This window comes from Pieris napi, chromosome 7 (genome assembly GCF_905475465.1).
Source record: "Pieris napi chromosome 7, ilPieNapi1.2, whole genome shotgun sequence".
In the NCBI taxonomy this organism is placed as follows: domain Eukaryota; kingdom Metazoa; phylum Arthropoda; class Insecta; order Lepidoptera; family Pieridae; genus Pieris; species Pieris napi.
The window spans coordinates 11,429,406-11,501,494 of NC_062240.1; the positions used below are offsets into that span (position 1 = coordinate 11,429,406).

The following is a 72,089-nucleotide window of genomic DNA, read 5'->3' on the forward strand; positions in this document are numbered from 1 at the left end:
GGCCCCCGTTCAGCGGCCGTTTGAGCTTTAAAGTGTATTCACGCAAACTGTCACAAGTCAGCATCCATTTCCCAAATGGCGTCATAGTGACCCATTTTAAGATAAATTAAACTCAAATGCACTTTTATCACCTTAAACAAATTCAACGCTGAATAACAAAATGCTTACAAAGCGTGTCAAACGACAGCTTACGCCTTGCAAAAGCTTTGTGAACAAAAAATGTTTTATCAAACCGCAACTCTGTTCGGAGAACATATTGTTGAAAGTTTTTTACTTCCAAATATATCGCTAATTTTTGTTTAATCAGCGCAAGAGTGCTTTAAAAGAAAACATGCTTGAATGAAATTGCTAATATAAAACGACTTAATTATTATGTATTAAAATTGATAAATATTCTAAAGCGAATAACCGACATTACAATGGCTGAATTTGACTAATTTCATGCGTACATAATTAAATCTTACCATACAAACGACGTTCAATCTCCCGCCAATTACACAGCGCACAAAGCTACGCTGTCCGATCGATATACTTGTTCACAACACAGCCGAGCGGACGCCGCAAACCTCGCTCTGCACTACCACACATATTACTCCCAAGTTATTAATTTACGTTCACTCATGAGAAAAGCAACTTGAGACGACCGCAACGAAACCTTATTTCCCTTCAAATATAAGGTGACAAATGTTGGACCCGTTCGCGCAATAATTTCGCAGTCGACGTGCACTTGAAAACTTTATCTTTGAGTAGAGATTTACGAAACGCGTCAACCTAGTGCCTATATAAAAATAATATGAACAATGTGGGGACAGGAGCAGGAGTAATAATAAGACCTCGCGTGGGGATATCACGGAGGGTGCATTGTGCAGCGGCAAAATTTGGTAGGGCTTTTTCGAGCCCTCGTTAAGTCCCCTACAATTGCGCAAGGTCCCAACCAGTTTTGATTTTCGTGAATAACCGTTCACAAAGCCCCTTTCATCCGAACCGTTATGAAATAATGGATTTTTGACAGATTATACTAACAGATACCAAGTTTAAATTTATAGTTCCCACAGTCGTTTACACATACATATTAAAAAGCCTAGATATTAGAACTGAAAAGCATTAACCTCATTCGCTAGTCGGATAAATATTTAACCCCAAATCATAAATAAATTCAACTTTATGTGAATTTTATGTTTATAGGAACGAAATACGAGTCAAGATGTCGCCTTCCATTTGTATATTCCTTTCATAGTATTTATAGTCCAGTTTATTGGCAAACTGGTTATTGCCCGTCCGGTAAATATTCTATAGATTGTTACGCATCATCTAGTCAGCGTAAGTAACATAAACATAATATATATTTATTTAATTTTCTCACTATTGTGTCTGCATTCAACTTATAGAGAGATATAACAACATATTATATTTTGTATAATACATATCATGATAGCAGTGTTGGCTTCAGCGTGCATCTTTCATTCCTGACGTACGATCCCCGGCTGTGCCATGTCCATTGGGACTTTCTTTCTATTCATTTAACGTTCGCTCGAACGGTGAAGGAAAACATCGTGAGGAAGCCGACTTGCCTTACACCCAAGTCGACGGCGCGTGTCAGGCACTGGAGGCTGATCACCTACTTGCCTATTAGATTATATGATCATGAAACACATACAGAAATCTAAGGCCCAGACTTAAAAAGGTTGTAACGCCACAGATTTTTTTACATACCACAATAAAAAATACCTATATTTAGTTACAAAACTTATGAAATATGTCTGTACGTATTAAGTTAAAGCATAAAGTAAACCATAAGTAAGTTAACGTAAAATTGTAAACACCGTTAGATTGTAATCTATCTCGCGAGATTATAAACTGTCGAAAGATTGTGAACCTCAGCGTACTGCTTACAATTTAACTTATTATTATTCGGTAGATTGCACTACACTAACTTAGTTATCTTTCAAACTTCTTTGGTCAATTACAGATTAATTTTACTTCCCAACAATTTCATATAACTACCGAATAATAATACCTTAAATTGTAAGCAGTTCGTTGAGGTTCACAATCTTTCGACAGTTTACAATCTCGCGAGATATATTACAATCTAACGGTGTTTACAATTTTACGGTGACATAAACACCGCTTAACATTATCTGCGTAGCGTTAAACTGCGATTAGGATTACCCTATAATAATAATTTTTTTTTTCGCATATTCACCACACATACTGGCGTGCAATTGTGTCTTAAAAGGAATTTGATATAGAAGTTATATACAGTATGAGTCATATCAATTAGGTAGACAATTCTTATATTATTTTTAGTGATAAAATATCACATTATCAAATTAATATTAATGTTTCACACAAATAATCATTTGTAGTTTTCCAAAATTCGATTTTTAAAAACTAGTAGGAAGAACTTTTAATGTTTTTGGTAAATTATTATGGCTATCAGGTCAAACATGGGTCAAGCCAAAGTCCACACACCGTTCTTTTTAAAAGAATAGGGAAAAACCGGAGTGACAACATGGAATATCTTGGAATATGATGGGAAAGATTAAAAGCTACGCAAGCTCCCAGTTACCAAATGGTGAGCAGCAGCTTAAGATCTGCAAAGGCTGCTTTTTGTTTCGGATCGATTATCAATTTTGGATCACTATACTACATACAGAGCAGTGTTGGCTTAGTGGCTTCAGCATGCGACTCTTATCCCTGAGTTCGTAGGTTCGATACCGGCTGTGCACCAATGGACGTTCTTTCTATGTGCGCATTTAACATTCGCTCGAACGGTGAAGGAAAACATCGTGAGGAAACCGACATGTCTTAGACCCAAAATAGTCGACGGCGTTTCTCAGGCACTGGAGGCTGATCACCTAATTGCCTATTAGATTTTAAAATGATCATGAAACAGATTCAGAAATCTGAGACCTAGAGGTTGTAGCGCCACTGATTTATTTATTTATACTACATACAACAGTTACATAACTAAAAATGTTGCTTCAATCATAAAGTATTTAGTAAAAACTGAAATGGATTTACTGCGAAGAGATACCAATTATATCCCCGACCAGACGTTTGATTGGAACCCGCAAGTAAAGCGGAAGCGTGGCCGTCCCAGGCAAACCGTACAGTTGATGATGGGGCAAATAAAGAATTGTGAGGCTTAAGAACGAACGCAATTGAGACTCACTGTAAACTTTGCTCTAGAGGTTATAGAACATTAAGTCATTTAGTATCCATCCATAGCACACGGCATTTATTATAAAATAAAGTAGAATTATATGAAGTTGAATTCCAAAAAAAATCGATGCACTGTCAAATCGTACTTATAAAAAAATAGAAAAAATTCTAGATTCCTTCATAATTTAGATGCGATATCGTGTTACTATATTTCAAATTTTAAAGATTAAAGGACCGTACTACATTGGTAACGGCGGGATATAGTCAACCCCGAGGTTGGTGTAAAAGGGAAGTACACATTATTCTATTTGGACAATCCACACTTGAGCATGGTGAAATAACGTGAGCAAATCGGTATTAGAAGGTTGATCACCTATTGATCTACAGAGAAAAATAAAACAAAATATGTTGGCATTTAATTGTATTACATAATTCATTTTTAAATTGTCTATGTATATTGTATAGATTAGATTAGGGATTGAAAAATTCGCCGAATATTTCGCCGTAAGTCTTGCTAGCATCCCGCAGTATCTGAAACGTGCGTATGAAAGAACATGTATGCAAAGCAAAACCCTTCGTTGTTTTTCAAAGTTCAAAATAAAAATAATTATTGGTAGGTATGAATTCTCAATTGTTTATACCTAGGTACTTATAATCTATATGGAACTATTATATAACATAATTTATATTTAATTAATACTTTCAATTCCACTCGGGTAGTTCGGTTAAAATCATAATATGACTTGAGGTTGTTATGTAGGTTAATTAATTTTGCCTTGATTTGGAATAATTATTTAAATAAATGAAATAAGACTATCAAAATTAAAGTAGCTTAAAAACCGAGTTATTTATTACCATTTGATTCGTTGAAAAACCATAAAATGATACTTATATATCACGCCATGAATACATTAAACAAACAACATTACTAGCAGTGTAAAATAATAATAAAAACGTCGCATGCTTAATTTACGCACACTAATAATAATACAACAGCAATAGAATAGTACGAAAAGACGTCACAAGATGGCGTTCGTGTCGTGGCCGTATTCTCTTTGGTTCACAGCGCTGCGCTAGTATATCGATTTTACGTGTGGCTCAGTGTGAACATGCATAAAAATGTTTGAAACAAAATAACAAAATACGTCTTTTCAACGCCAAAATTCATTTGAAAACGATTCAGGAAACGTTACGTTTAACATATTATAGGTTGTAATTTTTTTCTGAACTCGGAATCGCTTGTTTTAGCATTTCTAAGAAAAGCGGGTCGAAGGACTATTGCGCTGGCAACCTCGAATCTCTATGAGTTTGACCCCGTAGCTCGTGTCCGAAGCAGGAGAGTGTGGCGGAGGGCTAGGCCCTTAGTTTTTCGATCTTCACTTCGTTAATATTGTGTAAAATGTGCACATAATAGGTAAATAACATTGTAAAAAACCCAATTGCGTTATTTAATAAATCCCACATACACATTGTAAGATTTGTTCCAATTATTAAAAATACATCGAGAGCTCGTATTGCTAAGAATATCGTCAAAAGTTGCGCACCGAATACCTTATAATACATATTTTTTATTTGTATTCGCTTTTTAATCCAGTTTATTAATTATAACTTGGGATTTGTTACATGACGTGAATAAAATTTTCTAATTCAATATTCAGTTTCGGTAGAAAATGTCTTCGGAATTTCGGTGAATGTGTTGAGACAATGGTGTATCGATTATTTTGCGCTAACGAAATGTCATCCCAGTGCCGTAGTGTTAATATTAGAAGTCTATGTTTGTGATCTTGATAACTAGGCATCATTGCGTTTTATATTCGGATGATACAGTTGTTGACTTGAGTGACCAAATTAGTGAGTGCTTGTTACAAAGATAACTATATTTTCTTCTATTAAGGCTGCGGGAATGAAAATCTAATGTGAACATGTTTATCCAATTCCTTTTATTACTTAGAATTATCCATAATTCAATAGGTACCTATATCATGGTCAATTAATGTGAAGATTTCCTTATTTCATACAATTATTTTTAGATAATTCTGATGAATTTTTTGTGCAGGAAAATTTGTTCCTATCTATGTTTAATATATTTATGTTCTTACCTATTTTAAATATAATAATCACCTTTGTCGTATAAATGTATTTTGATATATATATTCTATTTTTCTATAAAATCGCCAAGTGTGTGTTAAATATTAGAACTTTCATAGATTTATTTTATTAATTATATTTGAAAATTAAGACACGGACAACAGCTTTTATTTATGTTATATATACGCACTTATTGGAATAATTATAGATATAAATTCTACTTTCTATTGTTACAGTTATCTGAGCAGTTATTAAGTGAAGACTGTGCTCAAGATTACCATTCACGAACATCAAAAGCATCCTTAAAAATGGCAAATCCTAATCGCGAAAATGTCAGCACCCGTTTTTCCGATAATTATGAACTCAAAGAAGAACTAGGAAAAGGTGCTTTTTCAATTGTGCGCCGGGCTGTACAAAAGTCAACAGGATACGAATTTGCTGCCAAAATTATCAACACTAAAAAGTTATCAGCCAGAGACTTTCAGAAGTTAGAAAGAGAGGCTAGAATTTGCCGAAAACTACAACATCCTAATATTGTAAGACTTCATGATTCAATTCAAGAGGAACACTTTCATTACTTGGTGTTTGACTTAGTGACTGGCGGCGAGCTGTTCGAAGATATTGTAGCCCGGGAATTCTATTCAGAAGCCGACGCATCGCATTGCATCCAACAAATTTTAGAATCAGTTCATCATTGTCACCACAACGGCGTAGTCCATAGAGACTTAAAACCTGAAAATCTCTTACTGGCCAGTAAGGCAAAGGGAGCCGCTGTAAAACTCGCTGATTTTGGATTAGCCATTGAAGTACAAGGTGACCAACAAGCATGGTTCGGGTTTGCGGGTACACCGGGATATTTGTCTCCCGAAGTTTTGAAAAAAGAACCGTATGGAAAGCCCGTAGATATTTGGGCGTGTGGCGTAATATTATATATACTGCTTGTTGGATACCCACCATTTTGGGATGAAGATCAACACCGACTATATGGTCAAATTAAAGCTGGTGCTTATGATTACCCCTCTCCGGAATGGGACACGGTCACACCAGAGGCAAAAAGCCTCATAAACCAAATGTTAACTGTTAACCCTAGTAAGAGAATAACTGCTTCAGAGGCACTGAAACACCCATGGATCTGCCACCGTGAACGTGTGGCTTCTGTTATGCATAGGCAAGAAACTGTTGATTGCTTGAAGAAGTTTAATGCGCGACGTAAATTAAAAGGTGCAATTTTAACAACAATGCTTGCTACACGTAACTTCTCAGGAAAATCCATGGTGAACAAAAAAGGAGATGGATCTCAAGTCAAGGAATCTACGGATAGTAGTACTACTTTAGAAGATGAAGACTTAGACAAAGACAAAAAAGGTGTTGACAGGGCGTGCACGGTGATATCAAAAGATGGCCATGATGAAGATAGCCTTTCCAAGGCAGATTCATTCGGGAAGGCTCGTGGTGACAGTAATGCTTCAATGCGTCGTGCAGAAGTCATCAAAGCAACTGAAATACTTTTAGATGCAATCAATAATGGTGATTACGAGACATATTCAAAACTGTGTGACCCACACGTGACTTCGTTTGACCCAGATTCACTTGGAAACTTAATAGAGGGTGTTGAATATTATAAATTCTTTATTGATAACACTCCTAACAATATAAAAACTAACACCACTATTCTCAATCCAAGAGTTCAACTTCTAGGAGAAGATGTGGCTATTATCGCATATGTCTGTATAACACAAAGTGTAGATTCGGAAGGTAGACGTGCAACCCATCAACATCAAGAAACTCGAATTTGGCATAAACGCTACAACAAATGGACTGCAGTTCATTTCCATCGCACCTAACTACGCCCTACTGAGAGTCGCTCCATGCAATCAAAGGATAGTGTTCCGATAAAGGTACCACTTTGCAATGGCGACGTTATCACTACCATTGTAACATTTCATAAATAAAAATTATCTTTCCAGTAAATACTATCCGATGGGGGAGTGATATATATAGCTCGATTTAAAGTAATTTGTAATTCTGCTATAACATCACGAATTTTATTAGAATTCTTTATAAATCTCAAGGAATTATCTATTAAGTTCATAATGTATTACTATAGGCAATTAACATTAAAAGCAGTTCAATGCTATTTCCTACTCTATAATAGTCCAATCCAAATGTTATAATATTGTGGCTATATTGTGACACTGATCAAATTTCCAATGCTTATTGCTAGGTTGTAGCGAGTGTAAAGAAGTTGTGATCTCAGCCACAATCGAAGATGTCAACGAATAAACAAATATTAGTAAGAATCTGTATAAAATCTCAACAGAAACATAAGATCTGATACATGTAAACAATATATAAGTACCTACCTATATCTATACAAATGCTGATATTTTGAAAATTTAGAATTATTAGCACATTTCTCTAAAATAAGTCTCTCTACAATTTTAACTATGAATGTTTCGTCGTGCTTAAAAGTGGTGTTCTATTTGTTATTGAATACCTAGTTAGTAATATATAAGTATTCATAAATGCAGTTATTGGCACTACCCATCCAGCACTGATGTACTGCGGTAGATATTAAACTTAAAAAAATTAATTCAATTCCTTTAAAACCTAGTTTACCTAGAGTTCATTGGTTATTGTCTTTTTAAGTGATTATATCAATTTGTCAATTTTAGATTTAAATATGTACCTGCTTTGCTTATGAATAGATAATCTGTTTACTTAGACACTTTCTATTAAATTTTCATTGTACTTATATGATTTACAATTTCGTTATGATGTAATTAATAGTCAGCCTAGCTTATAGGTGTTATAAATGTTCTAAGGTAAAAACTGTGCATGGTACTGAACTGTTTAGAAGACTAACAGTTAGTGAATTGGAGCTTCGAACGTGATATTAATGTAATTTTGTGATTGAAATATTGCACAGTTTTACCTATGGAATGTGCTTTAAACTATAAGTCAAAAACACTTATTCCTAGAAAACTAAATTAGGTATAATTATATTTAAACACATTTTTACCGTTTTGTATAATAATTTAGTATAGTTAGTATACCTTCTTTAATCAATGACTTTGACAAAAATTGGAATTGTAACTATAGTGGTACTTGCAACCTAGATAAATGTATGGTGATAATTGTATTCTTTATAGTTGTGCCATTAACATTCAATTTAGTGCCAATAACTGTAAGTATTAAAATATATTCTAGTCTTTACTATTATAACACATATTTAGTATTTAATCAATGTTTTGAATTAATTTTAAAATTAATATAAATATAGAAGACTTAATATACCTACAGACTGTATATTAAGGGGAAGGTGGTATGTACTTTAGAGGCAGTTGCTACTTGCTCATAAGATATCCCCATCCCAAAATTGTCATGTTGTAGGTATAATAAACTTGATTTGCACATTGCCGACTTGGAAATGTTGATATTTTCTCTTTACATGTTATTTTATAAAATCAAAGTATTTTTATGAGTTGTTACCATAGATTTAGTAATATATTTTTTGTTATATTTGTGCTCTCCTAGATGCTATTTTATTAACAAGTACATACTAATTTTTGCCTACCAAAACAGTAAAAATTGCTTTGAATTCTCATTAAGTTGGATCAAAGCTATTTTTTATTTATCATCACAATTATGTAGTAGTTTTAGTAAACCTTAGGTACTATAAGAATTGAAATACCTATTTCAAAAAAAAAAACTATATTATTACTTGTTACTTAAACCTACATATTTAATTCTGTTTAATCTAAAAATGTTGATTGCTTTCAAAATAAACTAATCATTACAAATACAATTTATTTCAAATCGGTTTAATATTGTTAAAGAGTGTTTTATGATACTATATTCTTAGATGTAAAATTATATATCAAAAAGAAATTTCATGTGCAATAAATTAGTTAATAATAATAAAAAATATTGTTACATAATGAGAGGAACATTGAGACATTTTAAACCATCATAAACTGGTCATATATTTTTATTGATTAAAATAGTAATTGCACAAAGAAGTCATGTTACTTACACAATTCTTTTCAGTAGTCTTACCGTAAGAAGAATATAATAGATACATAAAACCTCTCAGTTATCCTCTACAATAAAAGTAATATTCTATTCTTCATGTATCTATTTATAGACTGCAGTTTTCCTCAAATGCGAAATCATGTTTTTCATTGATATTACCTATTTTTACTGTTGTTGGTTATGCATAATCACTATTAATGATAAACACATTGCTTTTCACTTGTTAAAAACTGTGTTCCGTGTTAGACATCACACTTTTAGTAATGGTACAGATAATTTATTTGTATCAAATACTATCAAATTGTATTAATAACATCTGAACTAAGAATAATTTAAACTTTTTTTGAGTATAATATGATTTGTACTTAATTGAAACTAAGAGTAAGTGCATATTTTGATTAAGCTAAACTGCTTAATGCCTAGGTATGTTCAAATTATTTACTATTTAATATCTAGGATATAACCAAAGTGTTTCATTCTTAAATGCACGTCAAAATGATTTAAGATTTCACTAATCATAATCAAGGTGGCTAAGTTGTTGTAGCATAATTTAAAATGTGAAAGTGTAGGTGTATTGAATATTTGTATTTCTATTCAAAATAATTTCTTAAACCTCTGCATTGCCGATTATAATGTAACATTCTCTAAATAAAGTTCTTTTGATCTACTACATCTATAGTTTTTCTTCTTTGCTAAGTTATAACTAAAATGAAGATTAATGCAGAGCTACAAGGTTAAATATAATTGTAGTGTGTTGATTGATAAATTAATTATCCTGTTATTTAAACAAGGACAATCGTAATGATTATTGTATGTACTACCACTACAAGTAAAACTACATTCTACTGATTAATTACTTTAATTTTTAAACATTCATACCTTTTCAAATTATACTCAAATATTTTATCTTTTGATGTACACCTTTACAACCATCTCGAACCACATCAAAGTTTCTCAATATATGCGTCATCTGCTCTTCCGTAACTTTTTTGTTGCCCATCTCATGTTCAACGCATTTTCTCAAAACATTGTTGTCTAATTGGTTAAACTCTATAAAACTTTTTTCTATATAAATATCGCTAAAATTATTTTTCAACTCACTTGCAAAGTTAGTATTACATTTAGATGAAAAATGTGAGTCCATTATATCACAATTATAATTTAAAATAACAGTCAGATTTCTGCTAAGCTTTTCACTCTTTGTAATTAAAGTTTTAATAAAGTCTTTTATCGAAAATAAATCATTATGTCTCAGGTCATCAACAATAACAATGGATGACTGACACCAAGTAAATCCAAATAGAAGATCAGATGCATTTAAGTCAATTAAATTTAGCATTGTGTAGTGATATACATTTGCATATTTTAATATATCTTCTAAAATTAGTGAAACTGCTAATATCTTGCCAACACCAGTTCCTCCATACATTATTAATATTTTATTTTTCATATCACTTTCTAATGTTTTCATAATTTGTGTTGCTGCAGTAGTCTGTCCATACATTCTATTTAATAGATTATGTCTTATTTTTTCAGTGTTGATTCTTTCATAGCATTGGTAATTAATATTTAGATGATAACAAGTTAACGATAATAATAGAAAGAATATTCCAAGAGCATAAAGAACATTATGTTTGTTTTTCCTTTTAGCATGTTTAACATCTAAATTGACTACTAACTTTTTGAAGTTAGTCTCAGGGCGCTGGATATTAGGGCTAAGTGTCATGTTAGTATTATCACATGTATCTTCAGTCTTGATTATAATATTTTCATTATATGAAATCTCCATAGCACTGACTGAGTTAGAACTTATATCTATGTCCATTGGTTCACAACTAGTATTATTAAATTCCATACTTTTAAAATTAAATAAATGTTTTTTTATTTCAATGTATCAATTCAATAAATCATACGATTATTATTATCTCTTGACTCTTGCCCAATCACGCCAAATAATTAAACACTGCTTAGTTATAAAAACATAATAAACATGATGTCCTTATTTATTTGATGTCTTTTATTTGATTTATTGATTTATTATAGATAAATTATAGTTTCAAGATATCATAAGTTTAAAAGGTTACTTATTTTATATTTTAACAATCAATTTAAAATGCAATAACAAATTTCTAATGAGAAAAATTTGCTTTTAAGTTTTAACGTATAGAAATGTCACTTCACAATTAAAAATGTCAAACTTCATCTTATTTAGTTTGGTCAAAGGATAGAAACCGTATAAACTTATAAAGCTAGAATTTTGCTCGTATAGTTATACGAATAATTTTTATGGATATAACAAGACATTCAATACTTCAATAGTCTTTTCAAGTCGTCATTTTTTTGCTTGTTGATAAATTTATTTATCACATTCGTTTTTTTTTTCTATAAACCGTTTTAAATACCATGAAATTATCAAATTAGGTGTGTCGTTCGTATACATGTATTAGAGTGATTCATCTGTATTTTATTACATTGTATATAATATCCTAAAACACTATGAAACGACTCAATTGCAAAAATTTAGGGGTTTTTGACTTAGCTTGGTCATGTTGGTCGTTGTTGTTTATACTAATAATTATTATTGGTAACATTAAAATTCTCACGGGTTACTGCTGCTAGAGAATCTGTGGCTAAGTGCGTTATTGTCATTGGCTAATTTTGTTTGGCTATTTGCAAACTTCACACTTTTGAGTTATTAGTACATACAGAAAATTTAAATAATACTGAGAAACAATATACATTTTTACATACTTCGACGCCTATCCGTAGAGTGATCGATTTGAAATGAGTGAAAATAAAAATGAGGAGTCAAATACCCTTAGTAATAAATTAACACCCCAGAAACAGAACAAAATTCGAAATCCCTTCGACAAAGTGCTTGTGGAAAGGCTACATCAACCGTTAAGCAGGTAAGTTATAGAGATTGATGTTTTAAAAGACTCAAAAAGTAAAAAACTAATTTACAAGCGTTTGTATATGTATTCACAGCCCCGGTATGTGCAAAATATATAAAAGTAAATCGAAAGGTACGTTTAGATGGGATATAGAAGAAGCTTGTACTCTAAGACCGGCGGAAATAATAGTGTGCAATAGTCAATATGAGGCATCACCAGATCCAGCTCTGGAGAAGCTTGCTGAAGAAGCTACAGAGAAGTATGGGCTTGACTATCTTATCACCAATTGATTTGTTCAAACTTTTATTTACAATTATGTTTTACTATTAAAAAGGTACTTGTGAATTCCCAACCAAATCAACTTTGCAAAATATTCGATTACATGAAATCTGTGTTCTTTCTATTTTGTAATGAATTATAACCTAATCTATAATATTATATTTTACAAATATAGTGTAAACTCCATGTAACTCTCCTCGATTTAACGATGAACTCCCTAAATCGTCGAATTCATTAGGGCATTGGTTGGTTTTGCTTGTCTTCCATACTATACACTCTACATAGCATTACGCCCACCCTCAACATAGACAACAATTGAGTAATAAAGTACTTTTTAAGTTGCTAAAACTAGTAAAAACGCAGCTGTGTACGTGTGTTCTTTCGTCGTTTTATTATCTTAGTCCACAATAAACTCGACTGTCGGCATCATGCATACAAATTTTCTAAGAAATTAGTTATGTCTACAAATTGGGATTGCTTGCACATGTAGACTGTTGTTGATCATGACTAATATGTAGGAGTCATGGATGTGTCATATTCTTAGTTATTCACCAACTTTCAAACTGTAAACATGGCTAGTAAAAGAAAATCACTGTGTATTAATGAAAAAGTTTTACTGATACGCGTAATAGAAACGGGGAGAGAAAGGGAAAATAAAAGTGATATCGGCAAACACTTTGGATTTAGTCACTCGTGTCCACAATATGGAAAAACAAAGAAGCATCAGAAGGATGGCTCGGAAAATTTAAGCAACAACATCATATCAACTATGGTAAAATAATTGGGGAAGCACAAAGTGTTAATACAAATGTGATTCATGATTGGATTAATAGAGTGTGTTCAAAATTCACAGAACTAGTCTGAAATAAACTTCTCTATCTAATTCAGATTTTTCTTCTCTCCATTTAACAACAACTCTATAAGGCCATAAAATGCACAGTCCCTTCAGTGTCGTTATATAGAGTTTACACTGTATAAATTTACAGAACTTATATGCCACCAATAGTGTTTGGAAATTATAAACCACAATATATTATACTAACAACAACTTTCACAAGAAATTGAGTTTAATTTATTAACTCCAGTAAATAGTCTTGTATTTAATAATCAAAAATAAAGTTATAATAAATATTTTCTAAATCATTTTAGATTTTTTTCCCAAGAACTAATTGTGCCAAGTCCAATGGAGCCAGCTAAAAAACTGCAATCACTTATTTCCAAAACTTCATCAAGTTCACGTGAATGTAGCCCTAACAAGCCACATAGTGAAACTCGTAAGTTACTGTTTATTTCATATGTTGTCATATTTATATTTGTGAAGCGATTGTTATGATTTAGTAGTAAAAGACTTTTATAAATTTGTTTATCTGTTTACAAATTTATAGTAAAGTAAGAGTGCAAGATGTGCATATACAAAGTATATTGGTGAAAAATTTGGGATCGAACCTACAACCTCAGTGATGAGAGTCACACTCCGAAGCGTTTAGGCTAACACTGCTGCCACAAAAATTATTTTTCAATTAGATCCAGGCGACTCTGAGATTAACCTGTTCAAACAAACATAAGCCTAGCAATATTAGTATATAGGCTCAGTTCATGGTAAATGTTTTATTGTCATTTCAGGTTCAACACAAACCATGTTAACTTTGCCGCCAATATTACCCCCGGAAATTGAAAAGATCTTGCAATCTTTCTGCACATTTTCGCAGGTAATTAAAAAGCTTTTTATTTTACATATATAAAAACAGAATTATTTTATTTTAAAGTAGACAATTGTGTTAAAGGCTAATTGAAAATATTATTAGAATGTATAATTTGAAAAAATCCTTATAAAACTAATTATAAACTTATAAAAGTCATTTCATCACAGTGCAAAGACAACTTAACAGAAAGAAACAAAAAAAGTTTAGATACAAGGGTGTTCGAATAATTTAGTTTTTAGGGTTGTTAGTTTATCTATCTGCTTTTTCTAATTTAACTAGCAAATTTTTCTATGAATATACTTGAATGAGATAGTGGTGGACCAACCTAGCTTAATTTAAGGCTAAGAAGTAATTCACTTCTAGACTAATTTACTAAGAAGATTGTTTAGTAGAAGAAAGTGACACTACTTTTTTATTAAAGGTAAGATTTGAGGCACTGTTGTTGTGTTGTATTTGTTACATATATAACTATACACTTGATATTATATTCACATTTGAAATGTTTTTTCCTTATACAACCAATACTAGGCCCTTAGTGTCTTTAGAGAATTACTAGCTGACCCGGCAAACATTGTTTTGCCATGTATATTATTTCTAGGAAACATTTTTTTAGTTCAAAAAAAAATAACTATCTACTGTAATAAAAAAAGGGGTTGATCATAGAGAGATAGAGAGGTGAAAAGTAGGCGCTGTATGCTGTATCATAAAAAAATAACGGCAAATTTTTTTTCTAAAAAATATTTTTTTTTTTTTGTGGTGGACATCCCTTATCACTTAGGAGTTTTGAAAGATAGTAGCCGATTGTCAGATTTACTGAATATCCATAAAATTTCATAAGAATCGGTCGAGTCGTTTCGGAGGAGTATGGGAACGAACATGACACGAGAATTTTGTATATTGAAGTTTTTTGTTTTAATTTTCAGGAGGAAGCATTGCTCGACGAATGTGAGAGGACTGCAAATGGATCGATTCGCGTACATACTGAGTTTACACAGTTTGATTATAGTGATCATCACTATGACTCGGAACAGACTGATGATGAGAGCCAAGATGATAAGAGACCACTGTCAAGTTTTGAAGAACATGCTCCTGTGGAGGTCAGCCCTGATTTGGTGAGTTCCCACTTATTTCAAGTGTTTTTGAAGTAGGTTCAATATTTTGAACCTTCGTTTCACATAAGCTACAATTTAATGGCATAACCACCAATAATGCATGGTGGTACCAATGACTGGTGTTCTCCTACCGTTTCCCTTGAATAGATTACCACTATGTGATATAACAAAAACCTTAGCCACAGCAACTCTTGGCCGGTCTGCTAGTCTCATATAAAAACATTTTCAGAGCAATAACCTCGTGTCAAAGGGAATGCAGCGAACATTCGGAACGCCATTGCAGAAATCCCAGAAGCCGTTCAAGAATAAGATATTGAACATTGGTGATTTTGAACTTTGTGTTAGTCCGATACAATTTGCCACCCCCAAACGAAATGAGAATTCCTCATCGCTATCTATATCACCGGTTGAGGCTGGTCATGAAGAGGTAATTTTTTAATCCTTATGTATTAAATTATTTTTAAGAAAAAATTATAAAATGATAAATGATTTATTTCTGTAAGTAGGTTTTTACAAACACTTTTACACGTCAAACATTTTTTTCTTTAAACTAGATGAGTTCGACGTTTCCTATCTGACTACTCTGAGAAGAAACGCCGAAACAAACTCAGAGGTCACAGTCTCTTTTAAAGTCCAGATAGTCCATTGAAAAGTTACATTTGGGGTTGCGTTTTTTAGAGGACGCAATTTTATTTATGGAACATGTAGGGGGGGTCAATACAAGCTTAACTCCAAGTTGATAAGTGGACAAGTGGATAAAGGGGTCCAAAAACCATGTTTTTGGCTATATCTCCTGAACTATCCATCGTACATAAAACTTGCAAAGACACATTTTGTAGCAAATCGCTGTGTCTACGATTATGTCCATGTAACTTTTTATCATAAATCCAAAATTCAAAAAGTTATAAATAAAAAAGTGATAGCTAGCTACCATTCTAATAACTGATTGATAATATAATTATGTCGAAGATTACCATATCAGCAAGTTGTCTGTGGAATAGGCCTACTAGGAATACCAATAAGTAAAATTGTAGGAATAAAAAAAAAATAAAAAAAAATATATTTGGAAAATTTGTTTAAAATAAACGAGAGATCTTAAAAGTAAGGTAAAACTGCTGTTTTGATCGGCTTGTCATGAGCATTGACGCACCTAGTCAACTTTAGAAATAGAAAATATTTTCACTTTTTTTACTTATAACTTTTTAAATTTTGGATTTATGATAAAAAGTTACATAAACATAATTGTAGGCACAGCGATTTGCTACAAAATGTGTCTTTACAAGTTAAATGTAGGATGGATAGTTTAGGAGATATAGCCAAAAACGTGGTTTTTGGACCCCTTTTTCCAAGATGGCGGCCGTGGGACAAGGGTGGCGACCCCACAAACTTGGTTTTAGCTTTACACTGACCCCCCCTACACATAAAAAAAATAAAATTGCGTCCTCTAAAAAACGCAAGGTTAGGCCTAAAAAATGTAACATTTCAATGGACTAAGACATAACTAACAATACTTCTTATATTCTTCTTATATTCAATAGATCTTATATAGTGTCTTAGGGAGCGTTCAAGTATTACGTCACGCAATTTTTGACCCCCCCTCACCTAGTGACTCTTTATACCTAAAAGATACCATTATGTGGTGTAAAGTACTGAAAAGCCGAAAATAATATTAACAATAACGCGTAAATTAATCCCCACCCCGCATGGTAACGTTTTACAAAAGGACCCCCCCCCCAAATTCGTTACGTAATACTTGAACGCTCCCTCAATATTGAGTGTCCATGGGCGGCGTTATCACTTAACATTAGATGAGCCTCCTGCCCGTTTGTCCCATCTTCTATATAAAATAAAATACTCTGACATCGATCGTCAAGGCAGAATACGAAATTCGGTTTTTAAGCGGGTCCTAATAGGCTGGCGACACACTTGCGAGCCTTCTGGCAGAGTGAGTGTCCATGGGCGACGTTATCACTTAACATTAGATGAGCCTCCTGCCCGTTTGTCCCATTGTCTATATAAAAAAAAATACTCTGACATCGGTCGTCAAGGCAGAATACGAAATTCGGTTTTTAAGCGGGTCCTAATAGGCCGGCGACACACTTGCGAGCCTTCTGGCAAGGTGAGTGTCCATGGGCGGCGATATCACTTAACATCAGGCGAGCTTCCAAGAAATGAAAAAGAAATTGATTTAAATTGTTATTTTTACCTCAAATTAATACAGTACAAAGACCAAACTTTTTAAATTTATTTTAGTGTGTTTTTAATTTAGCTTTAGATATTTTTTTTTTTTTTTTTTTCAGAAGAAACTAGTATCACCCGAAGCCATGGCAACTTGTCTCGACTGTGTCCATTCAAAGTTTGAGAGTAAAGGAAGATGTTTTTGTACCCCGAATAATGGGAGGAGTGCCTCTCTCAAGGAATCCCCGAAATATATGCCAAAGCGAAGTTCTAGTATGACGAATCTCAATAGAAGTCGGTCGGTACAAAAACTTGACTTCAGTATGGACATGAGCGTTGACGGATCTCATAATATGACACAAGGTAAAATGGCGTTATTAAAAATTTTATTCTCTTTCTGTTTATTGGTGCTCTCTTATATACTATTTTTTATATTTAAACTAAGCAGACTTGGCCAAGCGTTGCTGTGGCTAAGGTTTTTGTTATATTACATAGTAGCAAACTATTCAAGGGAAACGGTAGGAGAACACCAGTCATGGGGACCACCATGCTTTTTTTGGTGGTTATGCCATTAAATTGTAGCTTATGTGAAACGTTGGTACTTTCAACACAGCGCCATCTGTTAGAATTGTGACTATCAAATAATAAACAAATATTTTGCAATAAAATTATATTGCGCGTATAAATTAAGATGTAAGCTATCCTATCTTTTAAGTTGGATCAAACTACACACGGTGTGCAAATTTGATTGATATCGGTTCGGTAGTTAAGGAGTCCATAGCGGACAAACAACGTGACACGTAATTTATATATATTAAGATTAATGGAATTGTGTATTGCAATTGGTCAGGCACAGAAGGCACTTACAAAAAATGTTATAACTACTACATAAGTAATTTAAAACTGATTCACTAAAAAAGTTTTTAACATATGAAAGTGTTCAAGACTTTCAGTCTCTATTATGGGGAAGACATTATGTTCCTAATTTTTTTTTTCACTCACCACTGTAGTGAATATATTAATATATACGGTATGTCTGCACCAAGCGACCTAAGGTAACAGACGGAGCCCTACTAGTAGGATCAGAGGGTCCAGGTGGAGGGATTTTCTCATAACTACATCGGAATCAACAATAATTAAAGACTTGGACATTAATAAAAGGAGTCTTAGCCAGTTTGAGAGATAACCAGAAATCTTTAGCCTATATTGTCTAGAGACAACTCGGTGAAGAGATAATTTATTTAAAAAAAATTGTGCCCCAGCAGCCTCATCGCTACTAAACAATCTCTTTTTAGCAACAAAAAAAATAATATTTTGTTTTTTTATTCGGTTGGAAAACCTTATAAATAAAAATTAACCTCGCCTGTTTGACACAAAAGTAAAAACGTGTGGCACGGGGAAGCCACGACAATTAAAATTATGTATTTATTTATGTAGTATTTTTTTTTCTTTGATATTAATTTAATCTACCACTCTACCAGACTCAGACTAACACGCCTATATAGTCTGTCTCACTCTAACGCGTACCGGCTGCACCGGTCGCGCTTAAACTACATCAGAGACATGTGAATACGCAGTATGCGTTTTGTCCCACTCTAACGCGTATTGGCCGTCTGTATTACGTCATCGTGTGTTAGGTATATTTTCGTTACGGAACTTCTTGATTCGGTCGCCGCGTTCAAAGTCCTCGATAAAATCTATGCAGTAGCTTTAATATCTGTAAAACTTACTTCCTATACTTTTTGTTAACAGGATCGGAAACCAGTACACCAGATGTTAAACAAATGTGGTCTATAGAAGATACGAGACAGTTCCAAGACACCCGCGAAATTCAGTCTTCCACTAAACTAAACAATTTCGACGAAACACCGATAAAGGGGAAACGTCGCACGAATGTCGCGCACGAGATTAGCAAAATTCGCGATTCCACATTAAGCCCGCTAAATATGTCCTTCGAGAACTTTGACATCCCGCTCAGTATGGAGAAAAAGATTGATTTTGCATCTGTGGATCTTAAATTCTTGAATGAAAATCAGACTGTGGTCGGCGAGTCGAGTTTTAAAAGAATTGACAGCGGCTTCAATGAGAACACGTTTTACGCGTCAAGTTACTACGAGAGCGCGATAAAGCCTTCGGAATTGACGATTTCCAAGAAGGCTTTGAAGGAGATATCGAATGTTAACTGGGCTCGGGTGGACAGTGGGTTCAAAGAAGAGGAGTTTTATGAACAGAAGAAGTGTGCTTCGGCGGATAAAGAGAATCAGATGGATCCGATGTCGATTTCTGATTATTTTAACGAGGATTTAACTTTCAGTTGTAACTTTTCGTCTACGCCGTCGAGTAGTAAGCGGAAATTTAATTTTTAATGAATATTTTGGTATGACGTGATAGATTAATATACGTGGTTTTTTAAGATTGACGTGCGTATACGCACTTTTGCGTACATAACTACGTCTGTTTCGCACGGATTGTTTTAATAGTTTGAAAATAAATATAGACAAATACAAAATACTTTTTAATATTATTTTAAATTAAGGTTTTCTTAATAGGACTTTGCACCTCAGAACTGTAGTTTAAAAAAAAAATTTAATCTCAATTTAAATTATTAGTGACTGCATTGAGATGCGTATACGCACAACGTAGAACATTTTATAGTTATTAATTTTCTTTTCTTCCGTTTTTCGTAATAAATAATATTATAATTACAAAAAATGACTTCCATACCTCACAGTATTCCACAGCACAAATGTTAGCATTTTAGATTCTGAAATATCGCTTAGTAAGGTTTCAAATACTTGTCTAGTTAAATTAAAGAAAATTTATGAATGCGAAATAAACTTAGAGCAATTAGGATAAATTAAATATTAATTATTATTAGTGGTCACGTCACATCCTTGATTTTTTTTTTAATTCTCTTCATACTAGCGAAGGTAAATCGATATATCAACGAAAATTACCAATATTTTTAAATTTAAGGGAAAACTAGAAGAGTTTCGCGAAATTTCGTCTAAAACTAAAATATTAATTATTATTATTAGTGGTTACGTTTTTTAATTTTTTGCAAAATTCTCTACTAGCCAAGGTAAATCGATATATCAACGAAAACTACCAATATTTTAAATTTAAGGAAAACATTCCGCGAACTGACCGTACCAATGAATTTCTCCATATTAAATAATTATATATAAATTAGTGAATTTTTGACGTCGTTGCATATCCTTAGTTGGGTTGTTAATGAATTGTTGAATTTAGTTTAAGATTACTTTTATATTGACGATTCTGATGGTAATTAACAAAAATTTTATCGCGTTTTATTCAATTCCCAATGGGACGTAATTGTTTGTTTTATTTTAGACACTTTAATATCAGAAAATGAGCTTTAACACTCGGCCTTAAATCAGTTAAAAAATATTCAATTGGTATAAATATACGAAAAACAATATAACGCCAGATTAATTGTTTTAAGAATATACAGTAATCCCCTATAACGCGTTAGACTCGGCCGCAATATAAGAAATCGCGTTGTAGGAGTAATCTCGTAATATTTTTTGAACAATTTAATAATAGTTTAGTTTAATTAAAAAAAAACAGGTGAAAAGGTGCGCAAAGCTAATTATGGACTTGACAAATTATTATAAATTTCTCACTACAAATACGTATATATATATCACTTGAGAAATCTCCGCGTTATACGAAAACGCGTTATAAGTAGGATTACTGTATAGGACAGTAGTCAGTAACTGTTTTTAGCCGTTTATCGGATGTAAAAATCCATAAATTTTAGTTTTTAATATTTTTAAACCAGAAAAAATATAAAGTCTTCGTAAATAACTTTTATAAGAGAATTGTAAAATGGATCAGAGTCGTCATTGTGTTTTTTTGTGTGTTTAATTTTTATATTTATAATTTGAGACTGAATTTGAGGCCACGATTTTTATAATACGTATGTATTTCGAAATAAAATGAATGTTTTTGGTAATAAATTTAGTAAAGATTTGACTTTTGTGTTAAAAATTATTTTCTGCTACAATTTTGGTACACAGAAACATTTATATATCATTTGGTTTAAGAATAACTTTATTTCTCATAAGAATTGCATACATAATTCACTTACTGAGAAACATATATGTATTTAAAACTAAGATTAAAAATTAGAGATTAGAGCGCACAGATGTAAGTACATATATAAAATAACAAAACAAAACAGCACCAAAAATGTGGGTAGACATAATAAACTTGATCAGTCAACCAAGCAAAACACAGATGTTCGAATTTCATTTTTTACTAGATGTGGCATTGATGGCATAGTCTGATATAGAAAGTTTATATTGATTATTTTAGTATTTTTCATAACACTATTTTATTTTTAGTTTAGCCTTATATTTATATATTTAGGGTATGTACATGGTTTACTTAAGATGCAAAAAAAATACAAAGAAACATTAAACAGTAAATTATAAATCGAAGTAATTTAACAAATAACAAACAAATCTATAATTCAAATATAAAATATAAAATACTAATATTTCATAAATTCTCTTTACGAAATTTTAATTTTGAAAATAGAATTTCTATAAGGTAATTCGCCCTTCTCACTCTCTCTCAATCGCTCTCTCCCTTTTCTTCGAAAAAACGCTGCACATCTTCGTGACGCTGATATATTTATTATTGCGTTTCATCCGTAAAAACTTTACCTTCATGCGCCTAAAGAAGTTTCACTTCAAAAATTAAAATATTCTGCAGTATTTGTTGTGATTGATATGGAAACGCATTTACGCCTGCCCCCAAAAGTTGCAAGGGTATGTGGGACTCGACCTACATCAGAATATTTTGAGATAAAAACCTCCCTCGAGTAGTCCCTGGAAAGCCGCGTTTCGGAGGTTCTGGGGTCGCTCTCGCATTCTACCGGGACCTCAACGGCATGTTACACTTAAAAACCTCCGGTGCTGTACACACTACATAGGAGGTAGGAGATGGGCATATCTTCTCCTATTTACTCCGCGTCTTCTAACCCTAGGACTCGTCCTAAAGCGGTCTTGCTGTCTGCTGTCTCCTGTAGCATTAGTTGCTCACAGAAGGATATCACTGCATTCCATACCTCGTCACTGCTGATAATTTTGGACAGCACAAGGCAAAGCAAGGTTAACAACCCACCACAGAACAGATTATGACGTAGCTGAGACCACTGCTGACAATCATCCAACTGTATACTGTGCTGTTTCATCATTTGCGATCACTCCAAGCAGCTCGGTGTTGGTTTCCGCCGTACGATGTTTATGTATCATCCATGTCCGGACAATACTTGCAAGACGAAAGGTAAGGGTACCGCTTTTTCTATTTGCCCAAGGGATACGAGGTGGTAGCAAATGAGTATACTTCAAAGTCTTCACAAACCGTTTGATAATTTATTTTAACTTATTCAAATGCCATTGGAATCGAGCATACATGCAGTCCCTTGATATACAAGGAATCGTACAGATACCGGCAAACACTTTGAACAAATGCCCTTGCGCAGAAGCGATTTTTAGGTATCACTGGGAGGGGGGCGGGGGGCGGTGGTGCGCGGCGGCGGGTTAGTGACGTGTCGATCGCGTGATTGGTGAATCAGTTGATATTAGTGTCCCACGCTGCGCAAACTTTCTTCCACTCCCTTGTTTAATGTTCAAGATGTTTGTCGGTATCTGTAAAGATAGTTTAGTTTATTGCTTAGTTAATACAATGACAAATAGTAAGGAGAGGGTCCCTCCCTTCGTATTGGTGAAAAAAATGTTACGGTATAGTTGTGACCAACTAAATATACTACGATATATTTAATTCAATCGTTAAATCTTAAGACTTGTTTACTATAATTTCTCGCTGAACTATTGACACAAAGTTGCAAATAGTTATCACATTTATCGGGTACAAAGTCCAAATAAATCTTTGAGTTTCAGTTCAGAGTGAGGTATGGTTATTAATTATATAGGTAGACATATAAATTTATTTTAAGTAAGTTTTTCCAAGATTCTATTAATATTTTTTTTATTGTAGAGACAAAATTGTCTAGACTCTAGATGACCATATATGAATCGCGCGCATAAATCAATGTTAATTAATTACAGTAAACAGACTGCGTGCGTCAATCGGTAAATAGCGTTCATTGATAGTGTAACCTCTCTTATCGGCATATCCCGGAACGTCTGCGAACCAATGCGGATCTATTAGGTAACGGCAGAACTTTGGACAGTACATATAATAATTCAGTGGCGTTTCCAACCTTTATCTGTGTTGGTCTAGGTTAGCTTGAAACTAAAGGTAAGATTTGTATTACAAACTCTGAGTGTGAGAAAATTCTTAAAAAGGCGGCAACGCACTCGCGAGCCCTCTGTTGCGAGTGTCCATGGACGGCGGTACATAACATCAGGCCTCCTGCCCGTTTGCCCCCTGTTCTATAAAAAAAATCTGAGCTCGAACTATGTGGGACCAGCTGAATTATTCCCGAACCAATTCGACTCGATTCTTTAAGATAAGAACGTACCATTTCCTATAACTCTTTGTGAGTGTCCATGTGCGGCTACTTAAGAGCAGGAGAGTTAAGTGATACCGTCGTCTTCTGCCCGCCTATTATATAAAACAAATAAAACTTTGCTAATAGCTAATCATTTCAAGATCCCGCCAAAACGCTTGTCTAGGCAAGATGACGTCACGCCATGTCATGGTACGTCACAGAGTGGCGTTTATGGTAGGTAAACACAAACTATAGTCCAGAAGTATTTACGTGTCAGTCTTAAAGTACGGATTTGGATAAACTGTCTCCGACGAAATTAAACTACAAGGAATAACTAGACACGCGAATAAAAAATATTTTCTGCCATGCTACGGCATCGACGACTTGACTAGTCTGTGACCGTTTTGCGTCACGTGACCGACTTGATTTTCAAAAATTGTTTTACTACCATTTTTTATTATTATTTGCAAGTTATTTTACTTTTTTAAATCATCTTAATATAGATCATTTATATGGTCAAATAGCCTATTAAATACCATATTCCTAGATTGGTTTTTAATCCCAGATATATAATAATCCAATGGGATATCTCACGCCAACGAAGATAACAGTATCAATATGATATCCTGCCGACAATAGAATAAATATATATATGATAGCGTTCACAATGTTTTATCAACCGAATATCCAATTTAACAGAATTATTCGTCATTAAGTAGTAAAATTTGTGGGTGATCAGAAAATATATTGCATTAAACGTACCGTCTCACATGAGTTTATTACAAATCATCCATAAAAATCTTGTCAAGCATATTTAAGTTTTGTTTCTCTTATTTTAATCGATGAACTTAGATGAATTTTTTAAACATCGTAGCGCCATAAACATTTCTATAAGATATATAAATAAATGGAATTCTGTACCACACGTTTATCTAAAAATATATGAATTAAATAGTATGGAATAAGGGCGACTCAGGTAAATATTTCCATATATAAACAACAATCCTTTGAAACATCTCATTACACTGACAATCGCTCATAACATATCAAACACTGAACACGTGCGCGTGACTACGATTAAAAATGAATAGAACCAGTGCGACTTTAATGCTCCAAACTATTATGGTGCTGATGGAAAAGCAGAACTCGTCTGGAGTTACACATTTCCCGACTGGTTTTTATGGTGAGTTTCTTTTCTTGTGGTGAAATTATTTAGAGAATAATTGGAATTCAAATAGTGTAGGGAGTTTATGATTGTAAATGGTTAAGTGTTTAAGTGGGCAAATAAATAGTTCATAATGTTTTTGATTGAGGATTTGCCTTAAGAAAATTAAGACAGGAAATACATTTATGTTACCTTTAAGTTAAATGTAAGTAAGAGAAAAAATGCGAATGTTTTTTTGCCTGCGTAATTATATTAAACTTTGTGTCATTATAATTATGAATTCTTAGGATAACGACGAATATTCTTAATTATTTCTAATGAAGATGTCACCGTAAAATTGTAAAAACCGTTAGATTGTAATCTATCTCGCGAGATTGTAAACTGTCGAAAGATTGTGAACCTCAACGAACGACTGCTTACAAATTAACGTATTATTATTCGGTAGTTATATGAAATTGTTGGGAAGTAAAATTAATCTGTAATTGACCAAAGAAGTTTGAATGATAACTAAGTTAGTGTAGTACAATCTACCGAATAATAATACGTTAAATTGTAAGCAGTACGCTGAGGTTCACAATCTTTCGACAGTTTATAATCTCGCGAGATATATTACAATCTAACGGTGTTTACAATTTTACGTTAACAAAGATATTATTGAGAATTTTTTTTAGTCATATGTTGACATAAAACTCTAAAGACACATTTTTATCTATTTTTTGTGTAAAAATGTTCATTTTTAACGAAGGTATTTGTCTTAAAAATAAATAAATAAAGATAAAGAGCCTTTATTCGAGTACTACACACTAAAGTCCATGTCCTTATATTTTTCACTAGTACTCGACCTCCGACGGAGTGTAGGCCTCTTCCAAATTCTTCAACTTGTCTCAACAATTTTCCAATTCTGCCTCGGTATCCCTTTTATTCCATCTTCCCAAGTTTCTGAAGAAGGCGTGCTCTTCTTCCCACTGGGCCATTCCATGTAAGGGCCTTCTTGACCCATCTGCCATCACAAATACGGGCAATATGACCGGCCCGTTCCCACTAATTCAACTGGATTATCTTTGGACCCTAAAGAGTGTCTAAAAATTGTCTATTATTAAAATCATTATATCTTCTAGAGGATGCGGAAATTGAGCGGTGCTATCAGCCATATGGGTGCTTTTCAAAAGCCTACCCCTGGACAGAACATCGGCCTGACAACTACTTTCCGGTGTCCCCAGAAACTCTTGGCGTAAGGTACGTTTAGAAGGCTCCCAGTAAAATGGTGTGCCGGTGAAGGAACTTTTAATAATTTCAGCTTAAGGCAAATATATATAAGACACAGTTTAACACTATTTATTACACAAAATAAGTGAACTTGTTTACGTATAGGGTTCACATTCGATATAGCAGTGAGTAATAACAAGTCGTTGTTGACAAATGGCACTTGCCCCTGAGTCTTCGAGGCTTTAATTGAATATTTAATAACATCTATAACAATTATTATTGCAAGATAATTTTGTATTTGTTAAATGTAAAAATTTTAAAAGCTGTCAATGGATTATGAAAGTACTGGCGTTTATTTGAAACCAACTTTTATTTATTAGTAATCTTACAGCTAACACATATTCATATTATAAAAGAAAACACGAAGACACAAAGCCAAAACAGATTACATTGATTGATTGTACAGACATAAGTACATTAATAGACAAAAATTAAATTAATAGAAATTAAACCTTAGACTAAGGACTACTTAATTTTTTAAAGAAAAAACTAAATTATTTTTGCTAAACAAAGTCAAGTTCTTCAAATATTTCTTTACGTCTTATTGAATACTTAACTTCACGAGCTGTCTTAATTAAAGTAAAGATTAAATTACAATATAAAAATATCGAATAATGTTTTATAGTTTATATACGCCCATTGTACGTACTTAATGAACTTTTAATAGTGAAATTGATATTTGGATTGTGATAACGCGATATTTTAACCATATTTGGCAATGTCACTAATTGACACGTGCCCTGTATAGTTCTTGAATTCTGTAGAGTAGCAAAAAAACTAAAAGATGGCGAAGTGATAGGTTAGAAAACAAATTCCATCCTTTAGTTATCTATAAATAATATATAAAATATTAAGAATAAATTTTGATAGACAAAGACATAGAGTAATAGATACAGAAACAACACGGTTTATACCATAGGAGTCGCTTGATTATGTCCCACTAATGTAGAAATGTTTCTGTCTTCTCTGAAGCTCCTAAGTATGTGTCACTTGCAACATTTCCTTTCATCAATATCGTTGATAGCACGGCAGTCTCCGAGATAATAAAGCCAATCGGCATGGCTAAAGATACCACGTTTAAGCAACATGTGGAAGAAAGTGCCATTGGTATCAAAACCAAAATCATATTTATATGATAGTATTACTATCTTCCTGTATGGAGTAGAAACGTGGACTATCCTGGCTCAAGAAAGGCAAAGGATGCCGTGGTCTGCAAAGCGCACCAATACATAGATCTTGACCCAACTCCGCATACGGACTCGCCTACCATATGCCGAAAACGTATCATCTCATATTTCGGCAATACAATGCGCAGAGGTGATAAGAATTTGGGGAAAATGATCGTGATAACACAAGGCAAAAGACCAGATGTACCGATCAAGTTAAAGACTCATCGTCCTCAAACTGTAATGAGAGAGACGCTGTACAGAAACTGGTTCACTCCAGATATTACGTTGCTGACCACGACGCTCAGCTACCCACCGAATATAGAGATATAGTTTTGTAACGTCTCCGGTTATTAATCTTGGTATTATGAAACCGTTTTCCATAGTTCTACGGTTACACATAACTACGTATGGCAAGTTAGTGTCAACAATTCTTCAATCACCATTCCATCCGTGATCCGTGTCATACTCGAACTTTAGCAGACAGTAGATTATGAGCTAGGAATGAAAATAGTCAGCTTACATTATGTAAATTTTGTAGGCGAATTTTTTTTATAGTTGAAAGATTTATTGATGTCCGGAAAGTGTTTCCCGACGCAACAAATCGTTATTTTAATTGGTGGGTGTGTCTGCGCATTTGTGATAAAGTTGTTTTCGATCAAGCCACGGACTTTGTATCTTACTAAGTACACAAGTACTTATGCTGTATACATTTGTTAAAGGAATTATAAAAAATAGTACACTTTACAGGGCAACCATTTCAAAATCACAATATAATCATGTTAGTTTTTTTGTCATAACTTTTTTAATTCATATTCTGTTATTATGAAAATTGGTATACAAGCAAACAAAGGCGTTTGTTTTGAAACAAAATAAAAATAACAACATTTAATTACACAGTTTTCTAGAAAAATCACATTCTATATGGTAAAAAGTGGATTTTGGATTTTTTTCAAATCCGACATTATTCTACGATCATGACGATACGTCCTATAGAAACAATAATTATTGTTTCACTGGAATCCGAATGTTAATGCAGTATGCTATATCATACGATAACCAACGCTCTATAAACAATATCAAAACTCTAATATGACCTAGAAATTATCGACTATTTTTCTATATACCCCATATTAGTGATAAGTCCGGGGGCTCGTCCGTGACACCCGTCAATCATAAAGACAAAACAAATATTTACATACCGTAATTGCATTGTGACGTATTGATAATTTAAATGTACTTTGCCCAATGCTTATCAACCTTTGAACTAAACGAGTATGATAACGTGTCGAGAATCTTCAGAGCGTTTGATAAGTCAGTGACTTATTAATTTTTCCCGCTCAGAAAGTTGTCAACTGTCATCTAATAATAGACAACCTTCAAATTGGACAATGGACAAAATTTGGTAAAACGATCACTGGCGACTATTATTCAGAGCCTTTAGACAGGTCCAATTTTTATTGCATATAGAGGCTTCAGAGGCTTTGGTAATAAACAGGTGCTTTTCCATCAAGACCATGCACCAGTGCACACATGTATATTCATGGCAAAAATCCATAAACTGTGCTATGATCTTCTCCCTCATCCACCATAGTCTCTCAATTTGGGTCAAATGAGAGGTTTTCACTAAAACAACCCCTTATTTTGAGGGCCTTGAGAAATCCTATTATTTGTAGGCCATTTTAGATAAACGGCGGACTAAATTTACGATCTAAAGACTGTTGAATAAAATCTGTATTAACCAAAAGATGATTCGTTATTCAAAAAGTCATGGACTTATCAAACTACCCTCATAGTTGTGACGCATATGTCAAAAATGTTTTGATTATTGACCTTAAATTAAGATTAAATTCACTAAATCTTTCATTACTGCACCTATTACTTAGACCTAGCTAGACTCTAGGGGTATTCGACTCGGGTATTTGTGCTTGTGGAGGAAGGAAGGCGCTTGGTCAGCGCGTTTCAGGGTCTGTCGTCTGACAAATTCAATACATTTATGACATACGTTACGATTCTGAATGTCTTTGTGTCTAAAATTACTTGTCTTAGGCTAATAATTCAAACATTATTACAGATATGCCGTGTTCACGAGACGAAATAGAAAGATACCAGTGCTATTTCAGGCGCATGAAGAGGAAAAAGTGCGCAATGCCAATATTGACCCACGAGGGCCGTTTTATTTCATTACGCATGGTTTTCTTGATGGCGGACATAAGATTTGGGTAACCTATATTTATTAAATCACTCGCAATAGGGACAGAATTATTTTTATTTCTCTTTTTTAGACAACTTTCCTGTAGTCATCTCTTTTCATCATAGCGTAAACACAATTTGCTAGAAAGAGACGAATAACTACTAAGAGGAGCGTTAAAATTCTATAATAAAACAGATTAAAAATTATAATTATATTTGAAGGTTTTTTTAAAAATAGAACAAAGGCGATAATAAACATTCGAATAAAATCTTATTGTATAAAAAATGTTCCTAAATGTCAGTTGTCAAAATATTGAGGTTACACTTTGACAATTATTATTCAATTGAAAACGCATTCCAGATTCAAAATATAGCTGATGCCTTATTAAATTTGGAGGGAAATGATGCAGCCACAGTTACAATAGTGGATTGGCGTCGTGGTTCACAGCCTCCTTATGGACAGGCCGTGGCCAATATAAGGCTTGTTGGGGTTATGACGTCACACCTTATTTATACTTACTACGTAAGTGATATTTTCCATACATAATATAATAAACTGTTTTAGGAGCGTTCAAGTATTACGTCACGCAATTTTTGGAGATTATTGTCCCCCTCCCCCATGTAACGCGCTGTAACGTTTTTCTGTACCCAATTAAAGTAAAACGTTTCGTGACCACCTAGAGACTCTTTATACCCAAAAGTTACCATTATGTGGTGAAAAGTACTGGAACGTCGAAATAATATTAAAAATAACGCGTAATTTAATCCCCGCCCGCATCGTAACGTTCTACAAAAGGCCTTCCCCCCAAAATTCGTTACGTAATACTTGAACGCTCGCTTACGAATATTTATTAAATATCGCATTTCTATATGAAAGTAAATTACATTATTTACCTAGGTACTTCTCAAATGCCTGGATATCTTAAGAGCTACCGGTTTAAAATCGGTTTTAAAGAAAAAATAATAATAATTTTAACAAACGAGTGCATATTCTGCAATTCCAACAGACATAGAGGTCAAACTGCTATACCCATAACTGCTTTTTGAAGTCGGTTAATTAAATAAAATAATTTAACATAAGTAAAAAACGCCAACGTTATCATTAAAACAAAAACCAAACATAACTGCAAGTATTTTCCCCATGATAAAGTGTAATATTAACAAAGAAATAGTATAAATTTGTGTATGATTAATAAAATTACAAATAAATTTTAATATATTATTAAATTCATAGAAAAAATATATTTTCGTCATTAATTATAGCGAACTAGACATTTTTTGTCCCAATATCGCATTTAAACATAAATATGTAGTTTTTGTTACACATTCAGTACTAACAGCGCATATAAAATGTATATAAATCCGAATCATTAATACAAGTATCATTTATTTAATTATATAACTGTTTATTGATAATCTACAGGTTTCTTAAAAAAATCATATTTACAAAAATTAAAAATGTATCCAAAACGGATTCACCATATATGTCCAACAAATGTGTGGAAGTGTGTGGGAATGTGCATGTGGGCTTGTGTGTGCGCTTTTATGTGATCTTAAAAATTTATTGTCGAAGTGTGTGCGTCTATATGTAATCTTATTATATATTTATAACAAGAAAAGAAGAAAATGCTTCTAAATTGACATCTACAGCCAGTTCCCAAATCAACGCGTAGAAAGGAAGAGAAGAACTGGCAATAATGTCCAAAAATTGCGTGACGTAATACTACATGAGCATAGTTGTAACTATTACACTTAGTTCCACATCTGGACATATCTACAATATATATTTGTGACATAAACATTTTCATTTCAGAAAGAACTGGGTTTGTCAAATTTAAACAATTTCCACTTCATCGGACACTCTTTGGGTTCACATTTGGCTGGTTACTGCGGACATTCTTTGCAAAAGGTAGGATTGAAAAAACAGTCGCGCTATATTTTTGGTCTGGGCCTCAGATTTCTAAATCTGTTTATCATTTATTTCTCTTAATACGCCGACCTTTTTTTTGTGTATGGGTCTACGATGTTTTCCTTCACGGTATGGCTTGCCTTAGACCCACAAAGTCAACGGCGTGTGTCGCCCGGAGGCTGATCACCTACTTGCCCTTGATTGACAAATGGTCATGAACCAGAAATCTGAGGCCCAGACCAAAACGCTTGTAGCGCCACTGATTTTTTTTTTTTAATTATTGCTTACCTCCCTACCTAACACTTGTTACCTTCTTAGAAAATAAATTGAACTTAAATTAAAATAATTTATCTAACACGGTGGCGTCGGGACAGTGATGATGAAGGTAAAAAAATATATGTAAATCTAAAATTCGTTAAATTGTTTTTTTAATGTAATTTACTATTATATTACTTATTATTTTTTTAATAAATTGTCACTGCGCAAAGACACAACGATCTAGCTTACTTAAGACTAATAAGTAATTTAAAACTAACCTAATTTACTAAAAAGGTTATTTATCATAAGAAAGTGTCCAATAACACTTACTTACAGTCTCTATTAATTAGGGGAAGACACTCAGTTCTTGTGTACTATTTTATATATTAGGTCCTTACATATAAAATTGGCGTTTTACGTTTTGTCCACTTTGATCTCAAATATCTCCTCTTTGGTTAAGAATTCCAAATCAAAATTTGTACAGCTATTTACTCATGTATTTGTGCTTCGATGACCGTCATTCATTTGTTTTTTTCTTCTGTTTTCTTCTTCTGTTTTTTTCTGTTTGCGTCACTCATTTTACAAAATGGAAAACTTAAAGTATCGCATTATTTACGAGTACGAGTTCCGCCGTGGCACTAGTGCTGCGGAAACGACTCGAAGGGTGAATGATGTGTAAGGCGGTCATGTTACAAAAGAAAACACAGTTCGTTTTTGGTTCCAACGTTTTCGTTCTGGAAATTTCGACCTGCATAACAAGCCCCGTGGACGGCCTGAGAACCAAGTTGATAATGAAGTATTGAAGGCTATTGTGGAAGCGGATCCATCGCAAACCACGTCCGAGTTAGCTGCAGGCTGCGGTGTTAGTGATAAAACTGTTTTAATTCACTTGAAGCAAATTGGGAAGATTAAAAAGCTTGAAAGATGGGTACCTCACGAATTGACTGAAGCAAACCGGCAAACGCGCGTCGACTGCTGCGTTACATTACTGAACCGGCACAATAATGAAGGTATTTTAAACCGAATCATTACCTGTGATGAAAAATGGATTCTTTACGATAATCGAAAGCGCTCAGCGCAATGGTTGGATCCTGGCCAGCCAGCCAAATCCTGCCCCAAGCGAAAATTAACCCCAAAAAAGTTACTTGTAAGCGTTTGGTGGACTAGTGCCGGTATTGTTCAATGCAGTTTTCTCAAATCTGGCCAGACTATTACGGCTGATGTCTATTGTCAGCAATTGCAAACCATGATGGAAAAGCTAGCGGCTAAACAACCTAAGCTGGTCAATCGCTCCACGCCACTGCTACTTCACGACAACGCTAGACCACACACTGCACAACAGACGGCTACCAAATTAGAAGAGCTTCAATTGGAATGTCTAAGATATCCTCCGTACTCCCCGGACCTTGCTCCAACAGATTAACTTTTTTTTTCGAAATTTGGACAACTTCTTGCAAGGGAAAAAATTTAACTCCGATGGGGCAGTCCAAATCGCCTTCACAGATTTTATTGATTCCCGTCCGACTGGTTTTTTTAGTAAAGGGATCAATGAACTACCAATGAGATGGCAAAAGGGCATAGAAATCAATGGTTCATACTTTGATTAATTAAATATATTATATTTAAAAATATTCGACTTTTTGTTCCTCCCATACAAAACGCCAATTTCATATGTAAGGACCTAATATATGTATTATAAACGTATAACGTTATCTCTAAAGATAATTTTAATTACCAAAATAATTAATATCCGGGTTCTCAGGTTAAATATTAATAAACAATGATTTTGGAATCACGAACGTCATTATTTGTTTTGATTTCAACGCAATGATTAACTTTAAAATAAAATATTAAACAGAAAACACGTTTTTCCGTAAATACAATTGACGTGGCTATGGCAAAAGTACATGTTTTATAAATAATTTATCTTAAAAGAGGTTGCTATTTTTTCTTAGTTTCTGAAAAATATAAAGGATCCTCTTGTCTATTCACAGACTAGTGGGTGATGTCAAGATGCATATTCGGTCCTTACATATGAAATTGGTGTTTTGTCGTACTGGTCACACCTCAAATATCTCCTCTTTGGTTAGGAATTCCAAAATCAGCGTTAATTTTTTTACAGCTATTTACTCGTTTTTCGAAAACCATGATTCATTTCATTTACCCATTTTATTTTTGAAGCTATACTTCTTTAGGCGCGTTATGAAAAATTGATGAGAGTAAAATTTTACGATGCGCGCGCACCGTGACACAAAATTAACAGAATGAAGTTGCCCACGGAAGATGCTACGGCATTGGACATAATTTAAAAACAACATTCGAATAATAATAGAATTTATGTTACACTTAATGTAAGAGAATAATAATAAATATTTATTTGTTTAATTTTTCAAATGTAAACTGAACTTTATTGACTATAATGACTCCTTTTCCAGTCTTTGATTATTTAATTGTAATTAATTATTTGCATACAATCAAAAACTATTTTTAATAATGCCAAAGAAGTATAACTTCTTACGCGCGTACCTAAGTACACGCACCCTTTTTTTCTTTGCGTCACTCTATAATATCTATATGGGTCCCATATATTAATCAATAGGTGGGCTGTATATAGATCTATTTGGGGGCCGAATAGATCGATATATGGCTCATATTGATAATAATAAGGGACCCATATATATATAAATATATTCATCGCTGCTTTGACGTCAGACTTCAAATCCCTTGGCTTCCGAAACCAGTTTGGGGGTTGTATTTTTTAATAAAACTTGGCTACGGGCAAGAGGCTCACCTGCCCTACGATTCTGTAACTCACTTCACGAACTCACACAGCGGTTTTCGCATCGGCGGTCGCTCTCAAATCAGTCGTGAAGCAGTCATTTTATGATTTGGCATTCTGATAAACAATAAACTACAAGCTCCCACCTTTTCAGAATGCCAAATCATAAAATGACTGCTTCACGACTGATTTGAGAGCGACCGCCGATGCGAAAACCGCTGTGTGAGTTACAGAATCGCAGGGCTGATGGCTGGTGTTAAGTGATATCGAACGACACTTAATGCCAGAGGCTCGCGAGTTCGTTACCGGTCTTTTAAGTATTGATTCGCTCTTTTCTTGAAGGACCCCATTTATATTGATTGTTTTATTGTTCCATTATGCGTTAGGCCTGGTTGAACACTAAAGGACCATGCCACTGTATTGTTAGACCCACCAATCGTTGGTTCTAGAGTCACATGCCCAGCCCATTTCAACTAAGCATTACCAATATATAATTTATGTGTAGTCACGGGTTTTAACAGAGTTTTGTTATTTTTCAGAAATACAATCTTAAACTCGGACGAATTACTGGTCTTGACCCAGCAGCGCCGTACTTCAGTAACACCGTGACATTGGTTCGTCTTGACAGATCTGATGCGGAATATGTTGATATAATACACAGTAACGCTAGGCCTCTATACTTCTCAGGTACTTTTATATTGTCTATATATTTTTAAATATTTTTAACCACTGCCTGTCAGTTTTTTAGAAAAATCTTAGTCTATGGGTCCAAGGGGGGTTTGCCAAGTTTGGAAATTTCGAAATATGATCTGAATTGATATACGGTAGTTATAGTTCTAGTTAATTCTCATTACTAAATCTCACCCTCTGATTAAGGGTAATTCACATGGATGTCCGTTTTGTGACGCCCATTTTCGCAAAAGTCGCTAATTTCTATATAATTGGCATATAATATTATGTCCAAGCTGGACTTTGAAGGTCGCTGAAGTTATAGTTCTAGTTCGTTTAGTTCTAGTTAATTGTCATTTGTAAATCTCACCCTAGGATTAAGGGGGATTCAGAGTCCAGGACTGGCTTGTTATAAGAAGATTATTATTTTTTTAACTTAAATTCAAACATATGTTTGATTTGGTACCACTAAGTTACTCTGATGATGGAGTACGAAGGCCGCTAAAATTATTCAATTTTATATTTCGTGACCGATAATGTACATTACAGGATTCGGCATATCCGAGCCAATAGGCCACGTGGATTTCTTCCCCAACGGAGGTTCCACTCAACCTGGTTGTAAAAACGACGGTTCAGCGAATCAAGGGGGAGGAGACATGTACCAGTCAGTGGTGAAATATGTTGCCTGCAACCACGAGAGGAGCTACGATTTCTTCTTTGAAAGCATCGCGCCCAGTTGCCCCTTCATGTCCATACAATGCAAGTCATATGAGGTACCTATATCTGATATTCGAAGAACAGAAAATCAATAATAACTAATATTATAAACATATTTACTCAAGAACTTTACACAGTAGAATTTTCTTTTTCTTTTTTTTTTAAATGGCTTTTATTTGTGCCAACTGGGCACAAGGTACTTCGCCAGTGTCGTGTAGGTGGAGAAGGCACGAAGGAGATTGATCGGTGAAAATAATAATTAAAAAAAGTTGAAATTCGATTTTTAGTTTTAAAACAGCATAGACAACACAAATATGAGTAATAACATTATTGAATACCTACTATTTCCTATTTACGAATAATTTATACATATATTACACTTTAATTTTATTGCTTTCTATATATTTACATAAAAATCTACGATATGGACTAAACACAAACATTTAACACTTAAAGGACGGGGGACTTTAGGGGGAAGAACGTCATAGAGAGGATAGGTTAGTTTGGGACAATTAAACAAAATGTGAGATACAGTGCCTTCATCCAAGCCACACTCACACAGTAGAAATATTACAACTTAACACAATTGACATTGACAGTTTGACAACATGAAAATATGTAATGGGTGCGTTCTCATTTACTAACACAATTAATAAAAAGATGAAAACATTTTAAATTGTTCGCGATAAATGCAATACTGAATACCGCGTACGAAAGATGTTTTTTTAAGATTTATTTATTTTTGTGGGATGCTAAGATTGTATTGTCTTTTATTGACATAACTTTTACACCTAGACAAACACTTTTTTACCGGATTGAAGTTATGTATTTAATTATAAATTTTCAATTGTTTTACATAATTTTAAATTTAACCAACGTCAAGTCACCCTGACCACGCACCCTGTAAAGCACGCGAAACGTCGGTTAAATTTAAAATTATGTAAAATGATTGTAAATTTATAATAATACATAACTTCAATTCGGTAAAAAAGTGTTTTTCTATGTTAAGATTGTATTATTTACCGACCCGAGATACATCCTTTCTTAACTATGAATATTGAATTGGTATAATTAATAAAGATTAAAAGGCCGAGCCGCTTTTTTGCTAGACTTGGCGGGCGCACTGCTCCCAAATACAAAGATCTTAGAGTTGTAACGCCAATATTTTACAGGCGTTCCTCGACGGTAACTGCACGAGCTGTGATAATAAACACCTATGTATTCCCATGGGATTTCACTCCCAAAACATGTACAAGCGACTTCAAATGGGCGGACTGGTTGATACAAATGCCAACGTTGCCTTATACGCATTGACTGGAAGTACTAAGCCGTTTTGCCGTAAGTACTATTGTGGAATTTTTCATAGATTTAGAAAGTCTGGATCTAATCTAGTTTTAAAAGTGGCTAACGAACCGTGATTATTCCGGAAAACTAAATGAAAAGCGTACTTTAAGGAGAAATTCTCTTTCCGTAAAATTGATCTTCATAAAAGTTAGTTTTTTTTAAATATACATATATGAATCTAATTTCTCTCTTGTCTCTTTCTGTTAATTAGTATTTACGCTGTGATAAAAAGAGACCGATGCATTTTTGTATGTGTAACAATAATTTGAGACTATGATTTACATGTGTATGATTTTTTACATTAAACATTTAAGTCCACAAAACAACAAACCTCTAAATCACTGATATCAAACGTGAATATGAAGTTTTTGAATGATGAATGCTTGAATTATTCAAAGATTTATAATAATTATAATCAATTTAAACTCTTTTGCAAAAAAAATTACGTTCTAAGGTCGATCTCAGTAATTTTGTTAAATGAATTTTAATTAACTGAATTTATTTGTATGCCTACTAATAATCGTGTAAATTAATACACAAGAAGTGAATTCTGGAATTATTTTTTTATTTTTTTATGAACTCTTACAAACTGATGTACAGGGCGAGATTTAAAAAAGATTTACAATGTAAATTTAAGTTCCCGTTTTTTTGCAAAAGAGTTTTTTTAATTTTATATTTTTAATATGAAATTGATTTGGTAGGAATATTATTTACTAATAAAATAAAATAGTTCAAGAATGTTCTATCAAATTTATGAATTAACAAAATGGCACTGGTAATAATACCAGTTAGATTCCAAAATCTGTGCGGAAAGAAAACTTATGCGAACTAAAATTCTTATCTGTCATTTTATTTATTAACAAACTGTCAAATATCTAATGACGTAACAGTATTCTCAACCTAAAAGGTAATTTAGCACTCCCACAGATCTCGCACAGAGTTTATTTTAATGTAACAATTTTGTCCCTTAGGAGTCCACTATGAAGTTACGTTAAAAGTATCGAATTCAACGGAGAGCAAAATTCACGGACCAGATGTTGGAAAAATATTAATAACCCTAATAGATAGGAATAACAACAAAAGTGACCATCGATTTTTGAATGATGAACAGTAAGTGGTGTTATTTTACTTTTTTTTAAAATTATAAATAAGAGTTCTTATATAGATAGCAAGTAATCTCCGCTGAAATAAATTCATTAATATTATATAACAAAAAAACATTGTTACCTACAATAAACGCCACTCTTTTTAATCGCCAAGTTTTTTGTTTTACAAAATGTTTGTAAGAAGCTGCAACCATTACACCTTGTCCCACATGACATCTTTAAGTAATTAATAGTTAATTACAAATAAAAAACAAAGATTTGTCGTCTATCAGCAGTAGGCATGGTGAAATAGGAGCACGCACTTACATCTTCGTGGGAACAACACGCAAATCATAGTCGAAATAACTAACATCAGCGCATACACGAATTCAAATCCGACCAGTCACCACAAGTAGCACCCGTCCACGAGTATAACGCATGGCCAGCCACCAGCCTCCAGCCATGTTTGACAGAGAGACAAGTGACAACCCGTCGCATGGACGCATTAATATTACACCATATTATTGTTAGCCATCGGGTCACAATTTTTTATATATATTGGTTCTTGTATACTCCATTCAATCTCCTCCAATTTGACAGAATTTACAAATATTTTCCTTTTTTATACATTCTACATATTTTTTTTTTTAAATAATCCCGGTTTTATCATTTCCCAAACATGGCATGGCTCTCCCAGTCTTCAAATTTTTATTGGTAAAATGATTAGATGTTATACGTATAGCTACGAGTAAGTAGTAAGGCTTTAAAGGGAGAGTAAGCGTACATTTTTTTTTATAGAACAGGGTGAAAACGGGCAGGAGGCTCACCTGATGTTAAGTGATACCTACGCCCATGGACACTCAATACCAGAGTGCTCGCGAGTGCGTTGCCGGTCTTTTTACATGCACGCGCATAACTGCGTGCACGCACGCGTTTCTAAAATTGAACTATTCAGGGTAGGCAATGTTTCTTATAAAAATATGTTAATTACCTCTCTAAATCTACTTTATTTTTAGGAAATACTACAGACCTGGTGATGTCAATACGAAACTGATAGCTTTTAAGGACACAGGTCTTCCACCTCTCACAGTCAAGGTGGAGTGGAAGTATGAAGCCAGTTTCCTAAACCCCATGACGTGGCGTTTACTTAAATCCTCCAGTCTCTACATTGAATATATTAAAGTTTCTTCGTTGGAATATAATACTGAGTAAGTTAATTAATTAATTAATTGCTAGTGGTAGAAAGAACACCCAAACTAGTTATTTAGTTAATAAAAACAGACATAATATGTGGCTGTATTCTTAAACTTGAAATAAATCTAGTTTCAAGAACTGTTAAACCATTTTCTTGATAAAGTTTAACAAATTTGGCAGTACTCAAAATGACATTTTAACTAATGGGGTCAGAAATTCAAAAATTTTTATGCAATATCAATAAAAATTATAAGAATGCCTATGATAAGTATAGTTAAACACATTTTCTAAATAAACCCCTTGAGTGATTCATATTTGCTGTGTCACATATTATTAAATAAATAATATCATATTTAAATTGTTAACTTTCAGTATAACCGTCTGTCCGAAGCTCAAGAAACCAGTGGTGGCCAACCTTCCAACGATAATGAAAACCAAATATTGTTCACATCCATAAAGTTAAAGTTAAAAATATGAATTTCCAAAAGTATTAGTATTAATAGTATTCAAATTAGCAATAAGTATTGAATTGTAAGAACACATTGTTTGATTTTAATATATTATAAAAAAAAATTGTTGTCTTTTAATTTCCTGCAAGATCTAGCATAGATTTAAAGCTTTGTTAAATTTAAAGGTCCCCTTTGCATCTATAAATAACATTTCGTAATTAGCACAATTTTGTTAAATAAGGTAAAAGCCCAATAAAGCTTAATGAATCTAATAATAAGGTTCCTCGACCGATAGTATCCAAAGGAAAGCAATCTATATAGATAAGGTATTTATAGAATTACTAGCTGACCCGGCAAACGTCGTTTTGCCATGTATATTATTTATAATAAAAAATAGGGGTTGATCGTAGAGGGGTGAAAATTAGGGGTTGTATGTATTTTTTAATGTTGTAACATGACAAAAAAAAAAAAATAAATAAAAAAAATATTTAATTTAGGTGTAGACTACCCTTAACATTTAGGGGGAGGAAAAATAGATGTTCGATTCTCAGACATACCCAATATGCACACAAAATTCCATGAGAATCGTTCAAGTCGTTTCGGAGGAGTTTAACCACAAATACCGCGACACGAGAATTTTATATATTAGATAGATAAGGTATTTATAGAATTATAGTCTGTTAGTAATATATTGATCTGCCAACGATGACGTCGTTGTTGTTATTCTAATAAATTTGATAATTGCCGATTATGTATGATTTATTATTTTGTTTATTTTTTTTTAATGGCCCGCACGGTTTGTTATTATTATGTTTAAACGTGACTGTTAACTGTTTGCTTAAATACCAATGCGCGCAAACAGTTGCTTAAATAGCACTATCACAATGACAGCCGACAGCGATAGACGACAGCTGACAGCGTAAAATAATGAGGATTGAGCAATGAAACGCTATTGAACTTACAGCTTAGTTGTTATGTGATTTCATAATTCGATTCACGTAATAATTATTGTTATATCACATTTTATTCTTCCATTAACACATTCGGAAAGGGCGTGTATTCCAGTGCTTTAGAATGGGTGACACGCGTAAGAAGAAAAAGTTTTACTTTCGTAAACGAAGAAACAAGTATTTCTTAGAACCCGGCTTTAGAGGTTTCTTTTGCACATGTAACTTCAGGGAGAAGGATTGTGTCAAGGAAATGTACAACCTGCTCAACGAATATGCAGGTAAATTATATCCAGAAGTTGAAGGCCCACCACCTGTAGCATTAGCCGATCGAACTGACAGTGATTCTGAGAGTGAGACTGATATAGGAGACCTCCTCAAACAGGAAGTCGATTGTATGAAGAGTTATTCACAAAAATCTCTTAAGCACAAACGATTTCAAGTTGTTGAGACTGGAGCATCAAATTGCATTTTTATAAAGACTAATCTACCATGCCCTGAAGAATTAACTACAGCTATTATCAAGGATGTATGTACCAACAAAGTGCAAAAGACGCGGCATGTCTTACGATTCTTGCCCATCATGGCAACTTGTAAAGCCAATTTACCTGATATAATGGAATGTGCTGGTAAACTTTTCGATAAATTCTTCTTGAAGAAGTCATCAACATTTGCTGTTATATTTAACAAGAGGTTTAATAGTAGTGTATCCAGAGATTTAATCATCAAGGAGCTTGCTGAATTGATTGTACTGAAGAACAATGGTAATAAGGCAGACTTAAAGAACCCTGGTCTCTGTATAATTGTTGAAATTATAAAAGGAATTTGCCTCCTTAGTATTGTTGACAACTACTACTCATATAAGAAGTACAATCTGAATGAACTCTATAAAGAGGAATCTAACAATGATTGCGATGGACCTCAACCAAAGAAATTAAAACCAGAAAATGATTCCATTGAAAAAAAGAGTACTGAAGAGGCTGTAACAAACTAACCACATACTTTCCAATATGTTATATTATATACTGTTATAGTAATTTTTTCATGTTCTAGGTTAAGGCAACTTGTGCCCCCTATACCAATTCTTGCACCAAATTTTTGCTATTTCAGACTTTTGAATCTTTCACTAAGATGTTATTATAATAAACGTATTGTTTTATGTGTTATCATAGTTTTATTTCAACATTGACTAATGTAATTTATGCAATTGTTATGAGGTAATATTCATGTTATACAAAGAGTGACATAATTTACATTATGTAACTTAGATTGTAGTTATGCAACCGAAGCAAACAATGTAGCCCCATCTGGCTTTAAGCTCAAGTTATAACTTGTTATGTAAGCAGCCAAGTTGGTAATTGGATTCAACCTGGTTCTATTAAGTGTACAAGAGCTAGTTTGAAGTTTCTATCTCATACAACAGATGTCGCTAGTATACTACTTCAAGTGCACAAAACTAAGTTGAAAGTTCCGTTTTATTAGATGAATGTGTTTAAGCTTGCCACATGTTTCTTTTAATTGACAAAAAAGAGGGACAAAGTAAAACTTCATAAACAGCCCTCTGGGATTTCGAGAAGCGAATTTGTGTCACTTCTAATGTGAAGTATTTTATTTTTTACAACACTTTCATTTACCAATTAGCTCGATTTTAACAATATAGTCTAGTAATATAAGACGCAATTTTTTACTAGTAACTCATTGTAAACAAATTATTTTAATTTACTAAATGATGTAGATTTTAGTCTCATTAAACATTGTGTGTACACACAGTCAAACTAACTAAGAATAACGAAACGGCATAGTAGATTGTTCATGTTGATAAGTATTCTGTTAAGATAGTTTAGAACAATGAACATCGTCCAAAGCGACCTACATAGCTTCATTGGCTAGTCTATAGATGTCGACACTAACGCGCTTGACTATAAACGTTTTCAGAAACGAGACAGTCGGATTCCCGTACGCAAAAATATATTGGCATACGGGAGCCGTAGTTAAATTAAATTTACGTCCGGTGAGCCCAGTTCTTTATTTAATAAACAAACAGTTTAATTTTATTAATTCTGTCCTACGCAGAGCCGATTTGCAAAACATTGAATTTATTATATTACTACGTCTTAAGTAAGTAAGTAATAATATAATAAATAATAGCATGTAAGTAATATAATAAATAATAGTCGGTAAGAGAAATGTTTTCTCTAGGTTAATTATGCCTGAGTTTACGAGAGCCAAGTAAACTTTTCTTATTAGGTTCTATAAAAATGTCTCATTATTTTATAATTTATACCGGTAGTTAATTAGAATAACTAGCGCCATCCGCATTCGTGGCTAATCGTGGGATTGAAATTCTAATAACGTAAAAGTCTAAAGAAGAATAGTAAAAGGGGTACTTGTGAAATATCCAATGTCTGCCTGAAGCTCTGTCGCTCTTACACATACATATCGTTAACAAAACACTTTACATGCTAAAATTAATTTAATTTTAAAATACCTAGTAAGTTTGAACACTATGAAGCTGATATGGTGAAAAAAAATATCCTGATGGATGTCATACTAATGATTTTTTTATATATTCGAAATTAGGACTTACTTGACCGGTGGGAGTAAACATCGTAGAATGGTCTTAATAAGTAAAAATAGTGAAATTCTTAATTTTAATTACCCTTAGACTCACAAATTTTCTAACTGTGTCAGGCATAGATGGCGCGTTGTCTACCAAAATAAGTACCTGAGATGACACAGACATAACAGATGCATAATAATAATAAATCGTTTATTTGGAAAGATATTAGTACAATTAGAACGATTCATTATAAAAACCCCCACAATCAGCCATATATAAATAAGCATGCTAATGTCATATTAATTTTCATAGTGTCATAATAATAAGTTAAGTTATTTATAATTGGTGTCAAATTTATATTCTAAATACTCGCCCAAGCTATAAAGGCACCTTGCCTTTAAAAATTTAATCACCTTCCCCTTGAAAACATTACACGGCAGTGATCTATAACATCTAGGAAGGTGATTAACTAGTTTGATAGCCATGGTGCAGCATGCAAGGACAGCCGTGTTGGGTCCCTCGGTATATACAGGCAAGTTTCTTAAATGTTTTTAATTTTATTATTTACAGTCGATCAGTTTTACTGTTCATGCACATTTAAACAGTTTCATTTCATTTCGAAGCGGAGGTCTCAGAATACGTCCCCGACAAAAACCTATTAAAATGATAAAACATACGTAGATCTGTGTCTGACCCTGGGGATTTACTTTATTCACCTCTACAGTCCTGTATAGTACAAGCAAGCACATAAGTAGCGAATGTCCCTTAACGACATCCCAAAGCAATCGTAACCGGCTCTTCATCCGCTTGTTTCACTAATCACTCGATTACTCAGCAACTTTGTCGAATGAAAAGTATATTGTGTTTGGAATATGTTAATGATGACGAGAATAAATTTTGCGTCTCAAATGTTTAATACTCTACTTTGAAACAGAGTATACAACATTATTGTAAGTAGGTCGTATTTATTGACCGACACCAGCTGAACACATTTTAGTGTTTTTCATTTAATCAGAACTCGTTTTATTTATCAATTATTCCGTTTTTCATAACTGGCTAATTTGATAAACAGATTTGGTTTGACACAGATTAAAATTCTAGTATTTTAAACTGTATTTTACCATTTTATACAGTTTTTCACATATTTTAAGCTTTTATAGATTCCATCTTACTTTATTTACTGTAAAACTTGTAGCCGCGTCGTTAAACCATTAATATTCATAATAATTACAAAATACATCTTCAGAAAAAAAGGCGATAATGCCGATATGTCTTCAGGGCTCTTATAAAAAGTGCGTATCATTTCTTTAAAGGCCGGGAACATACCCGTGCGTAGGTATATCAACGGCATTGCAAATGTACACGAACGGTGTTAAGCATTTCAACCTAAGTGCCTCCAAGTTTGTTTAATGTTAAAGAAAATAATCTTAAGGAAATGCTATATTAGTTTCTGTTTGTATTCATCTTTGCCTAATCCATCACTTTGCGTGTTGTACCACGAGAATGTAAGTGCATGCTCCTATTTCACCATGCCTCCTTCTGATAGAGGACAAATCTTTGTTTTTAATTTATTTTATTATTATTTATTACTTAAGATGTCATGTGGAACATGGTGTAATGGTTGCAGTTCATTACAATGTACTCATTTAAACAAAAAGCTTGGCAATTAAAAATAGTGGCGGAGAGTTTATTGCCAGTTCGTCTCTTCCGTTCTACGCTACGATTTGAGAACTGGTAGTAAATGTAAAATTAGAAGCATTTAATGTATATCTCTTTTTTGACGTTCATAAGTGTACATTGAGTTACCAATATGAATAAATGATTTACACTTTTTGACTTTTAATTATTTATTAAATAGCCTAACTTTAAGGAATGATAGCGGTAACAATTACATTTGATCGTGTCAACATTTAAAATAGGTAACAAAACGTACAATAACTTCAAAACATATATTCTTTATGAGTTTAAAGTTTCAGCTGGCACGAACGGGTTCTCTTTGTAAAATACCGAACTTCCGACTTTGACTTCCTATTACTGGCCGGACCTGTGCTTTAACTGTATCAATCAATACGGTGACTGTCTCGACTAGTACCAAAGCCTTTGAAATTACGATTCGATTGAGGCAGGGCTGAAAAGCCTGGCAAAGAAAAAAAATGGAGGTTCAACATGAGTATCTTTATATGGCAAGCAATTAAACAAGTCTGAATTGGTTTTTTTTTTTAAAGACAATTCACACCAAATGACCGAGTCCCATGCTAAGCTGGTGAAGCTTGTTTTATGGGTTTTAAGGCAACGGATATACATACATATTAACGATAGATAGATATATAAATACATATTTAAACACCCAAGACCTAAGCACAACACCAAATGCTCTTCACATCGATATGTTCGTCACAGCCGGGGATCGAACCCGGGACCCATGGATTCGCAGTCAGGGGTACTAACCACTAGACCAATGAGTCGTCAAAATATGTTTAATGATACTACATTACTAGCGATATTATACATCAGATAATATACCTTTCTCATCAGTTTTTATTACGTGAGGAATATTTATGGAGGTAACAATATTTTGTTTTATTTATATCAACACGCCTCTTTCCCGAATGTGTAGGTTCCACGGATCTCCACTTGCAACGTTCTTGACATACCTATCTCGCTTCATCCTCTTTCATGACATCCATCATGCTCTTCGGTTATGGGTATTTTTCATTGATCCCTTCTCTAGTACCTCTTGGATGTGGTCCAGGTATAAACGTCAAGGCCTACCCAATATTATTGTTATTAATAAAGTAAATAGTACTCCAGTGACCCAACCCCCATTTATGAGTCTTAGAGATTGCAGTCTCTTTGATAATCTTTATTTTTTTATATCGTCGATATTTACGATTAATACCTGCATGATATACTCATACTGTCTACTCACGATGTTAGTCTGTAAGAGAAAGTGTTTCTTAAAATTAAACATTTTAATTGCAAAATTCGACACACGATCTCTGAGTTGGGATCCTCTTTTGCCATTAATCTGCCCCTTATTATAATAATCGTTATTAAAAAAATGTATATGTTAACGTAAAATTGTAAACACCGTTAGATTGTAATCTATCTCGCGAGATTATAAACTGTCGAAAGATTGTGAACCTCAACGAACTGCTTACAATTTAACGTATTATTATTCGGTAGATTGTACTACACTAACTTAGTTATCATTCAAACTTCTTTGGTCAATTACAGATTAATTTTACTTCCCAACAATTTCATATAACTACCGAATAATACTACGTTAAATTGTAAGCAGTTCGTTGAGGTTCACAATCTTTCGACAGTTTACAATCTCGCGAGATAGATTACAATCTAACGGTGTTTACAATTTTACGGTGACATATACATTAAACAACAGTGTATGATTTAATAGAGTTAGCAATTAACAAAAACAAATTAACCACAAAATATGTAGTTACTTTTAAACAATAGATAAACACTATTAGAACTAATGCCAATAATAAGTAAACCCGGCCACTGCTTTTATAGCTGAAATCCAGTATTATTCCTCTACCTTTTCTCATGTAAGTGGCTCATGTTTCAATGAGATTTCTTTAAACCTAAACCAACTATCCCTCACTATAACTATCCTTCCCTTGAGATTTTGCAGCTTTTATAGTTTATTTATTTATAAGTTCTAAAATAATGTGTACGCATAAAATTATACAAGAAAATATGACATCACAAATTTTACACACATACACATTAATTATATAACAACATAAGCAAGCTAGGAAGGGAAAAAACTAAACAAGCAACCACAAAATAATAACTAAAACCTCATTAAGAGCATGATAAACAGAGTTACGGTAAGTCGGATGACTGTTGTAAAATACATAAATATTTTCAGTAATGTTAGTAATCTAGTTGTAAGAGCGAGATAGCCTATTCACTGGACCATTAAAAGTAGCAGATGGGAACGTATAAAATACTTTTAGTTCTAGTAACTCTAGGATTACAAAGAAAGGAGAATTTTGTAAGAACAATAAGTTAGGTTATATTAAAATAGTGGTGTTATATCTATCGACTTAATGTTATTATTATTCGCACATATGATCATAATTAAAATTTAATTTTACTGTACTCTCCAGATACACATCGTTCGATAAATATGTATACCTTTACACATCTATTATCTATGTCTATGTCTATGTCTATGTCTATGTCTATGTCTATGTCTATGTCTATGTCTATGTCTATGTCTATGTCTATGTCTATGTCTATGTCTATGTCTATGTCTATGTCTATGTCTATGTCTATGTCTATGTCTATGTCTATGTCTATGTCTATGTCTATGTCTATGTCTATGTCTATGTCTATGTCTATGTCTATGTCTATGTCTATGTCTATGTCTATGTCTATGTCTATGTCTATGTCTATGTCTATGTCTATGTCTATGTCTATGTCTATGTCTATGTCTATGTCTATGTCTATGTCTATGTCTATGTCTATGTCTATGTCTATGTCTATGTCTATGTCTATGTCTATGTCTATGTCTATGTCTATTAGGGAATGCAATCCCGATCCCGCGGGATTCTGATCTCGCGAGATCCCGTGTAATTTTTCGGGATCAATCCCGAAGCACAATATGACGAGATCCCGTTCGAGATTGACGGGATTGGGAGATACTGATTTAGTTGGTGCAGAACATACGTTGCGTTTCATGATTCGAAAGCTAGAAGACCTAAAAACTACTCTCTCAGAAAAGTTGATCTCTTCGATGAAAAATCCGAATAATCCGAATCCTCTAAAATAATTTTCGAGATGATTTGGACCAATGGAAAGGTAACGAGACTTTCCAATTGCCAAGCAACATAGACATATTAGGAGGAACAAGCGGGCGATTTTTGCAGTTTACATAATATAATTGCTTATTCACGCTGTTGCCAACCAGTGATGAGTTGGAGAGAGAATTCTCAGCAGCTGGGTACATCGCAACGAACATTAGATGCCGGTTATCAGATAGCATTCTTGATACACTTTTTTTTAAAGAAGTAACTTTCAAAATTAACTACTTTTTAATCTCCTTAAACTATATCTACTTTTGTTTTGATTATGTTTGTGTTAGTAAAACTGTTAATTATTAAGTTAGCCTTAGTTTTCTTTCAGATAATTAACGTCATTATCACAAAGAAGCAGTTTTCATCGTATTCAGTCATGTGAGATTCACATTTTATTAAACTGGACGAGATCCCGAAAATCTCGGGATCCCGCTGGATTGATGTTTCTAATCCCGCGGGATCTCGAATTTACGATCTCGAGTCGGGATTGCATTCCCTAATGTCTATGTCTATGTCTATGTCTATGTCTATGTCTATGTCTATGTCTATGTCTATGTCTATGTCTATGTCTATGTCTATGTCTATGTCTATGTCTATGTCTATGTCTATGTCTATGTCTATGTCTATGTCTATGTCTATGTCTATGTCTATGTCTATGTCTATGTCTATGTCTATGTCTATGTCTATGTCTATGTCTATGTCTATGTCTATGTATATGTCTATGTCTATGTCTATGTCTATGTCTATGTCTATGTCTATGTCTATGTCTATGTCTATTCGGCTTAAAGGTCTCGTTACCAGGGCATAATATTAAAAAAAAGAATAAGAAAATTTCTGTTGTCTATTGTTTAGATGTTGTCAATTTTCCCTGTTTCAGAGAAACGTTCACGAAATGTGTGACATTTTATCAGGCTTTTATCTAACGCTTCTTTACCGGTGGTGCGTGCTTGCGGTCTGATATCGTTGGGCTTAGAGGGTAACTGAAAACGTATATGTATATATGGTTAACCAGTAACAGAGTACTATGCTTTACACCTTTTATTAATTAATTGTTTAAAACAGACGTAAGTGCCTGACCTATATGGAAAATATTTTATTCTAAAATTATTTCAATCATTATCATCGTTTAACCGATTATATACCAAAAGGAAATAAAGAAAAGAAAGACCAGCAAAAAAGCCTTAAAAGTTATACTTTTCTTATAAAAAATAAATCAGTGGCGCTACAACCTTTTTAGGTCTGGGCCTCATTTTTCTATTTCATGATCATTTTTCTATCTAATAGACGTGATCAGCCTTCTGTGCCTGATACACGCTGTCGATTGTTTGGGTCTAAGGCAAGGTTTCCTTCATCGTTCGAGCTAATGTTAAATGCGCACATAGACAGAAAGTCCATTGGTCCACAGCCGGGGATTGAACCTACGACCTCAGGGATGAGAGTCGCATGCTGAAGCCACTAGGTCAACACTGCTTTTACTTTCTAATACTTTTCTTCTATTAAACCATGGATAGCAGCTATAGTGTCTTCGGTCGTACAAAAGTTTGGGGGAGGCGTCTTAAAACGTAAATCAATTTATAATAATATATTAATATAAATTATGACATAATACTGCTATTATTACACACAATTGTGTATTGTGTGTAATAATAGCAGCATTTCTTTATTCTAAAGGAAAAGCAGCCGCTTAGAAAAGGGTCCGTCAACTTTCCAATCCGTTAATCATAAAAAATTACCGAAATATTGCCCGGAGCCCAAGATGAAACTGCCAAAATGTATCATGTACCTGAAATAGTACAGAATTAAGCAGCATTTTCAATATTTTAATTTAATTTTTTTTTTTTAATTTTTCATTTTCAGGTGAGCCTCCTGCCCGTTTGCCCCCTGTTTTATATAAAAAAAAATATATATATAAGCTCCATAGCACAGTTACTAAAGAATAATATAGCATTCTAATATATATACAATAATGTATATATAATATACATTCATCAACATTTACAATCAATTTAATGTTTGCTGTTTATAAAATTAGTGTACAATGTAATTAAAGCTGAAATTAAGTGAAGTATTGGGAAGAAGTTGAATTATCAATTAGTATTAAAAGACCGGTAACGCGTCTTTTAGCAGTGTTAGCTGCTTGCGATGTCATTTCACGTCAGATGAGTCTCTTTCTTCAATTTTTTTTTTGAGAAAGTAATTATTACTTTGACGTAGCTCACACACTGTTTGACTGTATGTTAACTATTTCATTTTTTAGAAAAAGAATAACGTAAAATCTATACATCTATCTACACCATGTATCATATTAATATAGTAATCTGCTGCATTGTTTTTTATAACACCATGCGCCTATTTTATTTTAGTATAGTAGTTTATTTTATTCTAGGCACACACACGAGTATGTTTTCACATATAATTTTCAAATCAATGTATACAAAATATTGTAAAAACTGTTTTAAAAGAGTAAGTATGAATTTCTTGCCCATTATTCTTCATATGAAACTACCTGTTGGAACTAGAATTATTTAAAAAAATAGGCATAAGTAAAATCAATGATTTGGCTTCTCGTTCGCTGTTTTATTTAAACAAATGATACGATATAAAATTTGTATTAGAAATGGTTCAGTCACTTCTACCAACATTGCAACGGTTTGAAATGTGTATGTAAAATGTTACATTACTATAAATTGTATTTACATGAAATATTAAATACAATTTCTAGATAAATATATCTTCGAAGCACAGGTAAACGAAGCGAAGGCTAAGGGTTCGTTATAAGGGGTTTCGTATCCTTATTGTATGGGCTCTACTTGAGCTGGGGCAGACTGTACGTTGGAATAACAAGCACAAAACGGACACTGGCAAATCCAGCCCTGGGATTTGTTACAAAGTGGGGCTTATAGCGTTCACTTCTACATAATATGACCGAAACACTTGCACAGATGCTCGCTAAATTCGATTTAGGTATCGTTTAGTGGAAACTTTTTAAGCAAACAACGACTTTGGAGCATTGTTAGTGCTTTTATTTGTTTTAAAACAGTCCAAGTCTACCACAAATATATTTTAATTGTGGAACACTTTTTTAAAGTATGCAGCTTGTTTAGTTTCGACTTTTGCGTTCTCCAAATTTGTCAAATACAGAAATATACGTTTTTAAGAATAAGAATCGGTCGAGCCGTTTCGAGTATGGGAACGAATATTGACACGAGAATTTTATATATTAGATATACCTTTTTTAGCCTGTCCTCTTCTCCTTCTTCCCCTCCTCAGATAAATGGCGGATATATAACTAAGTAAGGAGTATCTGCACCATGAGACCAAAGGTAACAGACAGAGCCCTACTAATAGAAACAGAGGTCCACAATAATTGAAGGCTTGGGCAATAATAAAAGGAAATCTTCGCCTCATTGAGAGAAAGCCAAAAATCATAGACATAGACAACATTCATTACTAACGATACACACAAAATAAAAATAATAATCATGAAAAATGAAAAATTATGAAAAAAAAAGGAATAAGGTACATTTTAAGTGTGTAATGTGTGTGTGTTGTGGTTGTAACTGGCCTTGGCTCAGCATTATGCTGTGGAGCAGACGTTTCACAGCGATAGTCATTCTACCAGAGACCATAACAAATCAATAGCCTATATTGTCTAAGAGACAACTCGGTCAAGAGACAATTTATTAAAAAAAAATTGGTTAAATTAAGTTAAATTAGATAAAGTTTAACAAAAGGCTTTTAATATCACATACTTGAATACAAATAATACAATTTTTTCATTTTACCTTATTACCACTAAGATTATTACAGAATTTCATAAATTGTAATAGAATTTTTAGTAGGTATCATTGTTATCGTTATTATACATTTTTGTTATTAATGGTTTAGAATCTCTTTGAATCAACCGTGGTAGGGACAAGAAAAAGACGCGCGTAACGGTCAAATGTGACGCGTAACCGAAACATGTGACGCGTAACCGAAAAATGTGACGCGTAACGAAAAAATGTTACACTAAATTTTTTTCCAACCCCGATAAAGAAGTTTCACTTCAAAAACCTTTACGGAATCTGTTAAAATTTAGAACACCTACGTAAACCGTGTCAGCAGTTGGTCAATGTTCAAATGAAATCTGAACAACGGATAAAATTTAAAGCGCGTACATAACGAATGGCATAGGAAATGGGAATTAACTGTGAGCTATTAGGCATCCGTTATAAATATTGCATCGCTCAATACAGAAACAAAATGCTATTACCGTTTCATTCGAGTTTTACGAGGCGTTAAATCGAACCATACAGAATTGTGATTTGCCGCTATGGCAAGCGTTTTATTAAAACTAACCGCAAAAAAGATTGGATTACTTAACATAATGCGGGTAGGAAAAGAATTGTCTACCGTCAAATGTTAACGCAAAATGAAAATCATAATTAGTATACATACCTGTGGCGCCTTTTAGGTCTCGGCCTTAGATTTTTGTGTTTGTTCCGTAATCATTTTTAATAGGTGATCAACCTTCTATGCCTGACACACACCGTCGACTTTTTGGAATGCAGTTTCCTCACGATGTTTTCTTTCGCCGTATGAGCAAGGGTAAAATGCGCACATAGACAGAAATTCCAGCTCCGCTCCGGGGATCGAACTTACCACCTCTGGGATGAGAGTTACACGACGAAGCCTCTAGGCCAACACTGCTCCATACTAAATAAATTAAAAAATATTTTTTTAAGCGCGATTTCAAATGTACAGCTTAGTCAGTTCAATTAACGAAATTTAAAAATCGGGTAAAAGCATATAATAATGTTTTACAATTCGTATAAATACATAAGTATTCCAATGTGTTTAAACATCTCTATTCTACAACTGTCATAAAATAGAAAGATTTGCCAATTCCTCTATTAATTTCGCCATCGGAGAGAATCTGTAACCATCAGCACCAAATGCTGACCAATGAGACCTTACAAGATAACTAATCCTTGACATCTAGCATTCTACAACAGAATTATTAAGACAGTTCTTGCCGCGCCACCTTATGGAACCAGCTGCCATTCAATTCATTCTGCGGGTATTACAAAACCTTAATCAAAGGCCGACTTCTTTAAACATAAATGTTAGTAAACAAGGCAAAAGCCATTATTGTGCTACGTAAGCTGATTCTAGTGAACTTGTAATTAATTCAACGTGTACAATAACATTCGCCGGTATTGCAACTATTAATTAGCTCTGATTTTCCATGCGTTATCCAAACATATACAACGGTAATTCTAGGGAAAATACATTTCAATTATATCGCACGTGATTATTTATTTATGTGCTCTGTTATTTATTTATGTGCTCTGTTGAGACTGTCCATGGGCGGCGGTATCACTTAACATCAGGCGTCTTCAAAGAAGTCTTCATATTTAACTTCATAAGATATTTTTTTGCGAACTAGTGAACTGTGGAATCGACTCCTGGTGGGTCCCGGGTGTCTTTCGGGAGATAGGACCTCCAATTGTTTAAGGATAGAGTATACTCCTCCCTCAAAGGCCGGCAACGCACTAAAATAGCTGTCGATGGGCTGCAATGACTGTCCTTTTTGGGCAGCCTGTAGACTCCTTTGCCCTTTACAGTTAAAAAATGAATTAAATATACACTTAAACCTTATTAAGAGAGTAATACACAAAATTACAGTAAGTAGGAAGATTTTTGTGAAATATAATATCAATATTTTAATTAATGTTAGTAATAATAAATTGTAAGAGCGATAGCCTATTCGCAGGAGTATTAAAAGTAGTAGAGATACATATATTTTTATATGTATATCTTCTACTTTTAAACTTATGATTCAGTACCTGTAGGAGTACAGAGAAAATTATGATCTTGAATTACGCAAAAAGCTTTATTACGAATCATTGTTCATAATTTTTTTTTTATGACAAGACTAGTGACTATGAATAAAGTGATAACCGCCGCCCATGGATTCGACGCCGGGGCCTAGCGGGTATGTTGCTGACCTAAGTCGTATTTCCAATTTGACTTAGGGGTCTCTGGCAGCTGGTTCCACAAAGACGTGATGCGCGGGAGAAAGTACCTTAAAAAAACTGTACAAAATGTCGCTTATAAAATATAATTATTAACGTTATTTTAGACTTCTATTTATTAATTTTTAATTATTATTACTATGCAGGCTAAGAAAATTGTAAATACTGTATATGTGTGTGTTTGAAATAATTACTGCATAATATAAATATACACTAAAGTTTGACCAGATTTAAATATTCTTATAAAAATTAGTGCGAGTTTAAGCAGTGCATACACAATCCAGATGACGTTGCATACTTCATGAAACTCCAGTAAGATCTACGGTAACTAGCGTGAAGGTAATTGAAGCAGGAAATATCATGCATGCGGCAATTAATCCAAGTCCACCCACTGACACGTAAGACAAACTGATACCGTCACATGTTACCTGTCCAAATATAACTTGGCTCATTATACCTGCTATAACTAACCTAACCAATTCGACCTAGGGTCCTTCAAGAAAAGAGCGTACCAATTCTTTAAAGGCCGGCTTGCGCGAGTACTTTGGCATTGAGAGTGTCCATGAGCGGCGGTATAAATTAACATCAGGTGAGCCTCCGGGCCGATTGCTCCCTGTTCTATAAAAAAACCAACACAAAATTTTGGCCAATTTTATTTATTAGTTACGTCCTCTATAATTTCTTTGTGAGTGTGTGTACGTATTTTTAGCTATTTAAAAATACGCCGAGCATCACAATGAAATGTGACGATGGGTCGAGTTGAAATTTATGAAAAAAAAAAATATTTCGAAAAGAAGTTCTTTAATAATTAATGTTTTAATTATAACTATGTATTGAGTTTAATTTGTATAAATTCTATCAGTATTATGTAATTGTTGAAATTTAAATAATATATGAGGCTTTCAAGCTGGTGTACGAAAGTGTTGGTCTACAGTTTTTCTGAAACTAAAGGTTGATATGAATGACATTTATATAAAAAATAATATCGTGGTGGTTTAAAGCTATTATTTCAGTGGATTAATTATCTTACTTCACTTAATAAAGTGTAGAATTATACTTTTAATACAGACGACATTCTATTTATTATTAACTAGCTGACCCGGCTAACTTCGTTCCGCCTTACAGTCTAATAATATGTTTAACTGTTATTACATTAATACAACTTTTTTGCAAATACAAAAATGCTTTATTGCTTGCTATTGCGAAAGAAAAATTGTAGATTTACACATTAGGCCTCTTCTCTCTTGAGTCTTGAGCCAATACTGCATTTTAATGCACTTTCTGATAAACATTTTTTGATAAGGTCAAAGCCTGGTTATGCATCTCCTCATTTTGAGGTAAATCGGTATTTCTTGAACTGACACGAATTCGACGTAAAATGATGCGCAGTTTTGTCAACAGATGGCACCACATGCTGTTCGCATTCGTAAAATTAATTTACTTATTATGTTATTCGATAACTTATCCGATATTTAATTACTTATTCTGCTATTCGGAGCGGAGAAGAATCCACCAAAAAAGAGATAACTAACATCTGTCCAGCCGATCTTGAGTTATAAGTGTTGTAACAAACACGACTTTCTTTTATATATATAGATATTATAACGTATATGTTTGGCCACAATCCCACTTGATGTTAATTGAGATGTGGCCTATTGGATGGCACGCCTGTCCAGGAGATGCCTATTTAACCTAGGGAAGATGGTAGGGAACAAGGAGTTCCACTCCTTTGCTGTTTTTACAAGAAGCCCATTAGGGCTTCTTGTAAAAACTTTGGATCTTTGGATTACCAAACCGTGCAGTGCGGCACCTGGAGATGTCAACAACGAAGAGGGTATAATATTGATATAAAATTCATATATTTTTTAATGAAATAAATGTCATTACATTCACAATTTTTATGTTATATTTAAAAGTAGGTTTACATGGAAAATATCTCTTATGATAAGGTTTCTCTTTGAATCGAAATTAGTGTTATCTGTAAATTATTTTGTAATCTGCAAAATGAATTCACTAGATGTTCCTTTTTAAAATTTTGTTTATTAAAATCGCGTATGTATTCGAGTTTTTACATGTTCTTTGAGATAAGACTGAAAGCATTTAATCAAATACTTAAACACTTTATAGTACTCAGATAAGAATCTGTTAATTAACTTTGACTCAAAAGAAAATTTTAAAAGTGGAATTTTATTATGTGTTAATAAAAAATATTTTTCACTTTTTCAGTCGACTTCAATTGTTTAGGCTTAAGGTTCTATTCCTTTAGGGGTATACTTGGAACTAAGAATTGATTAGAAACTTTAAGATGAAGTTTTATTTTATTTTGTATTTGCTTTCAAACATCACACATGTTAAAATGAGGACCATCAGATACATACATAAAAAAGATACATGTATGAAAACGACATAAAAACTTAAGAAACGCTCTCCAGATCCAAGAAACTTCCTCTATAGAGGTTTTATGAAGCTGGAAAGGGCTAATTCTATGGCTGTAAGTTCATTGATACACAAAATACAGTAGGTAAAAATAATACAGCGGTGCTACAACCGTATCTGAGCCTCAGATCGCTTCAGTTTATTTGATCATTTGTATTTGATAGACAAGTAGGTTATCAGCTTTCTGTCTGGATTTTTGGATTTGAGACATGCCGGTTTCTGATTTGGTTGTTGTTCTAATGTCCTTCACTGCACCAGCAAGTGTTAGAAGCGAAGAGAGTGGCGGAAATTTTCTTGCCAGTTCTTGCCCGCTCTACGCCCTTGACTTGCGAACTGGTAGTTAATTTAAATTTACAATTAATTTAACTTCTTTTCTTACGTTCATAAGTGTACTTGTTTACCTATATGAATAAAGTTATTTTGAGTTTGGAGATGCGCCTCGGGGATCGATCTGTCCGACCTCACCGATAAGAGTCGCACATAGAAGTCTAAAAGGCTAACACTGCCTTTTATTTATTCATAAAGTAGATCTTTTCATGAACGATTTTGAAGGAAAACGCACCAACGCCAAATGTCAATTTCTTCCTTTTGACGAAATCCAGCGAACGGCTTGTCGAATTGTCATTCTCCAATGTATTGTTCTGCTTGATTCTCTCTCTTCATGACATTGCGTCTCTATGCCTATTCAACAAAGTGTACTATGTTCTGTTCTGCAGAGTTGTTTCGGTTCATCCCTCTTGCCTCGTTTCATCACCGTACGAACTGTATTAACGCATTTCATCCGCATCACCTTGATGGCTGGTGGCACGGTCCACTTCACAAGACTTTTTATTTTGCGAACAAACGAACTGCCGACTCCCGGTTGGGACCGATACTCCATGGGCTTCGACGACTGCCCTTTTTGACCGTCCCGTAGGATCGTTATGAAATGAAAAAAATTAGTTATTTGATTAAATAAAGCACAATTCAGTTATGATTATATATTTAGCAAACGATTACGAACTCTATCTACAAAGTTCTGAAGATCTAGTACAATATCACTGTCGTGAATCGTACGAAGTAGTACAGTTTGCGGTGTCCCACATGAAATACCGCAACACAACATAAAGTTTACTATATTGTGCGTAAGACAAGGCGCTTGTGGTAAAGTTCGGATACGTTTTAGGGGCTATAAACAAGATTGTAACGCCCTTAACGATGTTACTCAGTTATTGCCGAGTTAATGCTCCCACTCATACTGGCATACGTGTAATTGCTGGCGACATGATACTAGAACGCTGGAATTCATCTCTTGTGTACAGTTTAGGTAATCTATTCGCGTATAAACGTTTTGGAACGACTTGAATTTCTTAATATGCTTTTTAATACACATTTTTGTATTTTTCTCTATTTATATATTACAGATACTCGTATTGTATATAATTTGAAGCGTTGAAGTATATAAGTCTTCTGTGCGTGGTTAGATCAAGCTCTTAAACGGCGTTTAATTAAATTGTTATGTGTGTGTGGATTTGAGAATGTTTTAGATTCACAATTTTTTTTATTTAAAACGCGTGTTTTAAAACGTTTTTTGTCGTGGGTTCGCTAGTTATTTTTTTAATGTAATAGGAGGGAAACGGGCCGGAGGCTCATCTGACAGGCTCGCAAGTACGTTGCCGGCCTTTTAATAACTGGTACGATCTTTTCTTGAAGGACCCTAAGTTGAATTGGTTCAGAAATACTTCAGTGGGTAGCTGGTTCCACATAGTGGTGGTGCGCGGCAAAACTGCCTTAAGAAAGTTAGTGGAACGACGGACGAACATTATGAGTTCCAGAGTACTATAAAATATATTATAAATATATTTGACATATGTTTCTATATTTGTTTGAGCTGTGTCATAACATTTTCTGTGTATAATGTATTAACGATGTGATGGTGATTAGAATACGTTTTTATCGTAACTTTCATATCAACTACGTCTAATGAACAAATGCAAAGAAGTCCAGATATCGTGTAAACAATATTATTTTAAATGTCTTACCCAATGCATTCTCGGACACCATAAAATACCTTTAATTTTAAAGCGGAAAACCCACTAATAGAACCTAAGAACGCTTATCATAAATAAAATAAATAAATAAATCAGTGGTCGCTCTTTAGGTCATAGCCCCAGATTTCTTAATCTGTTTCATGATCATTTTTAAATCTAATAGGCAAGTAGGTGATCAGCCTCCAGTACCTGACACACGCCGTCGACTTTTTGGGTCTAAGACATGTCGGTTTCCGCACGATGTTTTCCTTCACCGTTCGAGCAAATGTTAAATGCGCACATAGAAAGAAAGTCCATTGGTGCACAGCCGAACCTACGACCTCAGGTGTGAGAGTCGCACGCTGAAGCCACTAGGCCAACACTGCTCTTATATACGTATATATGCCATTAAAAAGACATTTTACTCCTCAGTTTGAAATTTCGAAACTTGTAATACTTTCAAGACCATTGGGAAATGGCGCGTTAAACAGTGCACCAGTCAATCGATAAATACTTAGATTTTCTCGGTAAGTTTTCTTCGAACTTTTCTGAGCAATAGCGATTTTATTATTCATAACGTTCAAATGTAAAACTAACCGATCCTTATTTTCGTTGTTTTTAACTATAAAAGGTTTAGGCTTTCTTGCACGGTTGCTTAGTTGTGTATGATATAAAGGTATAATATAGATAACTAAGTTATGTAAATATGTGAGCACCATGTAGCTCCATAATATTTAGTTATATGCTGTATTTGTATAACACCATGTGCCTATTTTATTTTAGTATAGTAGATATTTTGGTTCTGGGTCTTCATATATAATTATCAAATCAATGCATACTGAATATTATAAAAACTATTTTAAAAGAGTAAGTATGGAGTTTCTTGCCAATTCTCCATATGAAACTATCTTTTCGAAGGGGCAAATAGAGTCAATTTGTAAAAAAAATATTTTTAACTTCTTATTTTGACTTTCAAAAGTGCCTTTTTAATAGGCCTATTTGATATAAATGACTTGACTTTGTTATATAATAAATGTTTGTTATATAATAACGAATAGTTAAGAATATAAAAAAAAATAACATTACTATGAATTTTTAAATTGCCAGTTCCATTATAACTTTTAAACTGAACTGATTTTAATCAAATTTGAGGAAATTTTAAAGCAAAATGCGGTCTGATGCGGTCATAATAAAGTATATTTCCTAAATTTTTTTGTAACCATACACAAACTCGTTTTCTTAGTTTTTAATATATCCAAGTCTTTATCTACCACCTCTGTGACCTCTGTACCCCGATGTATAGAAGTCCCTGGTAGTCCTCGATTTGAGTTCAGCGTAATCATTTCACGTTTGCCTAATTTAAATAAACGCACATTTCTGCCCCGAAACTAGGCACATTCTATATCTACTATTAATTTTAATTTTGTCCGGATAAAATATGAATTAAAGGATTCGCAGCTTGTCGTTATTAGTTCAATTAAAATAGGCTCGTTCGGGATTTAGATGTTAAATTATAATGAATGAATGTTACATTGTTTTGTTATCATTAAAGCTTTCACTTTATTTTGTATAATATGGATTATTATGACCATTTAATATTGTTATTTAGATGTAGATTTTAAGAGGGATACCCGGTTCTTAAAATACTCGGGTTGAAATTGGTTCGTTACAGCTTCAAATCTTTAAGGTATTAATATAGCTACAAATCGTTATAGCTACGAGTCGTCAAAGCAACGGATAGTTGTAGCTATCTGTAACCCTGATAACGTGTCTGTGAAGTTAGCAGAGCACAAAAAGACTATTTTGCCTAGATATGTAAAGATCTAATAGCAACCCCGGAGTTCCCATGTCTGTACAATATAGTTTTTTAAATTTAGTGAAAAATAAGTAAGAAAACTAAGCTCACTCTTCTACATTTTTTTTGTACACATATTTATTTGTGCATTTAAATTATATGGAACTATTACAATTGAATGTGTTGTTTTAATGAGACCTCATTTATGGAAATCCATAAGCAATGCGCTGCAGTGATCGGAAAGCTGAAAGCTTTAAAAAAAATCTGGACTTGAACATCCAGAACTCTTTCTAAAAACTATCAGGAACTATAGAACTATTGTGTGAGCTACGAGAGCTCTATTTTTTTTGTGCTCTACTGTAGCTGTGATTGGTTATAACTACGAATCGTTATACCTACGAATCGTAGCTACGTATAGAAAGTTATTGCTGTTATTCGACACGGTATTTTTTCAACTGCATGCTATTTTATATCCAAACGAATTTAATATAAATATATACTTTTTAAATAATAACGTTGGATTTTATAAACTGCACAAAGTAGTTTAAACGCCAGTATATTTCAAAACAGCGACTTTAATATCGTATTAAAGTTGAACGGTGTAATATAATTTCGTTTAGTTCCACGCTCCTATTTTTCACAAGCAGTGAGATTATGACACCTGTCGTGTAACGAGCGTATTGGGAATTTAAAACGGGAAATAATGCGAAAATGACAACTAAAATTCACTGATAATATTGTGAAACATTGTGCAATCTTGCAGTGAAAAAGCTGCATGCAAATTTCAAGGGAATTATGAATGTGTTTAGGTTTTATTATGAAATCAGATTGTTTAGTTGACGCAAACAATTTTAAACCGAATTAATATATAATATGTTATACATAGGTAACTTTATGAACGTCGGAAAATAATATGCTTCTATATTTACATTTATATTTATATTAGATTAGTCGAAAACATAATAACGTGCAAATCATGGAAGAAGTAATGAATATGCTCCAAAAAATACAAAGCGAACTTAACGAACAAAAAATGACTATTGTTCAAGCAGCAGATAACGTAACGCAACAAGTTACGCATAACATAAATCTCAAACTAGAAGAAAAATTCAAAATAATGGAAAAAAAATACAATAACCTTGAAAAAAAGCTTGAAAACCAGGAGAAAAGATTATACTTCCTGGAGAAGCAATCAAGACAGAGGAACATCGTTATATTCGGCTTAGCGGAGACGGAAACATCGTATGAAAACTCAGAAGAAAACATCAAAAGTTTCATAAAACGCTACTTTTCTATAGAGCTAGAGAGCAGTGAAATACAAGAAATTAGGAGAATAGGGAAGAAAGGAGAAAAACCCGACCAATTACTGTAACATTCACTACACTGGGCTCAAAAATAAGAATTTATAAACAGAGAAAAATATTAAAAAATACTGAGTATTATATAAATGAAGACTTTCCACAACACATTCTAGAAAAAAGAAAGGAATTACTAGAACAAATGAAAATAGAAAGAGAAAAAGGAAACTATGCCACCATCAGGTACGATAAATTAATAATGCGCCGCAATAACGTAGAAGCATCAGGCAATAAGAAAAGAACCCTACCAACATCACCGGGCATAAACGATACTATAGGAACAATACAAGGTACACAAGTAAACAAAAAGAAAAAAACTCAGACAAAACAAGGACTACAGAGACCGTCAAGTTTATCAGAAGGAGTTCTTAAACCAGGAATACTTAATTATTTAACCAACAAAAACCCTGGAAACCCACGAAGCGAACAAACAGATAAAAACTCAAACCAATAGCAATTACCGCCCCCCTCTCACAGGAAAAAAAAGCGACAAGTACACAAATAAAGAATAAAAAACATCTTCCAAGCCGGCCGGTCACCGTGGAAGATCACGACCAAAACCCTCCAGAGAAAATAAAAACAAACAGTACGAAAAACAGTCATCATAATACCCTATACACAATAACATACAATGTTAAAACTTTGTCGACATGGTCTTCTCTGGAGGAGGCCTTTACCTTTCATGGAGAGGGTTCTTGCTAAAAAAAACATTAAATTAAGTATTGTTACGTTATTATGTCAATTTTATCAATCAATTTACTTATATATTTCTAAATGAAACTATAAAAATGAAATGGATTTGAGTATATTATTATTACATTCTAATTATTTGCTAATCATAATCACATTAACTGTAATTTATTTATTTTTTAATCTATTTTGTATGCACACTGTAAATGAAATTGTAATACTTATGGAATGCAAGAAATAAAAGGCTTTTTATTTATTATTTATTTATTATTCACATTTACTGCCAGTTCTTCCAGGGCGTAGAATGGACAACAAGAACTGGCAATAATCTTAAAGTCTTTAATCGCCTTTAATTAAAGTTACACAAAATGTTTGTAAGCACATGAAACCATTACTGTGGGTACAACACGCAAACACGTAATATCACGGTGAATCAAGGCAGTTAATATTTATGAGTCGTATATATGTTCCAAGTCCGAACCGTTACCACAAGTGGCATCGGATCACGAGTACAACGCAGCAACCGGCTCACTCGCCATATGTATGTAGAGAGACAACCCTACCCACGGACACGCACAATGCACATATAATGTGGTCCTTCACTTTTCATAAATAAATAAAGAAATCAATTGGACATACATATTTTTAAGTCGAAGTAAGAAGTATGGCCATTAAGGTTTACAATAATTTACCAAAAGAATTAAAAGATCTTCCGACTAGAGTCTTTAAAAATCGACTTGGTGTATGTATTACTTTTGTAAAAATTGTATTATTCAATAGCGGCCTTCACACGTGCAGTTCGGAATGGCATTTCTGGAACTGCGCACCAATCTGCAGATAAATCTGTGCAGACTAGACCGCGCGCTGATCTGTGCTTCTACTTTACGCTTCAATTGTAATAACAGTTTGAACTGCGGTTCAAACTGTCTATTTCGCTTACCTGCAGATAAAACTGTACGTATAAATGCTTTTCGAGAGTTTAGATCGCAGTATGGAATGGCGCGTGGAATGTCGACCAATTTTAAAAGTTTTCTTTCAGTTTGAACCGGTACAGTAGAAATGGATACACGTCTAGTGATCGCGTTAGCTGATTTTGTGGTTGGTTTTAATAATCTAAAAAGGAGACGTGTATAGCGGCCTTCACACGTACAGTTCGAACCGTAGGAAACAGCCCGCGCCATTCCGATCTGCCGTCCAATCCGTCCGTGTAGACGCGACAAGCGCGTGGTGGTTTGACAGTTCGATGCGGCGCATTGGTGTGTTCGAACGTTTGTACAGTTTTATGCGGGTACCTCGTGTGGATGACAATTATTTCAAAATGGCAGTTTGGAGCGTGGCAGCAGTGACAGGTTTTATAAGGATATATCGGGAACATCCATGTTTATGGCAAGTTAAAAATAAGTCGGCTTATACAAACCGTAATTTAAATCTTCAAATGAACGTCCAGTTGCCAGATATCTTAATGTTGCGGAAAGACGTTCTTCTGGTGTTATGCATTTTCTCATAACTGTATCTTGCTTAGTAATTCTGTGACGGATAAGTTCCAATAAGCAATCAAAATTATCGCCGTCCATCCTTAGGTAATTTTTAAAATCTTCTGGATAGTTTTCTCGTATTTCTTTTAACATGGGTAAATGTCCAAATTTTCGTCTATATTTCTTAACCCATACACGTCTCCTTTTTAGATTATTAAAACCAACCACGAAACCAGCTAACGCGATCACTAGACGTGTATCCATTTCTACTGTACCGGTTAAAACTGAAAGAAAACTTTTCAAATTGGTCGACATTCCACGCGCCATTCCATACTGCGATCTAAACTCTCGAAAAGCATTTATACGTACAGTTTTATCTGCAGGAAAGCGAAATAGACAGTTTGAACCGCAGTTCAAACTGTTATTACAATTTAAGCGTAAAGTAGAAGCACAGATCAGCGCGCGGTCTAGTCTGCACAGATTTATCTGCAGATTGGTGCGCAGTTCCAGAAATGCCATTCCGAACTGCACGTGTGAAGGCCGCTTATGGGTTAAGAAATAGAGACGAAAATTTGGACATTTACCCATGTTAAAAAAAATACGAGAAAACTATCCAGAAGATTTTAAAAATTACCTAAGGATGGACGGCGATAATTTTGATTGCTTATTGGAACTTATCCGTCACAGAATTACTAAGCAAGATATAGTTATGAGAAAATGCATAACACCAGAAGAACGTCTTTCCGCAACATTAAGATATCTGGCAACTGGACGTTCATTTGAAGATTTAAATTACGGTTTGTATAAGCCGACTTATTTTTAACTTGCCATAAACATGGATGTTCCCGATATATCCTTATAAAACCTGTCACTGCTTCCACGCTCCAAACTGCCATTTTGAAATAATTGTCATCCACACGAGGTACCCGCATAAAACTGTACAAACGTTCGTACACACCAATGCGCCGCATCGAACTGTCACACCACCACGCGCTTGTCGCGTCTACACGGACGGATTGGACGGCAGATCGGAATCGGTTCGAACTGTACGTGTGAAGGCCGCTGATGAATGATTATTTGCGTGAGACACTGTAGTTGATATAAATTTAATAACGTACGATATGATATGTATTATACAAATAATATAAGAACTGACCAATTCATATTACTAATTATGAAAATGTAAAATTCCTTAAGACAAATTTGCGCGTCATTGTGTGTGGCAGAATATGCGAATTTACGATTGTACCACCTTACACATTTTTGTACCATATTCTTGGAATAAATTATTATTATAACCTTTTTAGGTCTGGGTCTCAGATTTCTGTTTCATGATCATTTGTTAATTTAATAAGCAAGTAGGTGATCAGCCTTCCGTGCATGACTTTTTGGGTCTAGGCAAGCCGGTTTCCTCATGAAGTTTTCCTTCACCGTTCGAGCCAATGGTAAATGCGCACATAGAAGAAAGTCCATTGGTGCGCGGCCGGGGATCGAAGCTACGATTTCAGGGATGAGAATGCACGCTGAAGCCACTAGGCCAACACTGCTCCTCACTTTTCATAGTATTTTAAATCTCCTTGAGAAGCCATTGAGAATCTAAAACAGTTCTGCTTAGTTGTTATTGATCAGCATCATCCCTAGTCCACAGGTACGCGACATCCATCGTTCCCTTTGACATTTCTTCTGTTTTTTTTACTCCAAAGTTTTTCCCCTAAAGGTGGTAGGGGTGTTGAATAAAAAGCGTAGCGCAATTATTATTATTTTTATCAAAGTTTTATTAACCCATATAACAATTGGTTAGTTTACATTCCTTATTAGTTGTGTTAGTATAAGATTTAAAAAAAATTAGTTAGATTTATTTTTTTGTGTTCTAGTTGTGTATGGCCCCATTTAGGGTAAAAGCCTCCTCCATATTTTTCCATTTCTCTTTGTCTAAAGCAACATTCATCCAGTTATTCCCCGCTAGTTCTATAATGTCATCTGTACATCTTTTCTTGTGTCGTCCTATACATGTATTTCCAGTAGGTCCATCTTTTGTTTGATATTACTTTCGAAAGCTAATATTCCATTAAAAAAAATCTTCTTCCTGATGCCTTAAAAAATCGTATACCGTTGTGACTACAGGTAGAAATCACTAGAAGCTAGGTCCAGTAAAAATGGAGGTTATTCCATCAATTCGAATCCAGATTCTTGATTGACTAGAACTCTGGACTTAAAGGCCGATTTACATTATGTTAGTGTTTAGGAGAGTGCTTTAGTACAACTTGAAAGGCAAGTTCTTTAGTGCTTTAGTGCGTTGCGAGTGAACGTATACATTTCTTCCAGTAGAGTATCATTACAGCGCCACAATGAACGCGCAACGACGTCGGCAAATACGCTCTATTCTACGCAAAATACTTTCGAAATAAATAAACTAAATATAAATAATAAACAAAATAGCTTCTTTTAAGGCAGTGTATGCCGAATGCCTAGCCGGTTTGTTTTTGTATAAATTGTTTTTACCGTTCCACAAACATTCGTGAACAACATATTCAGACACAAATTTGATAGTTGTATCTTCCGACCATTAAGCCATATTTAAAAATCAAAAAACACGCATTAATTACGTGTTTACACACAACGAGGGAAGATCTCGGGGGGGGGGGTGATCAGGCGCGGGAGGGGTATCACTTGAAACAAAAATAAAAAGCGATTCTATTTTGATTCAACTTGAAAGTCAAGTAGAACCGTACTAAAGCAAGTAACATTTAATAAAGCAAGTAGCGTTTACATGTTTCAACTAAAGTACTATCCTAAAGCACTCTCCTAAACACTAAGATAATGTAAATCGGCCTTAAGCGCGCGGGCGCTACCCTGGAGAAACATAACAACTTCAGCGAATTCAGACGTTTCTTGCGTATTTCCTCACACAACTTATTTGTCCTGCATAAAGAACATTATTTTTCTTTTCAAGCAGAATGTATCACACAGCCGTCGTATTGTAAACCCCGAATCTCTTTGATTAAAATACACAGTTAATAATATTCTATTATCAATATAGACGTTTATATTCTGAAATTGATGTTAGACGTATGCAGGGAACGTGTCTGAATTCAATGCGGCATTTCGCCACTAACAATACGTATAATTGAGTATTGTGGTAGAAACCTAATGATCCAAGTGTTACTATAGTTCGTTAACCTTTGAATCTAGCATTATACGCCTTCAATACAATTAGGGAATTGTTTCTTATTGAATAATCACATGATTTTTGATTATACATAATTATAGTATAATGCAAAATCTACACATTTTAGTAAAATTCAAGAAAACACGAATTGTGTTATTATTAAGAGTGATTTTTCGAAATGTTGAACAATGACATTAATTTTTTTTTACCACAGAAGGCTCACGTTGATAACTGATACCGCCCATGGACTCTCTCAATGTTAGAGGGCTTGCAAGTGCGTTGCCTTTTAAGAATTGGTCCGCTCTTTTCTTAAATAAGAAATGCTTCACTACTTACAACTTTTATTTTTTATTTACAGAACAAAAATGCCAAATAATAATTATAATAACTAGCTGACCCGGCAAACTTTACGTGTTACAGATTACATAAACTTAATTTATGATTTAATGAAAGTAATACAATGAATACGAAACAAAAATTAAGTACACTTAAAAGGAATAAGCTTCTGTTACTGTTATATTTTTAATAACTTAAATACGCCATTACCTGAATATTGTATATCTTGCCGTTTTAAACTAGTTCTCGAGTTACAAGTCTTTGAACAAACCTTAGTCTCATATAGTAACTTAAACGAACTTATACTTATTAAACTACTACAAATTTTATTGATATTTAAATAACATCTTTGATTTGTCATGATGTGTCTACTTTGTAAAGGACTACTTTTACATGAACGTAGGTTTTTCTTTTTATCGGAATCGAATTTAGAACTTCCAGTCAATCTTTACTTGTGTAAAATACACTGGCTATAAACGAGACAAGATAGAAAGAACAAGAGCAGTATCGGCCTAGTGGCTTCAGCGACTTTTATTCCTGAGGTCGTAGTTTCGATTCCCGGCTGTGCACCAATGGACTTCCTTTCTATGTGCACATTTGAAATTCGCTCAAAACGCGACTACACCCAAAAAGTCGGCGTCACCTACTGGCCTATTTGATTGACAAATGATCATAAAACAGATGTAGAAATCTGATTTATATTTATTATAGATGAGACAAGATATCAGATTATTAAAAAAGTAGTAATGCTTAGTCACTGAAAGAGCTGACTGACTCAATGACTGAATCTGCAATCGAGATCGATTCCTTAGTAGTGTCTGGTATCTCCTAATGTTAGCCAAATATAATAATAACAATAATAAATCAAATTCGCCTACACTTGTAGGCGTATTTGATCCCTAAGGTCGTAGGTTCGGTTCGCTCGTATGGTGAAGGAAAACATCTTGAGGAAAACGGCATAAAAGGCCCAAGTAGGCCGGCGTGTTAGAAAGCCTTTTAGAAACTAAACAAATGATCACGAATCAAATCCAGAGGCCCAGACTTTAAAGGGCGCTACTGGTTTGGATTTATTAATAATTTTCATTATAAGACAAAAGGCAATCAAATAAATGTTTTACATTCAACATTAAATTTGCATATTTTATGATCATATGCAAAATGTATAGTGTAAATTCGTTTGCTCATTTCAGCAAAATGTTAAATTAAACCGGTGATAATAATTGTAATCAACGTCAGGGGCATGTCAGATTACATTGGCCGTACCACGGAGTATTAAAATTCATATTTTATCAATTTTTTTCTGATGTTGGATCACGGACACCCATATCAAAACAGCATTTACTTATAAAGGTAACAATGGTTCTATATTTATATTATCAAAGGCTTAGGGAGGGTGAGAAGAACTGGCAGGAAACCAACGCTTAAACGTCAAAGTTCTTGGTTTTAAAAGAACTGCAATCATTTCAACATGCTCCAGAGAATAAAACAAGCTCTAAGAATCAGCAAGCTAAATAGGAGCACGCGCTTGCATTATAGGGAGAACAATACACGACCAGTGACAAGTAACACCCGTTCACGAGCACGACGCATGGTCAGAAATTTTCAAAGGAAAAAATTTGCTTTAACTTGTACACCTGTCATTTTTCTATGTTCTATAATACTAGTTTGTACGGTGCCTTCATATCACCCATGACATACAGGTAAATCGATTATTACGAAGGACTATTGAAATTATCAATTAAGTTCTCTAAAATGAACTAAGTCTAATAATAGCCGAGTTAATTTGGGTTAAGATTCAATTTTTATGCTATGAAACATTAGTAAGGGATGGAGTTTCTGAATCGAAAGCTTGTATCCACGAAATTTAATTGAAACGAAATGAGGTTCTACTTCACTCCTTTTCAACTTAAATTAGGTGGATTCAGAAAATCTGACTTTACAAATTTGACTTTTGAACATAATATTTCGTCTTTTATAATGTCTACAACTACTTATTTAAAATAAGACGTATTACTCAAAGTATTCAAAAGTCGTTCGTCAAAACAGAGCATCGAACAAGATTTGCATTTTACGTTCAAATTAAAAAACCTGTCGGCAGGTCGGCAACGAGGCTTTTGGCAGGGTGACATGGCAACGGGCAAGTTATACTTAACATCAGGTGAGCCTCCTGCCCGTTAGCCCCCTCTACTATAAAAAAACAACGTTTAATGGTAATATGTTCCGCATGAAATTTCATATCACTTACAAGTAATCTTTTTTATACAACTAACTTCTTTGAGCTCAAGTTATGATTCTTTTCATTTTGAATGTAATATTATTGCTACGCAACTGTAACTAAATTCATAGGCTTTTGAAATATAGTTAACACGATATCCAAATCCTGGGATACGTGTCTGTTATTGACCTATTTGTGGCAATAAATTATTATACACAAATAAGAAATAGTTTTCTAAATATTTTATTACAGAACTGTTTAATTTTGTGTAGTTCTATGTATGTATTGTTTTATATAAAATAAAATAAACTTTATGTGAAATAGGCTTTGTATAGTATAATTTGATGTTTGTTAGAAACGGGGTTGTTAGAGATGTTTCTTAAAAATAGTAATTTTTAACCCACACATACACAAATAGTTTTTCCTTTCTATGCCAGCAATTAACTAACTATATATAAAAAGCATTGATTATATGTAAATTATTTAAAACACATTCATATAAAGAGGAGATCCTCAAGAGTTGTATCGCTAGTGGATGTACAAAGTTAATACAGCTAATTAAAATAAGACAATTTCCATTTTAGATTAAAGATAATTTCCGGAGCACTCACTTGACTAAGCACACTTCAGAGGCTGTCGCTATCCCGTAAAAATCTCAACTTTTAATTGGCAACCCTAACAGATTGTAAAGAACTCAAGTGTCTTTTGAGTTAATTAAATTTCCACTTAATTCCTGGTTTCCATAATTCATTAGATATTTGTGGAGAACAAAAAATACTTTTAATACAATAATTAAGTTTCACACGTAAATATTATTAATATTTTTAGGTAAATAATTAATGATATACTATTGGAATGTTTAAAATAATTCGTATTTTTTATAAATACTTTTAATTATTTATAAATTCATACTAAGTGGACGTATAAAACAAACTATCCTATTGACTACAGGTGTCAATTTTCCTGAGGTAGACTGCTAACCTTTTTTTAAGCTTTAGATTACAGTGATAAATTCAGAAGTTATTATTAATAACAATTTATTTGCAGGAATATGGTACAAAAATGACATTGTGGTGGTACAATGTAAAAGTCGCATATTTGTCTTAAAATTAAATTTTTACATAGAAGATACATAATAAAATTTCACATTATTAAAATATATTGTTACGTTATCAAATAAATAAATTATAATGTTTCACGCAAATAATCATTAATTGAATAATACATATTTTCCAAAAGTAGTACATTAAGTACCTAAGTAGTAGTACTAGTAGGAATATCTTTTAATGTTTTTGGTAAATTATTATAAACCTTGATTGCCATACAAAAAGGTTATTTCTATACAACTCCAGATTAATTTTTGGCACAGCCAATTTCTCCCCATGTCTACTTCGACAGATGTCTATTCCCGTTGACTTTAAAATATTTACTTTTTGTGAACGAATAAGGACATTTCTAAAATATACATACAGGGAAGAGATAAAATTTTGAGCTTCTTAAAGATAAAGGTACGCAAAAGATAGTTTTTTAGCTTTTATTAGTTAAGATGGGTTCGTTAAGTAGGTGAGTCCTTCGTAAACTTTAATTAAGACAGTTCTTGTTAGGTAAGTTTGTTGTTTTGTTTAATATTTGTATGATCTCTTCGTGTATGTCATGTTTGCCTATAAGTACTAATCACATTAAAAATTGTATTCTGTGGTTCTTTTACCAATGTATCAGTGTGCTGAGCGTTGGCAAGTATCAATAATAAAAGTTCTATTCTTTTTACTTGCTTAGAAAACACTGGCAGAAGTTATTGCTCTTTAATTAATTTAATTAAAATGCAAAATGAGATATTAAAGACTCAAAGCAAATGTTTAGTTAAGCAGTTGTTATGTTAAAATCTAATTTAATTTAATTTAATAAAAATAACCTTTATCTATGAGCAACAGTGTTGGCCTAGTGGCTTCAGTGTGCGACTCTCATACCTGAGGTCGTAAGTTCTATCGCCGGCAGTGCCCCAATGGACTTTCTTCCTATGTGCAGCATTTGCTCGAACGGTGAAGGAAAACATCGTGAGGAAACCGACATGTCTTAGACCCAAAAAGTCGACGCCGTGTGTCAGGCACTGGAGGCTGA

The 72,089-nt window shown here is 33.6% G+C and overlaps 5 protein-coding genes across 9 annotated transcripts; 4 read left to right on the forward strand and 1 right to left on the reverse strand.

Moving 5' to 3' along the window:
• The first annotated feature begins 4,445 nt into the window (after positions 1 to 4,445).
• On the forward strand, positions 4,446 to 9,958 carry LOC125051404 (calcium/calmodulin-dependent protein kinase type II alpha chain). 4 transcript variants are annotated; one of them, XM_047651688.1, is made up of 2 exons: positions 4,446 to 4,579; positions 5,490 to 9,958. In XM_047651688.1, the coding sequence occupies exon 2, from the start codon at positions 5,562 to 5,564 to the stop codon at positions 7,095 to 7,097; it is 1,536 nt and encodes a 511-aa protein (XP_047507644.1). In that variant the 5' UTR covers positions 4,446 to 4,579; positions 5,490 to 5,561; the 3' UTR covers positions 7,098 to 9,958. The 4 variants fall into 4 exon arrangements, with proteins under 4 accessions (XP_047507644.1, XP_047507646.1, XP_047507645.1 ...); XM_047651690.1 differs by lacking the exon at positions 4,446 to 4,579 and adding an exon at positions 4,745 to 5,016; XM_047651689.1 differs by lacking the exon at positions 4,446 to 4,579 and adding an exon at positions 5,058 to 5,081.
• Positions 9,959 to 10,131: 173 nt separating this feature from the next.
• On the reverse strand, positions 10,132 to 11,452 carry LOC125051405. The gene has a single exon (XM_047651693.1). The coding sequence runs from the start codon at positions 11,141 to 11,143 to the stop codon at positions 10,172 to 10,174; it is 972 nt and encodes a 323-aa protein (XP_047507649.1). The 5' UTR covers positions 11,144 to 11,452; the 3' UTR covers positions 10,132 to 10,171.
• A 465-nt stretch (positions 11,453 to 11,917) lies between these two features.
• Positions 11,918 to 21,453, forward strand: LOC125051403 (protein aurora borealis). Of its 2 annotated transcripts, none has more exons than XM_047651687.1 (8): positions 11,918 to 12,197; positions 12,277 to 12,441; positions 13,611 to 13,735; positions 14,085 to 14,170; positions 15,088 to 15,276; positions 15,506 to 15,703; positions 17,580 to 17,817; positions 19,207 to 21,453. In XM_047651687.1, exons 1-8 carry the CDS (start codon positions 12,073 to 12,075, stop codon positions 19,818 to 19,820), a joined length of 1,740 nt encoding a protein of 579 aa, XP_047507643.1. In that variant the 5' UTR covers positions 11,918 to 12,072; the 3' UTR covers positions 19,821 to 21,453. The 2 variants fall into 2 exon arrangements, with proteins under 2 accessions (XP_047507643.1, XP_047507642.1); XM_047651686.1 differs by having other exon boundaries at positions 11,923 to 12,197; positions 17,577 to 17,817.
• A 3,411-nt stretch (positions 21,454 to 24,864) lies between these two features.
• On the forward strand, positions 24,865 to 40,151 carry LOC125050935 (pancreatic lipase-related protein 2). The gene is made up of 11 exons (XM_047651023.1): positions 24,865 to 25,124; positions 26,225 to 26,342; positions 29,613 to 29,760; positions 30,093 to 30,254; positions 31,545 to 31,640; positions 35,217 to 35,364; positions 35,896 to 36,119; positions 37,236 to 37,401; positions 38,379 to 38,517; positions 39,509 to 39,700; positions 40,059 to 40,151. The coding sequence occupies exons 1-11, from the start codon at positions 25,025 to 25,027 to the stop codon at positions 40,141 to 40,143; spliced, it is 1,578 nt and encodes a 525-aa protein (XP_047506979.1). The 5' UTR covers positions 24,865 to 25,024; the 3' UTR covers positions 40,144 to 40,151.
• Positions 40,152 to 41,053: 902 nt separating this feature from the next.
• LOC125050936 (THUMP domain-containing protein 1 homolog) lies at positions 41,054 to 42,246 on the forward strand. Its single transcript, XM_047651024.1, has one exon. It carries the CDS (start codon positions 41,210 to 41,212, stop codon positions 42,074 to 42,076), a length of 867 nt encoding a protein of 288 aa, XP_047506980.1. The 5' UTR covers positions 41,054 to 41,209; the 3' UTR covers positions 42,077 to 42,246.
• Positions 42,247 to 72,089: the final 29,843 nt, after the last annotated feature.

What these genes read in the sequence shown, in the direction of transcription:
- LOC125051405 (XM_047651693.1), bottom strand. Translation starts at nt 11,143, where the DNA reads ATGGAATTTAATAATACTAGTTGTGAACCAATGGACATAGATATAAGT.
- LOC125050935 (XM_047651023.1), top strand. Translation starts at nt 25,025, where the DNA reads ATGAATAGAACCAGTGCGACTTTAATGCTCCAAACTATTATGGTGCTG. An exon ending in TTTCCCGACTGGTTTTTATG is followed by an intron (nt 25,125 to 26,224) that starts GTGAGTTTCTTT and finishes TATATCTTCTAG; the next exon opens with AGGATGCGGAAATTGAGCGG. An exon ending in TACAATGCAAGTCATATGAG is followed by an intron (nt 36,120 to 37,235) that starts GTACCTATATCT and finishes AATATTTTACAG; the next exon opens with GCGTTCCTCGACGGTAACTG.
- LOC125050936 (XM_047651024.1), top strand. Translation starts at nt 41,210, where the DNA reads ATGGGTGACACGCGTAAGAAGAAAAAGTTTTACTTTCGTAAACGAAGA.
- LOC125051404 (XM_047651688.1), top strand. Translation starts at nt 5,562, where the DNA reads ATGGCAAATCCTAATCGCGAAAATGTCAGCACCCGTTTTTCCGATAAT.
- LOC125051403 (XM_047651686.1), top strand. Translation starts at nt 12,073, where the DNA reads ATGAGTGAAAATAAAAATGAGGAGTCAAATACCCTTAGTAATAAATTA. An exon ending in CTACATCAACCGTTAAGCAG is followed by an intron (nt 12,198 to 12,276) that starts GTAAGTTATAGA and finishes ATGTATTCACAG; the next exon opens with CCCCGGTATGTGCAAAATAT. An exon ending in TGGAGGTCAGCCCTGATTTG is followed by an intron (nt 15,277 to 15,505) that starts GTGAGTTCCCAC and finishes AAACATTTTCAG; the next exon opens with AGCAATAACCTCGTGTCAAA.